This window comes from Ptychodera flava, chromosome 7 (assembly GCF_041260155.1).
Source record: "Ptychodera flava strain L36383 chromosome 7, AS_Pfla_20210202, whole genome shotgun sequence".
Taxonomy (NCBI): Eukaryota; Metazoa; Hemichordata; class Enteropneusta; family Ptychoderidae; genus Ptychodera; species Ptychodera flava.
In genome coordinates, this window is record NC_091934.1 from 31,446,553 (window position 1) to 31,500,175 (window position 53,623).

General features: G+C 39.3%; 6 protein-coding genes across 6 annotated transcripts in view; 5 read left to right on the forward strand and 1 right to left on the reverse strand.

Moving 5' to 3' along the window:
* The window catches only part of LOC139137267 (complement component C1q receptor-like), a 6,801-nt gene extending 3,135 nt beyond the window's left edge, over positions 1 to 3,666 (reverse strand). The window contains exons 1-3 of the mRNA XM_070705267.1: positions 3,389 to 3,666; positions 783 to 869; positions 134 to 248 (exon numbers count right to left, since the gene is read on the reverse strand). Coding sequence (XP_070561368.1) covers positions 134 to 248; positions 783 to 860 — 193 coding nt within the window. The 5' untranslated portion in view covers positions 861 to 869; positions 3,389 to 3,666. The remainder of the gene's footprint in view (positions 1 to 133; positions 249 to 782; positions 870 to 3,388) is intronic.
* Positions 3,667 to 20,843: 17,177 nt separating this feature from the next.
* On the forward strand, positions 20,844 to 28,676 carry LOC139136443 (mucin-5AC-like). Its single transcript, XM_070704168.1, has 2 exons — positions 20,844 to 20,990; positions 27,273 to 28,676. Exons 1-2 carry the CDS (start codon positions 20,844 to 20,846, stop codon positions 28,674 to 28,676), a joined length of 1,551 nt encoding a protein of 516 aa, XP_070560269.1.
* A 38-nt stretch (positions 28,677 to 28,714) lies between these two features.
* On the forward strand, positions 28,715 to 29,814 carry LOC139136444 (mucin-5AC-like). Its single transcript, XM_070704169.1, has 2 exons — positions 28,715 to 29,354; positions 29,591 to 29,814. Exons 1-2 carry the CDS (start codon positions 28,715 to 28,717, stop codon positions 29,812 to 29,814), a joined length of 864 nt encoding a protein of 287 aa, XP_070560270.1.
* Positions 29,815 to 29,996: 182 nt separating this feature from the next.
* LOC139136445 (mucin-5AC-like) lies at positions 29,997 to 31,673 on the forward strand. The gene has a single exon (XM_070704170.1). It carries the CDS (start codon positions 29,997 to 29,999, stop codon positions 31,671 to 31,673), a length of 1,677 nt encoding a protein of 558 aa, XP_070560271.1.
* A 6,218-nt stretch (positions 31,674 to 37,891) lies between these two features.
* LOC139136446 (mucin-5AC-like) lies at positions 37,892 to 38,893 on the forward strand. The gene has a single exon (XM_070704171.1). The coding sequence runs from the start codon at positions 37,892 to 37,894 to the stop codon at positions 38,891 to 38,893; it is 1,002 nt and encodes a 333-aa protein (XP_070560272.1).
* A 5,216-nt stretch (positions 38,894 to 44,109) lies between these two features.
* LOC139136200 (mucin-5AC-like) lies at positions 44,110 to 49,679 on the forward strand. Its single transcript, XM_070703941.1, has 3 exons — positions 44,110 to 47,225; positions 48,188 to 48,293; positions 48,979 to 49,679. The coding sequence occupies exon 1, from the start codon at positions 44,507 to 44,509 to the stop codon at positions 45,611 to 45,613; it is 1,107 nt and encodes a 368-aa protein (XP_070560042.1). The 5' UTR covers positions 44,110 to 44,506; the 3' UTR covers positions 45,614 to 47,225; positions 48,188 to 48,293; positions 48,979 to 49,679.
* The last annotated feature ends 3,944 nt before the right edge of the window (positions 49,680 to 53,623 follow it).

The following is a 53,623-nucleotide window of genomic DNA, read 5'->3' on the forward strand; positions in this document are numbered from 1 at the left end:
TGAAAGAGAATGGTTGAAAGTTTTCTTGAGGAGAGTTTGAGCAAAAGTTTAAGACTTCCACTTTCGAGGCGCATACTACCTTAACAATTCCATCCTTTATCAGTTACTGCGTGACTAAATTAAGCTGTCTTACCACTACACGTAAAGTTGTCGGTATCTAAACTATATCCGTTCTCACAGCTGCACACTGGTCCATCTGGGCCCTCGGTACAACGTTGTTCACATCCATACGTGTCACAGGGGGTTGGCTGAAAAAAGGAGGACAAATTATTACATTTACCTGTGGGTCATTAGCTATAAATCAATGAGTTGTTCCATTTGACTATAGGATTACTCTTTGCTCAGTGTGACGCGCTTTATATTGTTTGTCTTGCTACAAAGTTTGAAATCTCCCTGGCCATGTGTTGTCTTAATTCTTTCTGTCATGTAAAGATGTTACCAGTAACAGTAAACTTAATTTTGAAATGGTGACTGGCAGATTTGTGCGTTTTTGGACAAGATTGAGGAGGACATGGTATTGAACTCCTGCCTCATATACTCGACTCCGCTTACCCATTGCCGCTAGATTATATGTTCTTTTCAACTTGAGGGAAAACGATTTGTTGATGTTTGTAATATTTAAACGATTGTTCCTACTGTTGATGTTTTGGTGCAGTAAACGAAAAGGTTTCGGCCTATGAGAGAATGACATACTTCCGAGTATTCCGTCAACTATCAATAAAAGATTAACAAACTTAAGATTACAGTTTGTCTTAAATCATAACCGTAAACCTCATACTTACACTGAGCCCGTCTGAATAGATACACACTTTGGATATGAAGAATATTATTAGGATGAAAGGCCTTCGGACGTGCGCCATTCACGCTGTCTGTTTCGATACAAAGAAACGAGTGTTACACAAATTAACATCATGATTAGATAAAAGTTCATCAAGCTCTCAAGCTCTCTCTCTCTCTCTCTCTCTCTCTCTCTCTCTCTCTCTCTCTCTCTCTCTCTCTCTCTCTCTCTCTCTCTCTCTCTGGTAGCTTGGAGGTACACAGTTATACATATTGCGTTTTTTTCTTTACGTACAAAAGCTGACTGACCGCAAGTACACAGCGTATACACAATATTATGCGTAGCCGTTATACAATTCATATGTCAGGTCAATCGCCCTGTGGGTTTAATCGCAGAAGGAAACAACGTCACGTGGCCTGGATGGCTGCAGGACAATCTTGAGAAAGATATATCAAGTTGTACAGAGGGCGTTGCAGAACTTGCTGACTTAGGTAGCCAAGGAAAGACCATTCCGTTGTTCCAGTTTGCAAAAACTAAGGTGGTGAATAATTTTCTTATTCAACAGCTTTAAAACGAGCCCCAACAAGTGGTAGATCAGAAAAGAATCATAAAGAAAATGACAGTCCGACTATCTGTCCCGAGGCGCATTCTACCTTAAGGTAGAACGCACCTCGGGGACAGACATTCAGACTCTCAAACTTTTACAGTTCTCTTCTGATATACCACATGTGGGGGTTCATTTTAAAGCTCTTGGTGGAAAAAAACTTTTTACCGGCTTAGTTTTTTGAAATTCGAAAATTTTATTTTTCGCCATAGAGTTAACACAGAGATGGCGGCCATTTTGAATTTCTAATATTGGTAAATCTTGGGTTATTTGTTTCTCTAGTACCAAAGTTTGCAAGGTGACCCCCTATTTTTATTCTTGATTTTGAAAGAGAATGAGTGAAAGATTCCTTGAGGAAAGTTAGAGCAAAAGTTTAAGTCTTTCACTTTCGAGGTGCATATTACCTTAAGTTTAAACGAATGTGACATTTGCCCGCACGGGCAAAGCTCTCCACATATCTCACTAACTCAAACCCTGCCAACCTTTTCTCGAGAATGAACAGCCCGATGCCTTACCCTCAACAACGATAAGAACGTCTCTTTCATGATTTAGGCATTGAAGACCGTTTCATAATGGTTGTCTACCGAGGATTTTTGAGTCCGACGACGCTTTGAGACTGTCCTATAGCTATTCACAACGAACTGTGACAGGAGATGACCTCGATGATTTCAATAGAGAGAGGGCACTGTACGTGTTGTCGTGCAAAAGTTAAAGTTAGTCAAGCGGAGAGAAATTGGTTAAAGAAAAAGGCGTGAAATATCAAAAATCCTTCAAATTCTCGTTTTCGACAAGTGACACATAAGGTCATTTCCTGCCTATTCACAACCGCTCTTCAGTGTCTGACGTAAGACAACACATGTAAATTTCTGTCATCGTTCGAATATATTGTGCAGGAAAGGAAGCTCAGTTCACCTCACATCACACCGAGAGGTGGTACATTTGAAGTGGCTAGGCCAGCTGGTACAACAAACATGAAGAAGGATGATCGAATGTAGAGCCAAAGGCATTAAAGGTTTTACATGCGTTATTACATAATATGAGAAAGTTTAAACAAAATGATATGTACAGCAAGGTTTAACAGACAAATGAATATACCTAAGCGTGTCGCTTGAAGCAAGAGCGATGAAAATAATGTTTACACCTGGTCGCACAAATGTAGCAAAGGAGTCACGGGCATCTTAAGTGTATGTTGTCCCTGAACCCGCTTTGTATGCGGTGATAAAACAGACAAGGTGAACAAAACCTTGGATTGTTTGCTTCGCTATGTTTGTGTTTGTGTGCGTTTCTTCTATAAAGTTCTTTTTTGGCTTCAGAATCTGTTCATGTTGATCTCACCATTCGTGGATGTGAATTTTAACTTTTTTGGTTGGGTGAATATTTTAGACAACGTAATGCCATTCTATAAATGAACGATTTTGTGTCCCCAGCGACACAAACTGTACGTGCCGTAGCCGCCATATAATGTTGTAAACATCACTGATCGTTAACTTTTTACGGTTGTTGTATTTTCTGTAGGTGGAAACCTTTGCCTTACTCCATTAATCCGTGTCTACGATTTAGCTCAATAAATCATGCGTAGTCTATCGCTCCAAAAGTCTAGTCAACATGCCCAGCGACCCATGTCTTTCAACAATAGAAATTCAAGTATGTTATTGTCATCTACTCATACCTGCAATAGAAACCATTAGACTATGCGAAATTGATATCGGTATTGTCACAAACGCCTACTTATTATTTTCACGGCTGCCACTACCGAAGGGAATCAACACTTGGGAATGGTTGTCTGCATATGATATCCAATAGAAAACCCCATTGGTGCCCATTGGTCTGTGAACTGCCATGTCCAGGCAGCCGGCGTGTATTCATCCGAGTCAGTAAAGTCACGCCACGGAAGAGTAAACTTCAAAGCAAATAATATAATATGAGTGCCGAATTCTTAGTACTAATACAAAGACTCCCTCAAACTGCCCAAAAACTTTTAGGGTACGGGAAAAAAATTCACTTACCTCAGACGACAACGTCGAGTATATTTAGAGACAGATTTCGATGGCGTGTAAGCGGAGTTGGCGCGTAAAAAGGAACGCGGTAACTTTCTGATGTGCTGCAGATAACCTCGTACGAAAATTGGCGCTCACATATCAAACATTTCGGGATAATTCAACAGACTGACGGCCTAGATTTAAACAAACCTCGTCTTATTACGCTTAAGTATACATGGTTTGTATGAAGGTCAGCCTGGGATTCATCTGCGTAAACAGTTTACACTGACGATACATTACAAAGTCTAGGATCCCTTTGTCACTCGCGACAATAAATCTCCGACTACACATTGTCAACTTTGTGACAATACCAGAGCAGCATCGCAAAAGGGAACTGTACACGATCTGAAATCCTTTTCTTGATTTTGTGCTCTCAAGGGACGATTGGTCATCCGTAACCTTTGATTAGAAACTAGTTCACCGACATTTTCTTTTACCAGCCTTCTCAGCATCTGCGTGAAGTTGGTCTGTCTTCTGACGACAAAGGCCTGAGCTGGAGTACAATTTTCGTACACTTTGTTTGCACGAGCCTGGTTTCGAGTCATAATACCGAAATCGTGAACCAATACTTTTCAAAGACAATATAAAAAGGGTAAGGAAGCAGTATGAAGGTTATTGCGACCTCGCTCAAATTCTAATAACTAAAATTTGAAGAAAAAGTACTTGTCTCAGCGGTAGCTTTGAGTAACCTGATAAGAGCAAAAATTACACGTGCAGTGGTATTTCTTATGAGCTAAAAATATGGAAATAAAAAATTCATTGGTTTTGTAATGGACTAGGGACGAGAAAGAGACTAAATTTTGTCTTAACCATTAATGTCTAATTTTGCATGATAATGCTTAAGTTTCCTCATTTGAGAGAGAGAGAGAGAGAGAGAGAGAGAGAGAGAGAGAGAGAGAGAGAGAGAGAGAGAGAGAGAATAGCTCCTAAATTTATGTGAATATAACAAGCAAAGTTCATCATGCAAAAACGTTTTATCTACCTGTTGAAGTGCAATGCTCAACATCATATATTTGGCAGTATGCTACTCCCACCTTTAAAAGTAACTAGATACGTCACAGTAAAATACATACAACCTTCCATTGAAGTTTTTTTATTACAACTGCGTGTAGGTCATTCATCTTTCCTGTCTTTGGTTCAAAGGTCATAGTACTATTGTCCACTATGTGTGTACTTAAATGAAACGTAAACGGACTGTTCTTAGTACGCTCTCGCATTATGTTATGATGGTGATATTCTGTTTAAGAGCTGTATATCTCGAATGCATGGGCAGGGAGCCGACAGTATCATGTGCTCTCGTTTGAATTGAGATTTCATGTTCAATAGCAGTATTTCAGTAACTTAACCATGGCAGACCATGGCAGATTGCAGCCAACGCATTTCTGATAAAAACTCGAATTCTGAAATCAAAGCTGACATCAGCCGATTTTGCGATTGCCTCCATATTCGACCCATGAAATTTGCTAAACTTTAATTTCACTATTTCATTTGAAATATTAGGAAATTTACACCAATGTAATACAAAAATATTCTTTGAATTCATATCACGTTGCGTTCTCGTTACGGCCAGAATTGTCCATTTACACTGCTTGCAGCAACAATCATAACTGGCGCCATCAACGGCATATACAGGCCATAAATGTTCATGGTTGTACTACTCTTCAAATGTGTCTGAAAAGTGTGCCCTCAGTTAATAAATGACGGGTCACTTGTGATTCAAGAAAAATTTACATACTACATACTCCTGTGTAGTTTTGATGAAAAGAATTTCCAGATATTCCTTATATATGGCCACAAGTGTCCTTGCAAACTAATCGTAGGGTAGAGGGCGCTCTGCCTAGAGCACGTTCTTGCGTAACAATATTTAATACTGTACATTAAGGCATTAATTATATACATTAATTATAACGCAAGAAGACTATATGTTCATTGGTTTTTCGTTTAATATCCGAATATACGTGTCGGATTTCGTCTACATTTTGCTTACTTATACAGAAACCTCATGCATATAGGTGAACCTCTGCAGCTGATACATCACGGATGTGCGGCACAGTGGAACACATCAACAGCACACATGAGCTTGAAAAGGGCTTAGATATATCATTGTTTGCTTTTGAGAATGAAATCAAGCTTTTTCATGGCATCTCAATGTCGTAGAAATTTTGAGAATTTTTTATTTCTCAGTTTTCTCCTTTTTTGTGTGTTGTGTCAGAGGTCAATGATTTATAGAATCCAAGCTTGTTCGTATTTTGTGAGTTCTGGTTGCAGGGGTAGAATGCATGCAAAGATATACCGTGACGGTGAGTATTTTGTTCGGTACATTAACTACTTACAGGGTTTTACTCCATTTCGCCTGCTCATTGTGTCCTATCAGCATGAGTGACATTTTTGCCCCGTCAGATATGAGCCGACGTCGAGTGTCTGATGCAGCACAGATTACATGATAGCTGATAAGACGCAAGGAACAGGCGATATTTTGAAATTATATCATACCCGGTCCGGTATATTGAGGGCGCAAATGCAGCGATCTGATTGGTCGAGACGTGAACAAAAAACCGTGGTATATTCGTGATATACCACGGTTGGCACACGCGCGATCTTTCGGCAAGAGCAAAAATCCTTGATACGGAAGTTTCGTGCCAGAATTTCAATATACTAATATGATATAATAGCAAAAAATCACACCCAGCGACGGTATACCACTCGATTTTGACCAGTGCACTTCATATACGCAATCGCCACCGCTCGTGCATATATGTCATGTACTGGTCAAACTCTCGTGGTATACCGTCGCTGGGTGTGCTTTATTGCTTAAATAAACGATTTATCATATACCTGTGCTCATAATTTTACAAATGATAGGAAAAACCTTGAATTTTAGATATTTTACTTTTATTCGGCAACGCAGATAAAAATAGAAATATTTATGTGAACAGGCTTCATTCAATAACCAGACAACGCCTTTCCACAGGACGGTCAGCACAAAGCACAACAATTCTTCCATATCCAGATGAAAACCGACCAAAAGGTCGCAAGCGAAGAACATTTTATGGTGCAATATGATATCACAATCATTATCAATTAAAAGTCCCCTCAGCTTCAAATTTCTTCCCATTCGACTATACCCGATCGTTAATTTTACGGCTGAAAATGGAAAATTTGCGATTTTCACAAAAGCAAGCCGATGAAAATTTTATTTAATCCAAGAGCTTCAAAATAACCCCGGAAAAGTGGTAGATCAAAAAAGGGATTGTAAAATTTTTATAGCCCGAATATTTGTCCCCGAGGTGCATTCATTTGAAAGAAAAGTTGAAAGTTTGTGCATTAACGATAAATATTTTTGAAATATTTTTGCACCTTATTAATGTGTGGCTCGCATAAAATAGTTTCAGAAAACGGTCGTCCAAGATATTATCCCAGTTCAAATTCCACCGTGCGTACAAGAAGTGAACCTGCTGCATCGTCTCATCTGTTGCGCGTTGTCGTCATTCGTATTATCGACAGAATCGAAGGACAATTACTTGTGGCAACACTATTAATGATTTTATCATTTTTCACTGATGGTATTTTATTGAGAAAGATTCATCATTGAAAGTGAATAAACAAATAATATATCTACTGAAAAGACAGTGACTGACACAAGGTGAATGTCAAGTGTAGATAGCTAGTTCCGGCAAAGGGAATGGCACATTAACATGCGAATGTAGATATACTGACTTGAACGATGAATTGAAATATATAAAAATGCACAATTTACAACAGGAAAGTAGAAAGAATGCAAAATCATATTCATTTAATGTACAAAATGATGATTCTATCCATTTAATGTACAAAATGATGATTCTATTATATGATCTTGGATAAAGAGTTTCTTCACTGCATCCATGAATCAATGTAAAGGAAATTTCGATAATATTATCACAATCGGTAAATTATTTTTGGATATGATATTTGAGTCAAATTACTCGATAAAATCAAAGTTAAACAATCAATATTCGACAATCAATCATCTATATTAGGATATATATATATATATATATATATATATATATATATATATATATATATATATATATATATATATATATATATAACTCGCAACTTGAATAATCGTGTAGTCTCCACAAAATACGCGGCCGTGGATCGTGTGACGCAAAAAACCCACAAAAATATCTGCATGTCTTTGCTATGGCCACTCCTTCTCTCCAGAGGTGATATTCGATCCCAGACAACGATAGTACGTGCTCTTTTAAAGGTACATTCCGTTTTCTTTTGCATTGCTTTGAAGTTTGTGGAATTCACGACGCCTGGTGGAATGAAAAGAGTTTTGAAAGGTTTATCTTAAACGAATAAGATAAAACTATATAAATACTACACTAATTTAGTTTCTCAGGGTAGATGACACCACTGCAGTATCTTAGGGTATCATACAATGAAAGGTTGTAGATATGCCAGGTTCATCGTCATGTGTTGAACGTAGATGTTTGAAATAGATTAAAAACTTTCATTTATTTACGGCATTAGAGGGCAAGTCCAATAAAACAAATATACCTTTCGTATCCCCCAGAGATGGCGCTCAAACATCAAGATACTAAGACTCGATCGCACCCATACTGGATTTGCAGTGATCTTGGAAAGCCATTTGCCTTTTCCATCATCTTACTCACAGTCTCTAATCAGAATACATATTAAGTGCGCATGTCTCTCGAAACAAAAGGGCTTAAAATTTTGCTCGAACTTCAAGAGAACTTTTACCATTATCTTTCAGAAAGACACAAATGAGGGGTCTTACAGCGAATTTGCGAATTTGGTATCGAGGAAGCAAATTACCTAAACGTATACCGAGATTCTATATTTAAAATGACCGTTATCCCTTTACTCTTGGCCTGGATTATTATTAGGTGGAAAAATTAAAACTACGTTATTTTTACGTAATTTTCACGTTATGTTTACGGTTATTTTATTTTATTTTATTTATTATTTTATTTCTATTACAGTAAAAAAGTCATTTACTCCAGAGTTCTTAATTGTGACAAGAGCATACAAGCGATAGACCGGAGAGGTGTCATAAAAATTTTATCGGAGTTTGACTATCTGACACACAGGAACATTCAATCTTTAGTTAATTAGCTATAACAATGCAACGTGCTTGTTTGTCTTCAGTATGCAATGTGTGTACGTATTCTTTCTGTGTTTTCCCTTTGAAGAATCATATATCACAACATCTATACTCTGTATCAATCCTCTAACGTAATACACACCTCCAAACAGATACCTTTGAACTTTTGCCGACACGTTTCTCAGGGAAACTTTAAACCATTCTCTTTCATAGCGCAGAACACAAATCAGTGGTCTCCATGCCAAGTTTAGGGAATAACAAAATTTACTTAACGTATTTGACATTAAAACCAAGCAATATATACCTCGCGATAACTTCACTATAACAAGTAAATTTATGATTTTTGCAAAACAAGCTCTAGGCCAAAAGATGGTCATCCCAGCCGTATTATACTTTTAAAGAGTAATCAAATATGGTCTTTGACGTTGCTTTTTAAAATACCTGAAATACAACGAGGGAAATATATCACATTTCATGCTGAGGAAAATGGTAACGTTTAGACAGTAAGACAATATGCACTGACCCAGAGACAGTCAATGGCGATGAAGCTTCGACTGGTACATAAGCTGTCGTTGATAATTAGACGTACTTCGTTTGGAACTCCACATTACTCATGATTACAAGGAAGTCAATAAATCAGTTATTGGCACCCTTTACATCCCACACCGTGTTAAACCAGCGACGTTGCCGTGTTCTACTTGTAGCCTTTTACAGACGATTGCACAAAAGACAAGCGAAAAGATGACGTAGTAGGTGGAAACAAAGCCCTGTTTCTTTATTTAGAAAGGGTCACCAAGGCTATTTTTTGTAGGTGGAGGGGTGCTCCATACCACAGGTAGAGCGTAAAGACCTTTTCTCCTCTACGCGCGGCAATTAATTCGATGCAATTACCAAACCAATACTATATATCATGTACATCTAATTTTTAGTGCATACATGTCGAGTTGCGCACTCAGTGTGCTTCGTTTGAGAAAGGAACTACGTAACCTGACGCTGCAGGATCGTGTGCCGGACCGAGTTGACCTTGATATTCCTGTATCACACTTTAGCCGAACCCACCTGGGTGAATAAATTTGTACATTACAGTGATGAGCACATGGCAGAACGAGACAAGGAACACTCGAAAGTGAGGCAAGGACAAGAACATATTGCGGCCAATGAATGAGTTGCATTCGGAACAGTAAATATTAATGAGACTTGAGGACATATAGGCAGCCAATGAATGAACGCAAATGGGACATAGGGACATAAGACCTACCAATCAACGTGAGCGACGCTGAGGTTTAGGACATAAATTTATGTCCTAAATGTTATACGTCTACTTGGACGGGGGAACGGTGCTTAGCGAATGAGCAAGATATTACTCGAGTCCATACTTACGCATTTTTGGTCCCCTGAACCAGAAATGTCGAGACAGTTTCTGTGAAAAAGCTTGCAATGTCAAATAAATATGCATGGTGTTATGTCGTATAACTACCAGGAGTTGGATGTGCGCGACAAAAAGAAAGTAAAATTGTTGTCAAACTTGCTGTTTAAAAGCAAGGTATGCATTTACGTACAACCAAAGAAACACTCGTAAGCAATTGATGAACAAAATGGTGGCCCTCCCACGGCGACATGATTTGTCAACGTTGCTAGCCCACAATCATAGGGTCAAACCATTGTCGAGCCTCATGAAAAGCTGTCGCGAACGTTGTTCTTATGCTGGCGACCTTTTACAGTTGGTCAGTTGTGCAGAACAATAAACACGTTCAGTCCTCCGCTCGAGAAGTGCTGGCGATACGCCTGACGATCAGTCAATCACTAATGCCAATACTCATGACAAAAGTAGAAACCATTTCTGTACTGTGATAAGTTTCCAATAGTATTTCAACACACGTACACATTCTGCCCAAAACCCCTCACAGCTGCCATTGTTGAGAAGCACCAGGTCTAGATGCCAAATAAAAGTAACTTTACAAAGCGACCTGTAATGAAACTGCTGTATCTAGCCTTTGGAATGGCTTTGTTGTAATGTCACGTGAGATAAGATTTCCGCCATTGCTTTTTCGTCGAAGTCACCACCGATCGTTTTCAGATGGCTTCAGGTGTAACGGTGTGGCATATGTAAGTCGATTGTGTTATATGTCTGTTTTAATGTAATAATACAAAAAATGGCAATTTAGTAGTTGGCTTAGCATTGATACTCTGGGTCGCGAACCAATCTACATATATAAAGAAACAATCTTTGTTGGCAAAAATGTGAAGACGTACGCCGAACAGATGTTCAACTGAAGCTGCCGCTCATCTATTTCAGGACTTCATCATGAATCAACTTTTGCTGAGTCATTTATAATTAAAGGGCCATTAGCTTTAACTTTTGATGATGTTTTTCACTCGACAGACTTTTTGTTTTTCATGCCGACAAAAACTCTTGTTCTGCTCCACACAGCGTGTTGAAATACACAGTATTCAGCTTGCCAACTCAGCCTGTACATGTGTTGACTGTATTGTTATTGTAGATAGGTGAATTCTGGTCTGGACTAGAATTCAAATTCGAGCAATAACAATGTATTCGACACGTATAGACGTTGTACTAACAAGCTAAATATGTGCGTTTTACAATTGTGGATTACCTATATAACATTTGGCAATAAATCTTCGGCTTTGAACTGTCAACTTGGTGACAAAAAGCTCACAGCGTCATCAAATGAGTCCTAGACTGATGACGCGAAACCTAATCCTAGATTTATCCAATTGCTACAGGGAAGAAAATACAACGGTACCGTATGTACTGGTGTAAACAGTGGTTATTTTAAGTGCGACTTCTAACGAGTATATGCAATGTTTCAGCATGCTTTTTCGTATTTCTTCATGTCCGTTTTTTCACTTATAAATTTTCACAGGTACTCTCTACAGGAAAAAATTGTGTTAAAATTCTGTGTAATATTGAGGCAATAAAAAACACGATTGGAACTAATTTGGGATAATTGGATGGTGAAGTAAGGTCTTTTAAATCTGCAAATGTACGCTCATCTGCGTTCCTTTTTGCGTTACATACTTTTTTATGAGTAATTTGTAATATTGCAACATTCAACTGTATTGCACCGAACACTTTTGAGAAATTTGAAAAAATGCGCAAACCCAATTATCCCAACTTAGTTCCGATCGTGTTAAAAGGAATTCAATGGTAGTGCCATTTCAATTCGATTGCATGTAGGAAAACATCCTTGTGTATATCTTAATATATTTTGAAACTACAAAAGACTTGGTATGAGAATTCATTTAAAAATATCTTAAAAACGTCACGGTGTTGTCAACATGATGAATTTCAATATGAAATAGCAAGATATAATTCCTTTACAATTTTTAAAAAGGAACTCGTGAAAGAAATGACGACGTTAGCTGTGAGCGCTTTAATAAACATATCGGTGTTCATATTCATTGCTGGTTCACAACCAAGCCGCTCAGAGTCCTGGAAGTCTAAAAGTCATTTGTAACGCAACATATTAGAAATCTATTCTGGAAGAAAAAGCACTGTAAGTTTTAATCAACTTCGAGATTTTTGAAAGCAGAAATTTATCATTAAGTAGAGTAAACTGTACACGAGCAAAGCGTATAGTGTACAGTACATATGATGATGTATCTCAAAAAGTCAGACGGGGACACTGGTTTTTTTTTCTATTATCTTTCTTATCTCTCCGCTGTTACTTACAATATTTACAATTGTAAAGAAAACGACGATATTTTTGCCTTTGCGAAGTCACTTCTCTTAGTTAAAAGGCAAGCGTTTTCATTCCAGTTCGACGTATTGTTATCAAAGATTTGAACTCTAGACTTTGAACTTGACTTTTCCATCTTTAACGTGTACAAATTCTGGTTCGTCGGACTATTGGTTAAAATCAGTCATCATTAGGCTGCAGAAAATAAACCCTTGAGAGAAAGCTTGACTATCGAATTTAGTGAATTCTGCGTTTTATTATCAGCACGAAATTGTCTCATAAAAATAAGGTTATGCCCTCTGCGTAACGACCACGACATATGCATAGTGTGGCTAGTCGACACAAGCGCTGAATGGCTTAGTGCCGATAGTAACACAACGGCGCTGTTGCATTGGTATATCGTTTGGTTCCCCCACACAACCAATCAAAAATTGTCTTTTCAGCCACTGTGACAATTCAATTGTACCTGCATTGAACTTCACAGATGTGGATTTCCGGTGCGAATTTGCTGGGCTCGGTGCATACTCCAAAGTTGTCCGTTGCTAGAATCAACACTGTGAGGTCATGCACTTCGTTTTGAAGTGCATTCATTGTACACTATCGCGAGTCCCTCACGTGAATATTTACGACGATTGTAAAATGAGTTAGAGAATTGTCAAGGGTTTACTTTTGCGGTAGAATGCGTCTCGGGGATAGATATTCGGACTCTCAAACTTTACAATTCTCTTCTGATCTACCACTTGTGGGGGCTCATTTTAAGGCTCTTGGTGTACGAATACTTTTCACCATATTAGTTTTTCGGAAATCCAAAATATTATTTTTCTCCATAGAATTAACACAGGGATGGCGGCCATTTTGAATTTCAAATAGCGGTAAATCTTTGGTAATTTGTTTCTCTAGTACCAAAATTTGCAAGATGGCCCCTAACTTTTATACTTGATTGTGAAAGAAATGATTGAACGATTCCATGAGGAAAGTTGGAGCAAAAGTTTAAGTCTTTCACTTTCGAGGCGCATACTACCATAATGGTTAGCAGTAATTTTCTTTCATTATTCTTTTCACGTACATACTCCCGTCAACCAATCACAAGCGTCTACGTTCAGAAGGACCTGTATAGAGTATGACTTAATCGGCAATTACACTGAAGGCAAAAATATTTGTTTGATCAGAAGAAAGTTTGCAGAACTTTGAGGTGAGGTAAGTTAAGGTTACTGTATCTTGATGTGAATGTAATCTGCGTGAAGTTTTATACAACTGAGATTGAATTTCCTAAAGGTCTGACGTTCAATTACAGCCAATACTAAGAGTTTTGGCTCAATTCCAGCATAGCTTTCTCGCAACATGTCGTGTAGTGCACTTGTTCTGTGGATTCTACGCGATGACAAAGCAGATACCCTGACTGTGTTCGAAAGTCTTGGCCTCACTCGACAAGTTACTGATCAAAGCTATAAAGACAGACTGGGATATCTTGGTATGGTAAACGACAAGCGCCTTGTTTTACTCTGAAAGTAAAACAATGTAAACTGAAAAATTATTGGACAAATGGTCTATTTGTTTGAAACGTTTACCTAAAGACTATTGAAAGACATGGTCACCATAACAGTAAGGCTAGTAAACAAGTTGTGTGTAATGGTAGATCGGTTTTCTGAAATCTGAAAATCGCATAATTCATAGCTGAAGATGCTTTCCGTTCACTGCATTTCAAAGCCTTGGAAATGTTTTCCAGATGCGTGTATGAGCTTATGCAAGTCAATCATATGCTAACATGGATAATGCATGATATTTAGTATGACTACAATTTAGGTGGGTTTTTTTAATTTTCAATTATATTAAATATTTTATTAGAAACTCTTGTTTTTATTCTTCAATAGGAAAAAAAAATCGTTCGCAATATCCTTTATGTATATATATAATAGGCACATTTTCTGGGTATATCTGCTATGGACGTATTATATGTACACTTTCTATTTTACCCTTTGTTTGCGACTTTCAAATAACTCCAACGTCGTCATCGACTATAAATAGCATCTATCGATCTTTGAATGTTTTACCTTTCTTTTCGACGGAGACAGATCGTATCACTTGCAAAGAAAGCTTGGGAACCTTGAAAATGAAATTTGTGCCAGTGTGTTAGTGTTTGAGATAGATGCCTCGTGTCTGAAAGATTTCTGACGGAGATTTAACGATGACACAGTACCATCGTTATAAATTTATCCCTATGTATCGGAGATTTTTTTAACGTCATGTAGAGTTATTTTGTGTTCAAAACTGTAAATGACAGGCAGGGGTATCTAAATTGAGCAGGAGCTGTCGAAATGTACATGGTATCTTTTGAATACTCTTCAAGCACATTGAATGTCGAGAAAAGGAAGCGATTTCTTGCAAAGATGATGTGATATTGTCTTAGCCGTTCTTGTTTGTTCGGCTGTCGCCAAGCAAAGCGGAAATGGTTGAATTGGTAATGAGTTTCAAATTACAAAGACCATGCCATGTTTGGTAAGTGACACATTCGATGTAACGGGGCTACGTGACAATATGTGCTCACAGAAATCGCATATTTATAATTCAGCTTTTAACTGAGATTTTATGTTTTCTTTTGTCAGTTTTATATAAGGAGACTTACTAGGATCTTCATCAAGTACATTCCCAAGTGGCCATTGGCACTAAAATTAAAAGCGTGAAACTTACTTTCGTTTCATGGATTCGATTAATGTACCCGGACTCTATTTTTACAATACTTTTCTGGCGGGTCTACCGCTTGTTGGGTTCATTTTAAAGCTCAAGGAGAGAAATTTTCATTGTTTAAGTTTTCGCAAAATCGAAAAATAACGTTTTCCAATAGAGTAAACACAGGGATGGCGGCCATCGGTAAATGTAAGGTAATAATTTGTTTCTCTAGTACCAAACTTTGCACGGAGACTCCTGTTATTATTATAGAGTTGTTAAGAGAACGGCTGAAATTTTCCTTAAGGATAGTTTGAGTAAAACTTAAATTCTTCACATTCGAAGCGCATGTACTTATAGCAGTGCAGTTATGATTCGAATGTGTTGTTTCCAGCTCGTCAAATATATCCAAACCGCTCTAAAGGCCTGAGATGGCGCCAGATTGGCTCATAAGAAAAAATTATCCACAAGATTACAATTTTAATGGAAAACGAAAGCCTATCACACCTCCATAATCCTCTTACATACTAGAACAAAGGCGATCCCAGGGATCGCCACAAGTGCCTTTAAGCATCGCTTTTAGTTTTAAGTGGATTACAATGTCACCAAATTATGAAGTTTACGTTTATTTACATGTATAAACAGGGTTTGCCTTACTTATATGTGTAGTTTGGCTGCGCAGCTGTGAAATGCCCCACACAATTGTGACGCCAGAATAGGCATTCACTGCAGTACGATGCATGCCATTGTTAAGTTACAATAGAAGACAGGTATTTTTGTAACTGTTATCGCGTGATCGTAAAACTGACGCAGAAGGGAAAGTGGGCGAAACTAAAGATTACCTGTGCGAAGCAGAGTGTAAAGTAATAGTAACTCTTAACAAAAAGGAGATAAATTTTGTGAACGTACAAAGTCCTAAATGTATGCCTATCTCGCGACCGGAACAATGCTCATTCAAGATTGAATGCACATATGCACCGAGCATACGGGTTCACCGTCCTACCATTCATGATTTTACTTTGTAAACAGAGTGATTGTTTCATAACAACTTTTCTAAATAGCCTTGTCATTCACCAGTGAGCTGCGTTCCAAATTGGCGAGTTTTTTATTCATTTGAGACTATTGAAATATAAGAGATATCCCTCTGGAGACGAAGCATAAGTTAAAGTTAAATTCAAAGTTAAATTAAAACCAATTCCACATGTGAATTGGATAATGTTCTTTCGTGCTAAATGGGACTTCAATTGTGCTGTTGGAGCAATACATCTAAAAATGCAACCTGTGCATTTTACAGCAATCCTTGTGTAATGGCGCAGCTCCCAGGATGGTCAGTCTCTCGAGAATGCTTACAACTCATATTGATTCCCAAGAAATGATGAATATTCATGAAATACAGGCATGACGCGTCAGGTATGAGATGAAGTCCAGTGTCTGGTATAGTGCAAGTGATACAAATGCTGATACGATATAAGGAACATGCGACATTGGGTAATAACTGATTTATTATCTACCATCGCGCACAATATCACGAAAAATATGAAAACCCTATTCTTCGGCGAGGGGAAAATTCCGCGACGCGCATTAATATATTGCAATATTTGTGTTTACTAGAAAGGCTTCAGTTATTAGCTCTACGACGTTTCCACAGCACAATTCCTGCACATCTTACTTACCGTAGTCAAGTGACAATACAACATAATTGTCAGACTCAAAGGATCGTAAGAAGAACTATCCGTGGTCGAATACCGCTTTACAAGTATAGACAGCCATCAAGACTCTCCTACACTTCAAAACCCTCACGATTACGATCGCGCGGAATAATCTTAGCAAGCCGAGAGGGGTCATTTTTTTGTTTACGCTGAGAGACGCCATGTCAACAGGTGGCGCTCGCGTGACGTCACATTGTCTGGCCACTCGCTCCTTGCCTTAGGGCAGGCAGACTGCGCTGTGCGAACCTTGTCATTTTTTGCTGGAGCTCGTACACAAATGACAACAGCTTACACGATTAACATACTATAACAGTTTTTAAGCTACAAATATCCAAATTCCTCAAAGGCCTTTACATTCAATATTAGTGACGGAAACATCGAATTGTAGTCGGACAGCGGCGGCGCTCAGGCTGTTTGTTTACTTTGTTCACTTGCAGGTTAAGGTAGCATGCGGCCTCGAAAGTGAAAGACTTAAAATTTTGCTCAAATTTTCCTCAATCAATCTTTCAACCATACTCTTTCAAAATCAACAATAACAACCGGCGGTCACCGTGCAAGAGAAACAAATTACCCAAGATTTAATGATTTTTGAAATTCAAAATGACCGCTATCCCTGTGTTAACTCTATGGAGAAAAATAAAGTTTTCGATTTTAGACAAACTCAGACGGTGAATTTTTTTTCTTACACCAAGAGCTTTAAAATGACCCTGGCAAGTTATAGATCAGATAAGAATCGGAAGTTTTAGATTCCGAATATCTGTCTCCCAGACGCGTAGTACCTTAACCCTTTCACCACCATGGTTTGTCCCAAATCCATTGTTTTCTGTGGTAAATTTAAAGTTGGACCTGTATACAGGGAACTGGGTGAAAGGGTTAAAGGGATCGAAGGGGGTCGTCGGAACTGCGTCTGCGCACGTGCAACTTTCTTGTTTACAAACAATGTATTCTATGCACGATATGAAGATGCATAACGTCAACATAGCTGCAACATTTTAAAATTTATGATGTACATTATGGCAAACATGCTTTAACTTTAAAGAATCCCCAACGTACCTTTGATACAGTGTTTACATCGGTCGTATGGGTCCCATACAACCTTTGAGCGCAGTTCTGACGAACCCCTTCCTGTGAGTTCGCCCAAACTGGTGAACTGACGTACGCAAAAAATATAATGGCTGGTATTTTAAGGTAAATGTCACAATGATGAAGCCATATGAGCATTGGTATATAATACAATAAAATATCAATATGTTACAAATTTACAATAAAGTGATTGGTCCATTAAATTATCTGCAATTTTGTATGATAATTTCACTTCGTGTGAACATTTAAGTGTGTGTGTCAGAATATGTGTTGATTTGAGAAAAACCGGACAGTGATGCTTTAGTTCCAAATCTTATCACCACCTTGTAGATTTCGATTATACAGAAGTGTAGCCAATGTTTGGCGAAATATACATTGTTATACCAGATTTCTGTAGATGATCAAACAAATAATCATTTGTTACCGTGACGAATCATATTCACTTAGGTATCTCTGGTTTTGTCCGACATAAGGGAATTAGGGTGGTAAGCGCCTTGAAAGTGAAAGACCAGAATATTTGTTCAAACTTTCCTCAATAAAATTTTCAACCTTGCTCACACCCAAACAACGGGAAAAATCAGGAGTCACCGTGCAAAGTTTGGCACTAGAGAAACAAATTACCTAAAATTTACCGATATTTGATATCCAAAATGACCGCCATTCCTGTGTTAACTCTACAGGGGGATACAATTTTCAAAAGTCTAAGATCGAGTCATTTTTCTTACTCCAGCAACTTTAAAATGAGCCCCCACATGTTGTAGATCGCAAAAGGATCGTAAAAGTTTCCTGGGGCGCATTCTATCTTAAGATCCCGGATGGTTCAATAGAAAATCATAGCAACCCTTGCGTTTATATACGTGAGTTCAAGAAAGAGGCCTACTTCACATTCCACACAATACAAAGCAGCGATAAGCGCATATCATCACAATGATGCCACAGGCCCATTCCTTTCAATCGATGTCGAAGGTGTTTCCTTTGTCATGCTGTTCCAAGTTATGGTGCTGTACGTCTTGAGTTTGACGCCAGATGATATATATATCTCTGAATTTCCATAAGCTACTTTGGACTTTTCTGCTACGGTTCATATCATTTATTCCCTAAGGTTAATGCGCACCTCATCATTTCGGCGTGTGTGCGATTGACCTTCTGTATGAGGTTGGTTCTCGTGGCCGCATAGCCATGGAAATATTGCAAAACGAAGTTGTTGACTGACGCTTGTTTTTTCAAAGATGCCGATATCACGGTGACTCAGAGGTTATTTTGATCACATTACTGCTCCAAACAGTGCACACTTAAAATTAAAATTGCAATCCGTACAGCACAAAGGAAGCTCGTAGGGCAGCAACTCTCCTTGAAATAGAGGCTCACCAGTTGAACTGGCCATTATATTGTGTCATTATTGTTCCCTTTAATTTGGATTTTACTTAGTTTTTAGGGATGACCTCACTTAGGTGTCTTCAATGAATATGAAATGTTCGTATTTGCATAAGATTTTAGTCACTTCATTCTATAAATTTGTTTAAATGTGCTTAAGGATGGCTGCATTTTCTATTAGTCAAATGACGGTTAAATTTGTGTTAAAGTGTGAACATTTTATGCTAGATTTTTATACTTAGGTTAAAACATAATTTTCACGTCCTCCATGGTCAATGGTTTTAAAGTTTAGTTTGTCAGTTTCAGGGGATAATCCGCTTTAAAAAAAGTTTTAGAAAATGAAATTTTTCGGACAATTTTCTTTCTTTTTTATTAAAAACGTCATTTTTCTGTGGACCAATTGTCCGACGGCTTTGGTGTGTATGATAAATCTTATAATTGACAACTTTTGCATTTCTAAATATTCGGGCCGATTTTTGTATTTTGATTTGGCCTAAAGCGTTTATCTCCTCTCCTGGATTTCGATTTCATATTTTGCTTTGTCTTCCTGTTAGACAAATACAGATCGCTAATTGTAGCATATATCAATCATATCGATAGTGAAATGCGACTTAAATGTATTTCGTCAGGAAATGAAGAATAATTAAACATCCCACAGTCAATTTTTGTAAGCATATTGTCGTGAAGAATATCAAGGCTCTGGAGTCTACTTTTTTAAATTTGGAAAACCAATTTCTTTGGTTAGTGCCTTGTGAACAAACCGGCAATCTCAAGCACAGAATTACTGCACCATTTTTCCTGCAGTTATTATTATGTGAAGTGGATACTGTTTCTTGAACAGACTTATGCTTGTGGAATAATTCATGCCTTTGTACAGCTTACTGGTCTATCATTAACACACCAGTCATGCAATTGGAGACATTGGAACATAGATCCTAAGACTTCTACAATTTACATTCTGATTGTCAAAAATTCAGAGGAAATAAGAAATGATTGTAAAGATCGGATTTGAGCGATGTAAATATTGATTATGAACCTTAGTACTTGCTTTTTAAACGGAAATAAACTACTCGACATAAATGTTAGAGGTTGGGATCACATTTGATTGCAAGTCAAAATATTTGATTGATATACAGAAACTTTTGATTGGTATTTTCAATAGGTGTATTTTTATCAACTTATTTCCCATGAGGTGTTTTATACATTGGCCCTAAAACTTTGTTAGAAACTTTAAGTTACCGCGAAAAGAAATTTTGGTTCACATAAATTTGAGAAAAATTCTTGGTCCTGTGGACAAAACTTCTGAATTTTGACAACTGGGTTCTTTCGGCCTTGTATATCTTTAAAGAAATTCATGTGTGACGCTTTTTTCCTGAATGAAGAGATACAGAATAAAAACGTCCTCCGCTGCGATGAAAACATTACCAGTGTATAATGAGAGGGTTATGAGAGTGATTTTGAAATTGACACGGGAAATGTTAAAACATTTTATGAGGAAGACAATGTAATTTAATTTAGTAAGCATTCTCTAAAATGTGTCTTTCACGAATACATTAAACTTTAATAATTTATTAATAATTTGTGATTTACGATGTTCTTCAACAACATATCATAAAAAGAATAAGGTACTTTAAAATATGAACAAAATAATACTAACCATACACACATAATTTAAATTGATGATTTTGCTGGTTTACGTTATCGTAGGTAAACAAATAAGAACCATTTCTGGGGAAGAAAGAAATCTGTACTTGAGAAGTGGAAATGAAACAATGGCGACTGCAATAGCGTTTGAGTGCATGCTGAGGCAGTATCGTGGTCTATGGCTGTCTTCAATCACAAGAAAACATCATGTAAACAAAATTCTACTGACATTCATCACCATTTTAATTTCCAATGTGAGTGGTACTTTTGGTCAGGTAGGTATTTTCTTTAGCAAAACTAATATTTTCACAACCTTCTACTGTATATTTGAATTCTCAGTTATTTCTTTATCGTTTTTTATTTTGTAAAAATTAAAACAATCTATCTCCAACGATTAAATCATTACGTTATCTGGATTACAAACAACATATCATGTTTGTGATCAGCCACTGAACATAATATTTTCCTGGAAGAGAAACACATACTGAGCTTTTTAGATGCATTCAGGAAAACTTGCTTTTTCAGTGACACGCACATCGTCAAACGTTATATTGGAACAAGAATAGGCAAAACCCATCTGATTAACGTTTGCATTGTTTACTGTAGATGCGGCCAATTGCATTGATTAAATAAGGCTCTAATAAACATTATGATGTTGATAGTTTTTAAAACAGGCCTAAATAAATACTTGCCTGATTTGTTGATGATATACTGACAATTTGCGCGGATGCCGTTTCAGTGGCTCAAATTGTATGGACAAATGATTTAAGTAACAGGTAGGCGTCCACATGACCCGTAAATGTGCACATAAAATATATCCATCTTCCCCATTGCGCTGCACTTCAATGCCAAATTCACCATAAGCTGTTTGACAACTTTGATACAAAAGAGAGCCTGATGCTAATCGCCAGTGATTTAACTGACAACAGCTGTACATGTCGGGAAAAAATGAATGCTAAAACGTGCCTTATTGAGTGACTAAAATTGACACACGTGCCGAGCAGGCTGTTACATTTTGTAGTGCCATATATACGCATTGTTCTGATTGGACGATAGCTAAAGCCGGATGTGGTAATCAGATGTGAAGTGAATGTGCTCACGTGTTTTACAACAGCTTCATTAATGGTAGTACGCTTCACTGAACAATCAAATGTCTGTTATATCGTTACATGTAGCAGGTTCCGTCAACTTTTGTACGTTACTCTCAGAGTTAAATCACTAATTACAAAACTTTTTTTAAAAATGAAAATGAGCTGTTTATTAAATTGACACTGCTCAATGCTTCATGGGACAATTAGAAATCTATCAGACCAACATATGTAGCACGTTTCATCAAATTTAATGTTGTAATTTTGGAGTAATATCGCTAATTACAAAGTTCATTAAATATGCAAATGAACCCTTAATTAACTTGACAATTCTTAATGTTTCAAAACACAATTAGATATATTTCAGATCAATATCTGTAGCAGGTTTCACCAAATTTGGTGCCATAATTTTAGAGTAATATACCTAATTACGAAGTTCATTAAATATGTAAATGAACCCTTAATTAACTTCACACTACTACATGCTTTACAACACAGTCAGATATCTGTCGGCTCAGTATCTGCAGGAGATTTCATCAAATTTGGTGCATTTATTTTGGAGTTACATGACTAATTACAAAACTTCATGAAATATACAAATGAGCTATTTATTAACTTGACACTGCCCAATGCTTTTCGGTACAATTAGATGTTTATCAGATCAATATCTGTAGCAGGTTCCACCAAATAGGGTGCCGTAATTTCAAAGTTGTATACTTAATTGCAAATTTCATTAAATATGCAAATGAGCCCTTAATTAACTTCACACTACCAAATGCTTTTACCACAGTTAGATATATGTTGGATCAGTTTTTGCAGCAGATGTTATCACATTTGGTGCAGTTATTTCGGAGTTATCTGAATAATTACAAAACTTCATAAAATATGCAAATGAGCTATTTATTAACTTGACACTGCCCAATGCTTCTAAGTACAATTGAATATACATCAGATCAATATTTGTTGCATGTATTATCAAATTTGTGTAGGAATTTCGGAGTTACATCACTAATAACAACAGTTCATGAAATAGGCAAATGAGCAGAAAATTGATATGACACATACAGTATCATCATAGTGTTCTGAGATTGTAATCTTGTCAAAATTGTGATGAAATTTTGTACAATATTTCTTGATATATGTCAACACAGCCATTACCATCTCCATAGGAAACCATTATATGAAAAAGAAATGATATTTCATAACTTCATTATTATGCAAGCCATACTAATGTTGATGTGTCTGTGTGTGATGTGTGTGGACACAGGGACAGACACTGTTGTAGGCTTGATGTCTAAACTAGAACTGCTTACTTTATTGTCTGAGAGTAAAGACTGTAACATATCACGTCATGGCTGCTTTATCCGTGTAATGTGATTGTCAAGTCAGTATATTGACTCACGGATGAGTCAATATACTTGATAGAAGTGAACAGATGTGAGATAGTGTTGAAACACTACACTGACCAAAATCTGATCAGTTCTTGCAAGTGGCATTAGCCTATCTACAAAATCTGACTTGAATCTGTTCAGGCGTTTTTGAATTATCGTGTAAACAGACAGACAGAAACACACACACAAAAACGGACAGAGAGACAAACAGACATCGCTATGACATTAGCTCACGTGTGTGAACACGTGAGCTAAAGATGAGTCTGTTTTACAAGTGATAGAACGAGCCACTAAACTAGCATAGAAACTTAATAAGAAGGGACAGAAGTGTGTGTGTGTGTGTGTGTGTGTGTGTGTGTGTGTGTGTGTGGGTGTGTGTGTGTGTGTGTGTTGAGATAGCAGGGAACGTTGCCTCAGAACTGCTTAAAACGATTAAATACGTAGAGATACAGGAGTAGTGTAAACTTTTGAATATTGCTATTAGAATTGTCTTTTTAGAACATTTACTTTTGTGCTTTGTCAAATCAGTTGACACTTTCTATCCTCTGCCTTTCCCGCTGCTATGGCTGAGTGAAAATATATCCTCCTTGTCAACAATACTTGGTCCCAGGGACTGAATTTCCGTTCAACTGCAATAGCTCAATATTTAGGTGCTATAACGAGGGAGAAAACAATGTTCAACATCATAAACACAAACGTTGATATAATATTGTAGCAATAACCCCTTCACCGGCAGGTATATACTTTATTGTCGCGAATCTTACATGCAGGAAGGATTATTAGGACTTAGGAGTTACTCAGCGTTTCACGATACATATATTCTCTGTAGCAATCATCAGACGAATGGTTCGATTTCCTCATTGACAACATATTTGTAGAATTTGGAGGACACATTTTCCAACAGTGTATAGGAATTCCTATGGGCACTAACTGTGCTCCCTTGCTTGCCGACTTATTTCTGTTCTCATACGAGGCAGAATTTATCCAGAACCTAATCAAACAGAAAAAGGTCTCTGTAGCTAGAACTTTCAACCTAACATATAGATACATAGACGATGTTATTTCAATGAATAACTCTAAATTCAGTAAATATCTCGCTATGATTTATCCTCCAGAATTGGAGATTAAAGAAACTACAGAAACGGCCTCTTCTGCTTCATATCTGGACATTTTACTTGAATTTGGCTCTAATGGTCACCTTTCTACAAGGCTATATGACAAGAGAGATGATTTCAACTTTAGTATCATCAATTTTCCACACTTCATAACTGTAATATTCCACTCTCACCAGCTTATGGGGTATACATTTCCCAGCTTATTCGATATGCTAGAGCATGCAGTTCATATGGTGATTTTGTAGAGAGACATGGCCATCTCTCTTACAAACTGTTAAATCAAGGTTACACCAGAGCAAGACTTGTCTCTACATTCAAACGCTTTTTTGGCAGGTATCGCAAGCTGGTAGATAAATACTATATCTCTCTTCGACAAATGATCGCTGATGGCATCGGTGACATTGGGCCTTAGTTAGTGACCACTACCTATCTGACTTACAGATTGATATATGGCGGGTGCCACATGTGGGGCAGGATGTGCTTACTATTTTCGAAACACCTGATATCACTTCTTGGTCTTTTGGCCAGAGGTCCATATATCTTTCTTTCATGAATATGACTTTGTTGTGTACGCCTATTTACTGTCTGTTCTGTGCTGTTTTGTGTCTATGTTTACAACTATTGTCTACGAATTCTGACCTAGTGTCATTGGATTATGGATTGGTATGATTGCGTTAATTTTATCTCATCTTTGAATGTTTCCGTTGCTTTGCTTCTGTTGTTCCGCGAGTGGTTCTGCATGTTCTTAACTCTCTTATGCGTGATTCCACATGATCCATTGGCGTCAATCAATGAAGAAATTCAACATCAGTGATAAACTTGTTCAAGGCAATACCAGACAAAGGTAGACGAACCGTCAATCTCAGAAGAAATTCTACGCAAGTCCCTGTGTTTTGCGAAACTGTACACTGTAATATCCGATGAGAATATGAACTTCATAATTAACGCCAGTAAATCGCTTCTATTTGATAAAGATCAGCCATGGACGAAATGAGACAAGAAAGATATGTTTCACATCACAATGGGGAGTTATGACGGAGAGAAAATATCTAAACTGATAGGTCTCGACATTCTAAACATCCTTGCACAAAAATACGACAAAAACAGAGACGACGGCCTCACTGTCTTCAAAAATATGTCAGGTAACAAGGCAGGGAGAATAAAGAAAGAAATTACATCACCTTTCGGCGATATAGGACTGAAAATAACTATCGAGACGAACTTAAAATTAGTTAACGACTTGGATCTAACATAGGACCTCTCAGATGGAAAGTACTCTCCGTATAGAAAGCCAAACGACTACCAGTATATATTCATAAACAGTCCAATCATCCGCCTGTGATCAACAAAAACCTACCGTCCGCGATAAGCAAGCGTATATCGGCGCTCTCAAGCGATGAACAGATCTTCAACAAAGTAGCACCAATCTAAAACAACGCCCTCAAGGCAAGCGGCTATGACGAGGAGATAAAATGCACAACGGAAAATGAATTTAAAGGCCAGGCAATAGGGAAGAGACAACGTAACATCATCTGGTTCAATCCAGCCTTCAACAAAAGTGTTGAGACTAACATCGGAAAAATATTCCTCCGCCTCTCGAGAAGCACGTTTCCAAAAGAATCAAAGGTCTATGAAATCCTCAACAAGAACAATGTCAAGTTAGCTATAGGTGTATGGGAAACATTGCACACATAACAAAATCACAAAACAAGCAGTTCTCTAGCAAACACCGCGCTGAACCTAATAAAACTGAGTGCGATTCTAAGGCCACAAATACATGCCCGCTCAGAGGCGAATGCCAAACAAAGAATATCATTTACAATGCCAAGATATGGCGAATGATGGTAGCAGCAAAAATTACATTGGCCTCACAGACAATCCTTTTCAAACCCGCTTCTACAACTACCTACACTCGTTCACCAACGAAAAGTGCAAAACAAGTACAGAAATTTCCAATGAAACCTGAAGAACAAAAATATTCAATACTCAACCAGCTGGTCTGTTTTGTGCCACGCTGCTGCTTACTCGAATGCTACAAAGAGATTTAACCTTTGCCTGAAAGAAGAACTGCTCACCATCAATGCTGAGAAGCTTAACCTGCTAAACAAGCGATTGGTGCTCATTTCAAAGTGTCAAAATGAGAACAGATACCTCCTGTCCGATTATAATGTCCCTTCTCAAGGGAATGGAACCAGCCAGCTAACTATGTGAATACACAAATAATGGAGTCAAGTACACGTACAACAAAACGGGCAACAACAGGAGCAAAGCAACAGTAACGAAGATAAGATAAATTGAACCAGCTACAGAGAATATGTGTAGCACAAAAACTCTGAGTAATGCCTAACTCCTGTTTTCAATTGCGCTTACTATTTTCCATATATATATATATAGGTCCATATATATTTCTTTCATAATATGACTTTGTTCGTGTACCGTCTATTTACTGTCTGTTCTGTGCTGTTTTGTGTCTATGTTTACAACTATTGTCTTGCGAATTCTGACCTACTGTCATTGGATTATGGATTGGTATTATTGCAATTATTTACCGTGTATATATATGACAAACACACACACACACACACACACACACACACATATATATATATATATATATATAATATATATATAATATATATATATATATTATATATATGTGTATATATATGTATATGTATATATATATATATATATATAATATATGTGTGTGTGTATATCTGTGTCTCTGTGTGGATCTGAGTATGTGTATATATATATATATATAATATATATATATATATATATATATATATATATATATATATATATATATAAACCGAAAACAATGATCAAGCAATTTTTGTAATAGAAATTCAAAAATCAGCATTACATATATAAAGAATATTCTATATGTATGTATTACATTCTAAAAACTCAAAATATTATAATATTCATTATTTTTCTTAAACCTCATATTTCCATAGAATCAAATTCACTTTGAATATTTGTCAGAAGGAAACGAATGGAGGGTAACAGAAGCTGCAGAGATTGTTTCACAGACTGTCAACAATCCATGCTTTGAGTGGACTGAGTGGATAGATGATGATAATGGGGCAACACTTGATCCCTCTTCCATTGGAGAGTTTGAACTCCTTGCCCAGTTGAGAGGTCCCTATGGATTCTGTGACCAACCCACTGACATAGAATGTAGATTATCGGACCTACCTCATACACCATACAACCAAACGGGACAGGTTGCCCTGACATGTGATCTACAGCAAGGATTCTTGTGTTTCCATAGCCAACAAAGTGGTCTTTGCTTCAACTATGCCATCCGTCTTCTCTGTCAAACACAATGCAACACGTCAACAACACCAAGTGAAAACATGACAGAGTTTACTTCAACATCGATCAAATATCCACAAACCTTTCCCACTATTCCAGGCACTGATAGAGTGACTCAGTCAGCCACTCAATCATCAACAACTTTTCTTCATATGGAATCTGTCAAGACTGCAGAACAAAATCTCGACAATCTATGTTTTGAATGGACTGAATGGCTAGACGATGAAAACGGTGGAACACTTGATCCCTCTTCCATTGGAGAGTTTGAACTCCTTGCCCAGTTGAGAGGTCCCTATGGATTCTGTGACCAACCCATGGACATAGAATGTAGATTATCTGACCTACCTCATACACCATACAACCAAACGGGACAGGTTGCCCTGACATGTGATCTACAGCAAGGATTCTTGTGTTTCCATAGCCAACAAAGTGGTCTTTGCTTCAACTATGCCATCCGTCTTCTCTGTCAAACACAATGCAACACGTCAACAACACCAAGTGAAAACATGACAGAGTTTACTTCAACATCGATCAAATATCCACAAACCTTTCCCACTATTCCAGGCAATGATAGAGTGACTCAGTCAGCCACTCAATCATCAACAACTTTTCTTCGTATGGAATCTGTCAAGACTGCAGAACAAAATCTCAACAATCTATGTTTTGAATGGACTGAATGGCTAGACGATGAAAACGGTGGAACACTTGATCCCTCTTCCATTGGAGAGTTTGAACTCCTTGCCCAGTTGAGAGGTCCCTATGGATTCTGTGACCAACCCACTGACATAGAATGTAGATTATCGGACCTACCTCATACACCATACAACCAAACGGGACAGGTTGCCCTGACATGTGATCTACAGCAAGGATTCTTGTGTTTCCATAGCCAACAAAGTGGTCTTTGCTTCAACTATGCCATCCGTCTTCTCTGTGAAACACAATGCAACACGTCAACAACACCAAGTGAAAACATGACAGAGTTTACTTCAACATCGATCAAATATCCACAAACCTTTCCACTATTCCAGGCAATGATAGAGTGACTCAGTCAGCCACTCAATCATCAACAACTTTTCTTCATATGGAATCTGTCAAGACTGCAGAACAAAATCTCGACAATCTATGTTTTGAATGGACTGAATGGTTAGACGATGAAAACGGTGGAACACTTGATCCCTCTTCCATTGGAGAGTTTGAACTCCTTGCCCAGTTGAGAGGTCCCTATGGATTCTGTGACCAACCCACTGACATAGAATGTAGATTATCGGACCTACCTCATACACCATACAACCAAACGGGACAGGTTGCCCTGACATGTGATCTACAGCAAGGATTCTTGTGTTTCCATAGCCAACAAAGTGGTCTTTGCTTCAACTATGCCATCCGTCTTCTCTGTGAAACACAATGCAACACGTCAACAACACCAAGTGAAAACATGACAGAGTTTACTTCAACATCAATCAAATATCCACAAACCTTTCCCACTATTCCAGGCAATGATAGAGTGACTCAGTCAGCCACTCAATCATCAACAACTTTTCTTCGTATGGAATCTGTCAAGACTGCAGAACAAAATCTCAACAATCTATGTTTTGAATGGACTGAATGGCTAGACGATGAAAACGGTGGAACACTTGATCCCTCTTCCATTGGAGAGTTTGAACTCCTTGCCCAGTTGAGAGGTCCCTATGGATTCTGTGACCAACCCACTGACATAGAATGTAGATTATCGGACCTACCTCATACACCATACAACCAAACGGGACAGGTTGCCCTGACATGTGATCTACAGCAAGGATTCTTGTGTTTCCATAGCCAACAAAGTGGTCTTTGCTTCAACTATGCCATCCGTCTTCTCTGTGAAACACAATGCAACACGTCAACAACACCAAGTGAAAACATGACAGAGTTTACTTCAACATCGATCAAATATCCACAAACCTTTCCACTATTCCAGGCAATGATAGAGTGACTCAGTCAGCCACTCAATCATCAACAACTTTTCTTCATATGGAATCTGTCAAGACTGCACAACAAAATCTCAACAATCTATGTTTTGAATGGACTGAATGGCTAGACGATGAAAACGGTGGAACACTTGATCCCTCTTCCATTGGAGAGTTTGAACTCCTTGCCCAGTTGAGAGGTCCCTATGGATTCTGTGACCAACCCACTGAATAGAATGTAGATTATCTGACCTACCTCATACACCATACAACCAAACGGGACAGGTTGCCCTGACATGTGATCTACAGCAAGGATTCTTGTGTTTCCATAGCCAACAAAGTGGTCTTTGCTTCAACTATGCCATCCGTCTTCTCTGTCAAACACAATGCAACACGTCAACAATACCAAGTGAAAACATGACAGAGTTTACTTCAACATCGATCAAATATCCACAAACCTTTCCCACTATTCCAGGCAATGATAGAGTGACTCAGTCAGCCACTCAATCATCAACAACTTTTCTTCATATGGAATCTGTCAAGACTGCAGAACAAAATCTCGACAATCTATGTTTTGAATGGACTGAATGGCTAGACGATGAAAACGGTGGAACACTTGATCCCTCTTCCATTGGAGAGTTTGAACTCCTTGCCCAGTTGAGAGGTCCCTATGGATTCTGTGACCAACCCATGGACATAGAATGTAGATTATCTGACCTACCTCATACACCATACAACCAAACGGGACAGGTTGCCCTGACATGTAATCTACAGCAAGGATTCTTGTGTTTCCATAGCCAACAAAGTGGTCTTTGCTTCAACTATGCCATCCGTCTTCTCTGTCAAACACAATGCAACACGTCAACAACACCAAGTGAAAACATGACAGAGTTTACTTCAACATCGATCAAATATCCACAAACCTTTCCCACTATTCCAGGCAATGATAGAGTGACTCAGTCAGCCACTCAATCATCAACAACTTTTCTTCATATGGAATCTTTCAAGACTGCAGAACAAAATCTCGACAATCTATGTTTTGAATGGACTGAATGGCTAGACGATGAAAACGGTGGAACACTTGATCCCTCTTCCATTGGAGAGTTTGAACTCCTTGCCCAGTTGAGAGGTCCCTATGGATTCTGTGACCAACCCACTGACATAGAATGTAGATTATCGGACCTACCTCATACACCATACAACCAAACGGGACAGGTTGCCCTGACATGTGATCTACAGCAAGGATTCTTGTGTTTCCATAGCCAACAAAGTGGTCTTTGCTTCAACTATGCCATCCGTCTTCTCTGTGAAACACAATGCAACACGTCAACAACACCAAGTGAAAACATGACAGAGTTTACTTCAACATCGATCAAATATCCACAAACCTTTTCCACTATTCCAGGCAATGATAGAGTGACTCAGTCAGCCACTCAATCATCAACAACTTTTCTTCGTATGGAATCTGTCAAGACTGCAGAACAAAATCTCAACAATCTATGTTTTGAATGGACTGAATGGCTAGACGATGAAAACGGTGGAACACTTGATCCCTCTTCCATTGGAGAGTTTGAACTCCTTGCCCAGTTGAGAGGTCCCTATGGATTCTGTGACCAACCCACTGACATAGAATGTAGATTATCGGACCTACCTCATACACCATACAACCAAACGGGACAGGTTGCCCTGACATGTGATCTACAGCAAGGATTCTTGTGTTTCCATAGCCAACAAAGTGGTCTTTGCTTCAACTATGCCATCCGTCTTCTCTGTGAAACACAATGCAACACGTCAACAACACCAAGTGAAAACATGACAGAGTTTACTTCAACATCGATCAAATATCCACAAACCTTTCCCACTATTCCAGGCAATGATACAGTGACTCAGTCAGCCACTCAATCATCAACAACTTTTCTTCATATGGAATCTGTCAAGACTGCAGAACAAAATCTCGACAATCTATGGTTTGAATGGACTGAATGGCTAGACGATGAAAACGGTGGAACACTTGATCCCTCTTCCATTGGAGAGTTTGAACTCCTTGCCCAGTTGAAGGTCCCTATGGATTCTGTGACCAACCAACTGACATAGAATGTAGATTATCTGACGTACCTCATACACCATACAACCAAACGGGACAGGTTGCCCTGACATGTAATCTACAGCAAGGATTCTTGTGTTTCCATAGCCAACAAAGTGGTCTTTGCTTCAACTATGCCATCCGTCTTCTCTGTGAAACACAATGCAACACGTCAACAACACCAAGTGAAAACATGACAGAGTTTACTTCAACATCGATCAAATATCCACAAACCTTTCCCACTATTCCAGGCAATGATACAGTGACTCAGTCAGCCACTCAATCATCAACAACTTTTCTTCATATGGAATCTGTCAAGACTGCAGAACAAAATCTCGACAATCTATGTTTTGAATGGACTGAATGGCTAGACGATGAAAACGGTGGAACACTTGATCCCTCTTCCATTGGAGAGTTTGAACTCCTTGCCCAGTTGAGAGGTCCCTATGGATTCTGTGACCAACCCATGGACATAGAATGTAGATTATCTGACGTACCTCATACACCATACAACCAAACGGGACAGGTTGCCCTGACATGTGATCTACAGCAAGGATTCTTGTGTTTCCATAGCCAACAAAGTGGTCTTTGCTTCAACTATGCCATCCGTCTTCTCTGTCAAACACAATGCAACACGTCAACAACACCAAGTGAAAACATGACAGAGTTTACTTCAACATCAATCAAATATCCACAAACCTTTCCCACTATTCCAGGCAATGATACAGTGACTCAGTCAGCCACTCAATCATCAACAACTTTTCTTCGTATGGAATCTGTCAAGACTGCAGAACAAAATCTCAACAATCTATGTTTTGAATGGACTGAATGGCTAGACGATGAAAACGGTGGAACACTTGATCCCTCTTCCATTGGAGAGTTTGAACTCCTTGCCCAGTTGAGAGGTCCCTATGGATTCTGTGACCAACCCACTGACATAGAATGTAGATTATCGGACCTACCTCATACACCATACAACCAAACGGGACAGGTTGCCCTGACATGTGATCTACAGCAAGGATTCTTGTGTTTCCATAGCCAACAAAGTGGTCTTTGCTTCAACTATGCCATCCGTCTTCTCTGTGAAACACAATGCAACACGTCAACAACACCAAGTGAAAACATGACAGAGTTTACTTCAACATCGATCAAATATCCACAAACCTTTCCCACTATTCCAGGCAATGATACAGTGACTCAGTCAGCCACTCAATCATCAACAACTTTTCTTCATATGGAATCTGTCAAGACTGCAGAACAAAATCTCGACAATCTATGTTTGAATGGACTGAATGGCTAGACGATGAAAACGGTGGAACACTTGATCCCTCTTCCATTGGAGAGTTTGAACTCCTTGCCCAGTTGAGAGGTCCCTATGGATTCTGTGACCAACCCACTGACATAGAATGTAGATTATCGGACCTACCTCATACACCATACAACCAAACGGGACAGGTTGCCCTGACATGTGATCTACAGCAAGGATTCTTGTGTTTCCATAGCCAACAAAGTGGTCTTTGCTTCAACTATGCCATCCGTCTTCTCTGTGAAACACAATGCAACACGTCAACAACACCAAGTGAAAACATGACAGAGTTTACTTCAACATCGATCAAATATCCACAAACCTTTCCCACTATTCCAGGCAATGATACAGTGACTCAGTCAGCCACTCAATCATCAACAACTTTTCTTCGTATGGAATCTGTCAAGACTGCAGAACAAAATCTCAACAATCTATGTTTTGAATGGACTGAATGGCTAGACGATGAAAACGGTGGAACACTTGATCCCTCTTCCATTGGAGAGTTTGAACTCCTTGCCCAGTTGAGAGGTCCCTATGGATTCTGTGACCAACCCACTGACATAGAATGTAGATTATCGGACCTACCTCATACACCATACAACCAAACGGGACAGGTTGCCCTGACATGTGATCTACAGCAAGGATTCTTGTGTTTCCATAGCCAACAAAGTGGTCTTTGCTTCACTATGCCATCCGTCTTCTCTGTCAAACACAATGCAACACGTCAACAACACCAAGTGAAAACATGACAGAGTTTACTTCAACATCGATCAAATATCCACAAACCTTTCCCACTATTCCAGGCAATGATAGAGTGACTCAGTCAGCCACTCAATCATCAACAACTTTTCTTCGTATGGAATCTGTCAAGACTGCAGAACAAAATCTCAACAATCTATGTTTTGAATGGACTGAATGGCTAGACGATGAAAACGGTGGAACACTTGATCCCTCTTCCATTGGAGAGTTTGAACTCCTTGCCCAGTTGAGAGGTCCCTATGGATTCTGTGACCAACCCACTGACATAGAATGTAGATTATCGGACCTACCTCATACACCATACAACCAAACGGGACAGGTTGCCCTGACATGTGATCTACAGCAAGGATTCTTGTGTTTCCATAGCCAACAAAGTGGTCTTTGCTTCAACTATGCCATCCGTCTTCTCTGTGAAACACAATGCAACACGTCAACAACACCAAGTGAAAACATGACAGAGTTTACTTCAACATCGATCAAATATCCACAAACCTTTCCCACTATTCCAGGCAATGATACAGTGACTCAGTCAGCCACTCAATCATCAACAACTTTTCTTCGTATGGAATCTGTCAAGACTGCAGAACAAAATCTCAACAATCTATGTTTTGAATGGACTGAATGGCTAGACGATGAAAACGGTGGAACACTTGATCCCTCTTCCATTGGAGAGTTTGAACTCCTTGCCCAGTTGAGAGGTCCCTATGGATTCTGTGACCAACCCACTGACATAGAATGTAGATTATCGGACCTACCTCATACACCATACAACCAAACGGGACAGGTTGCCCTGACATGTGATCTACAGCAAGGATTCTTGTGTTTCCATAGCCAACAAAGTGGTCTTTGCTTCAACTATGCCATCCGTCTTCTCTGTGAAACACAATGCAACACGTCAACAACACCAAGTGAAAACATGACAGAGTTTACTTCAACATCGATCAAATATCCACAAACCTTTCCCACTATTCCAGGCAATGATAGAGTGACTCAGTCAGCCACTCAATCATCAACAACTTTTCTTCGTATGGAATCTGTCAAGACTGCAGAACAAAATCTCAACAATCTATGTTTTGAATGGACTGAATGGCTAGACGATGAAAACGGTGGAACACTTGATCCCTCTTCCATTGGAGAGTTTGAACTCCTTGCCCAGTTGAGAGGTCCCTATGGATTCTGTGACCAACCCACTGACATAGAATGTAGATTATCGGACCTACCTCATACACCATACAACCAAACGGGACAGGTTGCCCTGACATGTGATCTACAGCAAGGATTCTTGTGTTTCCATAGCCAACAAAGTGGTCTTTGCTTCAACTATGCCATCCGTCTTCTCTGTGAAACACAATGCAACACGTCAACAACACCAAGTGAAAACATGACAGAGTTTACTTCAACATCGATCAAATATCCACAAACCTTTCCCACTATTCCAGGCAATGATACAGTGACTCAGTCAGCCACTCAATCATCAACAACTTTTCTTCGTATGGAATCTGTCAAGACTGCAGAACAAAATCTCAACAATCTATGTTTTGAATGGACTGAATGGCTAGACGATGAAAACGGTGGAACACTTGATCCCTCTTCCATTGGAGAGTTTGAACTCCTTGCCCAGTTGAGAGGTCCCTATGGATTCTGTGACCAACCCACTGACATAGAATGTAGATTATCGGACCTACCTCATACACCATACAACCAAACGGGACAGGTTGCCCTGACATGTGATCTACAGCAAGGATTCTTGTGTTTCCATAGCCAACAAAGTGGTCTTTGCTTCAACTATGCCATCCGTCTTCTCTGTGAAACACAATGCAACACGTCAACAACACCAAGTGAAAACATGACAGAGTTTACTTCAACATCGATCAAATATCCACAAACCTTTCCCACTATTCCAGGCAATGATAGAGTGACTCAGTCAGCCACTCAATCATCAACAACTTTCTTATATGGAATCTGTCAAGACTGCAGAACAAAATCTCAACAATCTATGTTTTGAATGGACTGAATGGCTAGACGATGAAAACGGTGGAACACTTGATCCCTCTTCCATTGGAGAGTTTGAACTCCTTGCCCAGTTGAGAGGTCCCTATGGATTCTGTGACCAACCCACTGACATAGAATGTAGATTATCGGACCTACCTCATACACCATACAACCAAACGGGACAGGTTGCCCTGACATGTGATCTACAGCAAGGATTCTTGTGTTTCCATAGCCAACAAAGTGGTCTTTGCTTCAACTATGCCATCCGTCTTCTCTGTGAAACACAATGCAACACGTCAACAACACCAAGTGAAAACATGACAGAGTTTACTTCAACATCGATCAATATCCACAAACCTTTTCCACTATTCCAGGCAATGATAGAGTGACTCAGTCAGCCACTCAATCATCAACAACTTTCTTCATATGGAATCTGTCAAGACTGCAGAACAAAATCTCGACAATCTATGTTTTGAATGGACTGAATGGCTAGACGATGAAAACGTGGAACACTTGATCCCTCTTCCATTGGAGAGTTTGAACTCCTTGCCCAGTTGAGAGGTCCCTATGGATTCTGTGACCAACCCACTGACATAGAATGTAGATTATCGGACCTACCTCATACACCATACAACCAAACGGGACAGGTTGCCCTGACATGTGATCTACAGCAAGGATTCTTGTGTTTCCATAGCCAACAAAGTGGTCTTTGCTTCAACTATGCCATCCGTCTTCTCTGTGAAACACAATGCAACACGTCAACAACACCAAGTGAAAACATGACAGAGTTTACTTCAACATCGATCAAATATCCACAAACCTTTCCCACTATTCCAGGCAATGATACAGTGACTCAGTCAGCCACTCAATCATCAACAACTTTTCTTCGTATGGAATCTGTCAAGACTGCAGAACAAAATCTCAACAATCTATGTTTTGAATGGACTGAATGGCTAGACGATGAAAACGGTGGAACACTTGATCCCTCTTCCATTGGAGAGTTTGAACTCCTTGCCCAGTTGAGAGGTCCCTATGGATTCTGTGACCAACCCACTGACATAGAATGTAGATTATCGGACCTACCTCATACACCATACAACCAAACGGGACAGGTTGCCCTGACATGTGATCTACAGCAAGGATTCTTGTGTTTCCATAGCCAACAAAGTGGTCTTTGCTTCAACTATGCCATCCGTCTTCTCTGTCAAACACAATGCACACGTCAACAACACCAAGTGAAAACATGACAGAGTTTACTTCAACATCGATCAAATATCCACAAACCTTTCCCACTATTCCAGGCAATGATACAGTGACTCAGTCAGCCACTCAATCATCAACAACTTTTCTTCGTATGGAATCTGTCAAGACTGCAGAACAAAATCTCAACAATCTATGTTTTGAATGGACTGAATGGCTAGACGATGAAAACGGTGGAACACTTGATCCCTCTTCCATTGGAGAGTTTGAACTCCTTGCCCAGTTGAGAGGTCCCTATGGATTCTGTGACCAACCCACTGACATAGAATGTAGATTATCGGACCTACCTCATACACCATACAACCAAACGGGACAGGTTGCCCTGACATGTGATCTACAGCAAGGATTCTTGTGTTTCCATAGCCAACAAAGTGGTCTTTGCTTCAACTATGCCATCCGTCTTCTCTGTGAAACACAATGCAACACGTCAACAACACCAAGTGAAAACATGACAGAGTTTACTTCAACATCGATCAAATATCCACAAACCTTTCCCACTATTCCAGGCAATGATACAGTGACTCAGTCAGCCACTCAATCATCAACAACTTTTCTTCATATGGAATCTGTCAAGACTGCAGAACAAAATCTCGACAATCTATGTTTTGAATGGACTGAATGGCTAGACTATGAAAACGGTGGAACACTTGATCCCTCTTCCATTGGAGAGTTTGAACTCCTTGCCCAGTTGAGAGGTCCCTATGGATTCTGTGACCACCCACTGACATAGAATGTAGATTATCTGACGTACCTCATACACCATACAACCAAACGGGACAGGTTGCCCTGACATGTGATCTACAGCAAGGATTCTTGTGTTTCCATAGCCAACAAAGTGGTCTTTGCTTCAACTATGCCATCCGTCTTCTCTGTCAAACACAATGCAACACGTCAACAACACCAAGTGAAAACATGACAGAGTTTACTTCAACATCGATCAAATATCCACAAACCTTTCCCACTATTCCAGGCAATGATACAGTGACTCAGTCAGCCACTCAATCATCAACAACTTTTCTTCGTATGGAATCTGTCAAGACTGCAGAACAAAATCTCAACAATCTATGTTTTGAATGGACTGAATGGCTAGACGATGAAAACGGTGGAACACTTGATCCCTCTTCCATTGGAGAGTTTGAACTCCTTGCCCAGTTGAGAGGTCCCTATGGATTCTGTGACCAACCCACTGACATAGAATGTAGATTATCGGACCTACCTCATACACCATACAACCAAACGGGACAGGTTGCCCTGACATGTGATCTACAGCAAGGATTCTTGTGTTTCCATAGCCAACAAAGTGGTCTTTGCTTCAACTATGCCATCCGTCTTCTCTGTGAAACACAATGCAACACGTCAACAACACCAAGTGAAAACATGACAGAGTTTACTTCAACATCGATCAAATATCCACAAACCTTTCCCACTATTCCAGGCAATGATACAGTGACTCAGTCAGCCACTCAATCATCAACAACTTTTCTTCGTATGGAATCTGTCAAGACTGCAGAACAAAATCTCAACAATCTATGTTTTGAATGGACTGAATGGCTAGACGATGAAAACGGTGGAACACTTGATCCCTCTTCCATTGGAGAGTTTGAACTCCTTGCCCAGTTGAGAGGTCCCTATGGATTCTGTGACCAACCCACTGACATAGAATGTAGATTATCGGACCTACCTCATACACCATACAACCAAACGGGACAGGTTGCCCTGACATGTGATCTACAGCAAGGATTCTTGTGTTTCCATAGCCAACAAAGTGGTCTTTGCTTCAACTATGCCATCCGTCTTCTCTGTGAAACACAATGCAACACGTCAACAACACCAAGTGAAAACATGACAGAGTTTACTTCAACATCGATCAATATCCACAAACCTTTCCCACTATTCCAGGCAATGATAGAGTGACTCAGTCAGCCACTCAATCATCAACAACTTTTCTTCATATGGAATCTGTCAAGACTGCAGAACAAAATCCGACAATCTATGTTTTGAATGGACTGAATGGCTAGACGATGAAAACGGTGGAACACTTGATCCCTCTTCCATTGGAGAGTTTGAAGTCCTTGGCCAGTTGAGAGGTCCCTATGGATTCTGTGACCAACCAACTGACATAGAATGTAGATTATCTGACGTACCTCATACACCATACAACCAAACGGGACAGGTTGCCCTGACATGTAATCTACAGCAAGGATTCTTGTGTTTCCATAGCCAACAAAGTGGTCTTTGCTTCAACTATGCCATCCGTCTTCTCTGTCAACACAATGCAACACGTCAACAACACCAAGTGAAAACATGACAGAGTTTACTTCAACATCGATCAAATATCCACAAACCTTTCCCACTATTCCAGGCAATGATAGAGTGACTCAGTCAGCCACTCAATCATCAACAACTTTTCTTCATATGGAATCTGTCAAGACTGCAGAACAAAATCTCGACAATCTATGTTTTGAATGGACTGAATGGCTAGACGATGAAAAACGGTGGAACACTTGATCCCTCTTCCATTGGAGAGTTTGAACTCCTTGCCCAGTTGAGAGGTCCCTATGGATTCTGTGACCACCCACTGACATAGAATGTAGATTATCTGACGTACCTCATACACCATACAACCAAACGGGACAGGTTGCCCTGACATGTAATCTACAGCAAGGATTCTTGTGTTTCCATAGCCAACAAAGTTTTCTTTGCTTCAACTATGCCATCCGTCTTCTCTGTCAAACACAATGCAACACGTCAACAACACCAAGTGAAAACATGACAGAGTTTACTTCAACATCGATCAAATATCCACAAACCTTTCCCACTATTCCAGGCAATGATACAGTGACTCAGTCAGCCACTCAATCATCAACAACTTTTCTTCGTATGGAATCTGTCAAGACTGCAGAACAAAATCTCAACAATCTATGTTTTGAATGGACTGAATGGCTAGACGATGAAAACGGTGGAACACTTGATCCCTCTTCCATTGGAGAGTTTGAACTCCTTGCCCAGTTGAGAGGTCCCTATGGATTCTGTGACCAACCCACTGACATAGAATGTAGATTATCGGACCTACCTCATACACCATACAACCAAACGGGACAGGTTGCCCTGACATGTGATCTACAGCAAGGATTCTTGTGTTTTCCATAGCCAACAAAGTGGTCTTTGCTTCAACTATGCCATCCGTCTTCTCTGTCAAACACAATGCAACACGTCAACAACACCAAGTGAAAACATGACAGAGTTTACTTCAACATCGATCAAATATCCACAAACCTTTCCCACTATTCCAGGCAATGATAGAGTGACTCAGTCAGCCACTCAATCATCAACAACTTTTCTTCGTATGGAATCTGTCAAGACTGCAGAACAAAATCTCAACAATCTATGTTTTGAATGGACTGAATGGCTAGACGATGAAAACGGTGGAACACTTGATCCCTCTTCCATTGGAGAGTTTGAACTCCTTGCCCAGTTGAGAGGTCCCTATGGATTCTGTGACCAACCCACTGACATAGAATGTAGATTATCGGACCTACCTCATACACCATACAACCAAACGGGACAGGTTGCCCTGACATGTGATCTACAGCAAGGATTCTTGTGTTTCCATAGCCAACAAAGTGGTCTTTGCTTCAACTATGCCATCCGTCTTCTCTGTGAAACACAATGCAACACGTCAACAACACCAAGTGAAAACATGACAGAGTTTACTTCAACATCGATCAAATATCCACAAACCTTTCCACTATTCCAGGCAATGATAGAGTGACTCAGTCAGCCACTCAATCATCAACAACTTTTCTTCGTATGGAATCTGTCAAGACTGCAGAACAAAATCTCAACAATCTATGTTTTGAATGGACTGAATGGCTAGACGATGAAAACGGTGGAACACTTGATCCCTCTTCCATTGGAGAGTTTGAACTCCTTGCCCAGTTGAGAGGTCCCTATGGATTCTGTGACCAACCCACTGACATAGAATGTAGATTATCGGACCTACCTCATACACCATACAACCAAACGGGACAGGTTGCCCTGACATGTGATCTACAGCAAGGATTCTTGTGTTTCCATAGCCAACAAAGTGGTCTTTGCTTCAACTATGCCATCCGTCTTCTCTGTGAAACACAATGCAACACGTCAACAACACCAAGTGAAAACATGACAGAGTTTACTTCAACATCGATCAAATATCCACAAACCTTTCCCACTATTCCAGGCAATGATACAGTGACTCAGTCAGCCACTCAATCATCAACAACTTTTCTTCGTATGGAATCTGTCAAGACTGCAGAACAAAATCTCAACAATCTATGTTTTGAATGGACTGAATGGCTAGACGATGAAAACGGTGGAACACTTGATCCCTCTTCCATTGGAGAGTTTGAACTCCTTGCCCAGTTGAGAGGTCCCTATGGATTCTGTGACCAACCCACTGACATAGAATGTAGATTATCGGACCTACCTCATACACCATACAACCAAACGGGACAGGTTGCCCTGACATGTGATCTACAGCAAGGATTCTTGTGTTTCCATAGCCAACAAAGTGGTCTTTGCTTCAACTATGCCATTCGTCTTCTCTGTCAAACACAATGCAACACGTCAACAACACCAAGTGAAAACATGACAGAGTTTACTTCAACATCGATCAAATATCCACAAACCTTTCCCACTATTCCAGGCAATGATAGAGTGACTCAGTCAGCCACTCAATCATCAACAACTTTTCTTCGTATGGAATCTGTCAAGACTGCAGAACAAAATCTCAACAATCTATGTTTTGAATGGACTGAATGGCTAGACGATGAAAACGGTGGAACACTTGATCCCTCTTCCATTGGAGAGTTTGAACTCCTTGCCCAGTTGAGAGGTCCCTATGGATTCTGTGACCAACCCACTGACATAGAATGTAGATTATCGGACCTACCTCATACACCATACAACCAAACGGGACAGGTTGCCCTGACATGTGATCTACAGCAAGGATTCTTGTGTTTCCATAGCCAACAAAGTGGTCTTTGCTTCAACTATGCCATCCGTCTTCTCTGTGAAACACAATGCAACACGTCAACAACACCAAGTGAAAACATGACAGAGTTTACTTCAACATCGATCAAATATCCACAAACCTTTCCCACTATTCCAGGCAATGATACAGTGACTCAGTCAGCCACTCAATCATCAACAACTTTTCTTCGTATGGAATCTGTCAAGACTGCAGAACAAAATCTCAACAATCTATGTTTTGAATGGACTGAATGGCTAGACGATGAAAACGGTGGAACACTTGATCCCTCTTCCATTGGAGAGTTTGAACTCCTTGCCCAGTTGAGAGGTCCCTATGGATTCTGTGACCAACCCACTGACATAGAATGTAGATTATCGGACCTACCTCATACACCATACAACCAAACGGGACAGGTTGCCCTGACATGTGATCTACAGCAAGGATTCTTGTGTTTCCATAGCCAACAAAGTGGTCTTTGCTTCAACTATGCCATCCGTCTTCTCTGTGAAACACAATGCAACACGTCAACAACACCAAGTGAAAACATGACAGAGTTTACTTCAACATCGATCAAATATCCACAAACCTTTCCCACTATTCCAGGCAATGATACAGTGACTCAGTCAGCCACTCAATCATCAACAACTTTTCTTCGTATGGAATCTGTCAAGACTGCAGAACAAAATCTCAACAATCTATGTTTTGAATGGACTGAATGGCTAGACGATGAAAACGGTGGAACACTTGATCCCTCTTCCATTGGAGAGTTTGAACTCCTTGCCCAGTTGAGAGGTCCCTATGGATTCTGTGACCAACCCACTGACATAGAATGTAGATTATCGGACCTACCTCATACACCATACAACCAAACGGGACAGGTTGCCCTGACATGTGATCTACAGCAAGGATTCTTGTGTTTCCATAGCCAACAAAGTGGTCTTTGCTTCAACTATGCCATCCGTCTTCTCTGTGAAACACAATGCAACACGTCAACAACACCAAGTGAAAACATGACAGAGTTTACTTCAACATCGATCAAATATCCACAAACCTTTCCCACTATTCCAGGCAATGATACAGTGACTCAGTCAGCCACTCAATCATCAACAACTTTTCTTCGTATGGAATCTGTCAAGACTGCAGAACAAAATCTCAACAATCTATGTTTTGAATGGACTGAATGGCTAGACGATGAAAACGGTGGAACACTTGATCCCTCTTCCATTGGAGAGTTTGAACTCCTTGCCCAGTTGAGAGGTCCCTATGGATTCTGTGACCAACCCACTGACATAGAATGTAGATTATCGGACCTACCTCATACACCATACAACCAAACGGGACAGGTTGCCCTGACATGTGATCTACAGCAAGGATTCTTGTGTTTCCATAGCCAACAAAGTGGTCTTTGCTTCAACTATGCCATTCGTCTTCTCTGTCAAACACAATGCAACACGTCAACAACACCAAGTGAAAACATGACAGAGTTTACTTCAACATCGATCAAATATCCACAAACCTTTCCCACTATTCCAGGCAATGATAGAGTGACTCTGTCAGCCACTCAATCATCAACAACTTTTCTTCATATGGAATCTGTCAAGACTGCAGAACAAAATCTCGACAATCTATGTTTTGAATGGACTGAATGGCTAGACGATGAAAACGGTGGAACACTTGATCCCTCTTCCATTGGAGAGTTTGAACTCCTTGCCCAGTTGAGAGGTACCTATGGATTCTGTGACCAACCCACTGACATAGAATGTAGAGTATCTGACCTACCTCATACACCATACAACCAAACGGGACAGGTTGCCCTGACATGTAATCTACAGCAAGGATTCTTGTGTTTCCATAGCCAACAAAGTGGTCTTTGCTTCAACTATGCCATTCGTCTTCTCTGTCAACACAATGCAACACGTCAACAACACCAAGTGAAAACATGACAGAGTTTACTTCAACATCGATCAAATATCCACAAACCTTTCCCACTATTCCAGGCAATGATAGAGTGACTCTGTCAGCCACTCAATCATCAACAACTTTTCTTCATATGGAATCTGTCAAGACTGCAGAACAAAATCTCAACAATCTATGTTTTGAATGGACTGAATGGCTAGACGATGAAAACGGTGGAACACTTGATCCCTCTTCCATTGGAGAGTTTGAACTCCTTGCCCAGTTGAGAGGTCCCTATGGATTCTGTGACCAACCCACTGACATAGAATGTAGATTATCGGACCTACCTCATACACCATACAACCAAACGGGACAGGTTGCCCTGACATGTGATCTACAGCAAGGATTCTTGTGTTTCCATAGCCAACAAAGTGGTCTTTGCTTCACTATGCCATCCGTCTTCTCTGTCAAACACAATGCAACACGTCAACAACACCAAGTGAAAACATGACAGAGTTTACTTCAACATCGATCAAATATCCACAAACCTTTCCCACTATTCCAGGCAATGATAGAGTGACTCAGTCAGCCACTCATCATCAACAACTTTTCTTCATATGGAATCTGTCAAGACTGCAGAACAAAATCTCGACAATCTATGTTTTGAATGGACTGAATGGCTAGACGATGAAAACGGTGGAACACTTGATCCCTCTTCCATTGGAGAGTTTGAACTCCTTGCCCAGTTGAGAGGTCCCTATGGATTCTGTGACCAACCCACTGACATAGAATGTAGATTATCGGACCTACCTCATACACCATACAACCAAACGGGACAGGTTGCCCTGACATGTGATCTACAGCAAGGATTCTTGTGTTTCCATAGCCAACAAAGTGGTCTTTGCTTCAACTATGCCATTCGTCTTCTCTGTCAAACACAATGCAACACGTCAACAACACCAAGTGAAAACATGACAGAGTTTACTTCAACATCGATCAAATATCCACAAACCTTTCCCACTATTCCAGGCAATGATACAGTGACTCAGTCAGCCACTCAATCATCAACAACTTTTCTTCGTATGGAATCTGTCAAGACTGCAGAACAAAATCTCAACAATCTATGTTTTGAATGGACTGAATGGCTAGACGATGAAAACGGTGGAACACTTGATCCCTCTTCCATTGGAGAGTTTGAACTCCTTGCCCAGTTGAGAGGTCCCTATGGATTCTGTGACCAACCCACTGACATAGAATGTAGATTATCGGACCTACCTCATACACCATACAACCAAACGGGACAGGTTGCCCTGACATGTGATCTACAGCAAGGATTCTTGTGTTTCCATAGCCAACAAAGTGGTCTTTGCTTCAACTATGCCATTCGTCTTCTCTGTCAAACACAATGCAACACGTCAACAACACCAAGTAAAAACATGACAGAGTTTACTTCAACATCGATCAAATATCCACAAACCTTTCCCACTATTCCAGGCAATGATAGAGTGACTCAGTCAGCCACTCAATCATCAACAACTTTTCTTCATATGGAATCTGTCAAGACTGCAGAACAAAATCTCGACAATCTATGTTTTGAATGGACTGAATGGCTAGACGATGAAAACGGTGGAACACTTGATCCCTCTTCCATTGGAGAGTTTGAACTCCTTACCCAGTTGAGAGGTCCCTATGGATTCTGTGACCAACCCACTGACATAGAATGAGATTATCTGACCTACCTCATACACCATACAACCAAACGGGACAGGTTGCCCTGACATGTGATCTACAGCAAGGATTCTTGTGTTTCCATAGCCAACAAAGTGGTCTTTGCTTCAACTATGCCATCCGTCTTCTCTGTCAAACACAATGCAACACGTCAACAACACCAAGTGAAAACATGACAGAGTTTACTTCAACATCGATCAAATATCCACAAACCTTTCCCACTATTCCAGGCAATGATAGAGTGACTCTGTCAGCCACTCAATCATCAACAACTTTTCTTCATATGGAATCTGTCAAGACTGCAGAACAAAATCTCGACAATCTATGTTTTGAATGGACTGAATGGCTAGACGATGAAACGGTGGAACACTTGATCCCTCTTCCATTGGAGAGTTTGAACTCCTTGCCCAGTTGAGAGGTCCCTATGGATTCTGTGACCAACCCACTGACATAGAATGTAGATTATCGGACCTACCTCATACACCATACAACCAAACGGGACAGGTTGCCCTGACATGTGATCTACAGCAAGGATTCTTGTGTTTCCATAGCCAACAAAGTGGTCTTTGCTTCAACTATGCCATCCGTCTTCTCTGTGAAACACAATGCAACACGTCAACAACACCAAGTGAAAACATGACAGAGTTTACTTCAACATCGATCAAATATCCACAAACCTTTCCCACTATTCCAGGCAATGATACAGTGACTCAGTCAGCCACTCAATCATCAACAACTTTTCTTCATATGGAATCTGTCAAGACTGCACAACAAAATCTCAACAATCTATGTTTTGAATGGACTGAATGGCTAGACGATGAAACGGTGGAACACTTGATCCCTCTTCCATTGGAGAGTTTGAAGTCCTTGGCCAGTTGAGAGGTCCCTATGGATTCTGTGACCAACCAACTGACATAGAATGTAGATTATCTGACGTACCTCATACACCATACAACCAAACGGGACAGGTTGCCCTGACATGTAATCTACAGCAAGGATTCTTGTGTTTCCATAGCCAACAAAGTGGTCTTTGCTTCAACTATGCCATCCGTCTTCTCTGTGCAACACAATGCAACACGTCAACAACACCAAGTGAAAACATGACAGAGTTTACTTCAACATCGATCAAATATCCACAAACCTTTCCCACTATTCCAGGCAATGATACAGTGACTCAGTCAGCCACTCAATCATCAACAACTTTTCTTCATATGGAATCTGTCAAGACTGCACAACAAAATCTCAACAATCTATGTTTTGAATGGACTGAATGGCTAGACGATGAAAACGGTGGAACACTTGATCCCTCTTCCATTGGAGAGTTTGAAATTATAACTATTTTAAGAGGACTTTATGGAATATGCGATGAACCAACAGAAATTGAATGTAGATTGGCTCATTTTCCTTACACAAGCTACGAAAAAACAGGAGAAGTCGGGCTTGAATGCAGCCCAGATTTCGGATTTGTCTGTTACAACCATCAACAAAATGATGATTGCTCTAATTATGAAATTAGGCTGCTCTGTCCGGTATCCTGTCCCACTACTCCATCATCAGGAAAGACACTACAGACATTTATAGTGTCGAATATTTGCCATATCTATCATGGTAAGTTTACCTGCCAGTGGCGAGACTCTCTTCAACGGTTATTGTTAGCAATGCCTCAATTTTGAAATTTGTGCAAGATAAAGTATGCTTTGACTGCTGGATCTTTTGATTAATTGCTGTTAATTTAAATTTCTTCATAACGGTAAATCTTATTTTTTTGATTTTTAATAAAGACAATAAGTAAACATTTATACTTATCCATTTGTTCGTAAAAAGTATTTGTAAATAAAAATGTGTCGTTAAATGTACCTTTTCAATATTATTAAACATCAAGAACAACATTTTGAGGATGAAGACGGGTGTCATTCTGCCATGGAAAATGATATATTTCTATGGCTCAGAGAGCTTTCAATTTCTCTTGAATATATAAATTCAAAAATTATTAAACTTAGGCAAGCTTAGGATTTGAGCAGAAATAATATCAAAGACTGGAAAAGGAACGTACAACAATTGCGGCGTGCCCATTACCACCCCCCATAAACATCAGAATTTAACATTTGTATGTAACAAAAAGAAAACATAAACCCTTTCACAGACAAATCCAGTGATATTTTTAAAATATGCAATATCAGTTCATATCTGTACATTTGAATTTCAAAGTGACAACAATCTTTTTATAGCATACAACTGTGTTAGAATTATGTTTATGAGATCTTTGCGCTTGGAGAAACCAAATATAGCAATTAAATTTAATGTTTCTTCATTAGGAATATACCATATCTACTTTTTGTCATGTCAATATGTGACCCATTTGTGTCGTGTTAAACACTAATCATCGTTCGAGTCTGATGCAGAAAAAATTACACTCACAATGATCTGATACTGTCAGTAACAGGTGACACTCATTAATGACCGTTTCAAGTGAACCCCATCCTTAACAAGAATCAATAACAGTTGCTCGCTGAAGTTACAGAGCTGGCTGTATATCTCAAGTCTGACTATACTTCCTATTTTGTTTTCAGAAACAGGCTGTTTGACCTTGGCTGTGGTGACCTGTTATTACAGCTTCATCCTTACATTATTTTCCTAACAGTATGCTAATTGTCCAAACACGGTGCTGTTTCATAAGTAAGTCTAATGTATTATATAACTGGCAATGAATTTGGTTTTTTTTTTCTTATGGAACACCGTAAATCATATCAGCTGTTGTTTTAGTTCATGTTTTACTCAAAGTTTGTGTTTGTTTCATAATAATAATTTACTGTCTGGATTAAGTGAAACCTCTTATCTCTGACTTGTGTGGCTTCTTTTGCAGGTATCTTTTACCATACGGAACTCTTCCAGATTTTCATGACAACAAGTGATAAACTGGCACATCATTAGAACACTTATTTTGGTACAAATAGTTTCTAATACGATTGGAACTAATTTGAGATATATTGATTTTCATATTTTTCAAATTTCTCAAAAATGTTAGGTGCCCTACATACACAGCTGAATGTTGCAATATACAAATTACTAATAAAAAGAAGTGTGTAACTTAAAAAGAAAAGCAGATGAGCTTACATTTGCAGATCAAATAAACATTACTTCACCATCCAATTATCCCAAATTAGTTCCAATCTTGTTTAATGTATCTAATTAAGCAGGAGCGATTATTTTTTAACTACACCAGTACTAGTAAATACTTTACTTTCCATTGTTGGTATCGCTCCAATACTTTCGTATTTTTATTATGTTTCAATAAGTTCCAGTATCACTGCAGGTATAGTTATTGTATCCCTCATAAATAGATATTTTCATTGGTTGTTAGGTAGACAAGGCCAAGATGAAGAGTAGAAAACACAGATAATAGAAGAAGAACAACACTAATAGAAGAAGAAGAACACACTATAACACATAGTTGCAATATAGAGATACTTTTGCAAGTAAATGTACAATGGAACATTTTATATCAAGACCGAAAATGTGTGTATACAATTTAAAGTTTCGGATAGCTCAACATACAGTTACTTTCACTTTTACAGTAATAGTTATACATTTTTTCGCAATATATTGGTTTGTTGTAGTCGGTTTCACAGTGAATTATCTTTGATCAATAAGAATAAAATCCAAAATAAGGTAAAGGTCGTCAAGAATAGAACCTTTGTAATACAGACTTTTTATGTTGAACATGGAGAAATCTATATCAATTATCCAAAAAGTAATGGTTGTAAATCCTTGAAATGTTCACATTCATCGCTGTAAGGTAAATAGCTGGATAACAGAGAAAAAACATGGCATATCTTCCCACAGAAGTGTTCAGATAAATAAGCCGATAGTCAATCAAATAGATTTGGCAGGTCTGATTGAACATCTTAAATAATACTGTCAAAATTAGTAGCATCAACATTTATCGATGATTATGATTATAGTCATATACATTTACCAACCGCAACCTGTATTCGGAGGCATTTCTCTTTGGTGAAGTCACGAGGGGCGCCCGGCAGTCTCTATCCAAGTTTCCATAGCGGCTGGGGGCTCAATTTGCCTAGAGAAAAATTGACAAAAGTTACCTCGAGTTGTGTGTACCTGTTTAGGATATCTCATTGTACCATGCATGTTTTTTCCTCCTGTTCATCCACTGTGTGTATACTTGAATAAACAGGGTTTTACCAAGGCTTATTAAATCTTCAAGTTTTCATGTCAATTTCTGTCTGCTGATTCACCCTACATCCCGAGGTGGTCGCGATCGTTGCCGTCTTACAGAAAATTGTAAGTACGATAAAAGTGTTCGCGATTACCAGGAGCTAGGAGAACCGCCAGATAGAGATAGCCGTGGCAGTTACTCCGAAAGACCCTGGTAAAATATAATGATATTAAACAATCATTGAATGGTACAATGTGAAGTAATTCCTCTGCGGAAACATGCAAGAACCTCTTGCCGAAACACGCCCTCAACCGATCAGCAATGGTCAGCTGTAAAGAAATTTGTTTATTTGGGGCACGTTTGATTACTAGAATCAGCTTCGGTTAAACCATTGAACCGGTCGAATACTTCTTCAGGCAGCAATTCCGTGATCAGATGCAGAAAGGCACTGTGAAAGTAGCGAGCTATTCACATGGCTAGCGCGACCAAAACTTGTCACATTTTTTGAAATTACCCGCCGTGGTAATGCATTTACCCAACCGCCTTTGATCATAACCGAATTTAAATTACTTCGAAGGGATATTGTACCATACTAAAATTTCGGCGATGCACACATATGTAGTTCAAAAGTTAAAGGTAGTCAAAATAGAAAGGAGTTGCCGTGCAGAACAAAAATGTGATATATCAGAAAATCAATTTAATTTCCTTGGTTTAGAAAAACACAAAAGCTCATTTTGTTACCATTTCTAAAGTCATTCTTTAGTCTTCGTAAACCTGTGACACCGACCGAAGATGTCCGAAAATATCCGACAGTAATAAAGTCCTATTTTATTCCATTAACCTTTGGAGTTGGCGTTATGATCACCACGACAGCAGGTACGTTTCCCATCGCGGCATTATTACAATTAACACGAAGGAGTAAATACTCGACATCAAAACATTTAAGCAATAACCCACGCCGCAGGAGGGTATACACGAGATTTTGGTACAATGCGCGACATATAGCACGAGCCGATAGGCGAGTGCTATATGGAGCGAATTGTACCAAAATCGAGTGTATAGGCCTACCCTCCTGCGAAGGGGGTTATTGCTATTATATTATATCAACTTGTGTGTCTTTGTTGTCTTGTTTGAGTATTTTCGTCACTTGAAGCCCCAAATGCAGAAAATCGATCGTCGGAAATTCTGCGCCCGAGACCGAGCATTTTTATGTTGGGATTACGTACACGCACACAGTATCGTACGATAAATACGCATACGTTCATCAACATTGCATTTTATTCGCATGCAACGCGAAGACTATCATTAAAATACCTGCTGCAGACACAGAAAACAGGTCAAGAGTTCAAATCAAAAGAAAAAGTAACAATTTTTTCGTAAATTTACATATGAACAATAGTCCTGGTTTTTTGGCATACTAAAAATAGATTTGTCTCATTCTGTACCGCTTACGCGTATACGGTATATTTCGACCGTCGCGACATTCAGAGGTGGTACAGTGAAGTTACAGAAAAACACGCAGTTTTGAAATAATCCAGACGTACGATGACTGCGACGAACAGTTGTACAGTGTGTGTAGCCCGATGCAGCGAGAGCTGGACGCTGATATTGTTAGCAGCATTTGATGTCAAATTTTGTCGCAGTCGCCAGGAGTCGTCCCATTGTTATTTTGAACTTCTTGATCTACATCGTTAGGACACCCTGGTCTGTTGCAGCCCAAACTTTGGTAAAGAATATCTGACATACCGTTACTGTGAGGAAGTGTCAATTTATTAGTGTGTGAACGAATACTAGCTTCATTTTAAAGAGCGGTAGGATATATCACGTCTCGATTCCCGCAATATCAAGAAAAGTGCACGGGGCGCTGTCGCCTCAATGCAATAATTCGTCTACATCACACTCAAATGTGCTGCTTCAGAGATGTATTTTATCATCGATCCCAACTTATTTTCACCAAGAGGTGAGTTACAGACCCACACTTTATCTGTGTATCAAAATTCGGTATTCTTTCTTTGAAACAAAGCGGACTGTTTCGGTTTTTCGCGAGGGTCTATGGTTTAGATGGGTACGTTCAAATGCAGCGAGTGGGAAATTTTCGAAAATGCTGGTTTAGGGGCCCGTTTTACCACTGCTGTCAGTGCTAAAACAGTATTTTAGCATCGGTGGAATGAGCTCTCGTCCAATCAGAATGGCGCATGGTAGCATGATATAATATAATTAAGTATTTACGGTATAATAATAATGTATGTATATAATTTACGCGTCGGACACTATGAAGATAACTTGTATTCGCCAAGGTATTATAAACAGAAAATGTAATAAAAGCTAAACATAACACAAGAGGCCAGGATTATGTAAATGAAACCTAACACCTGCCAGCACAGTGTTTATCAATTACGAGTGTAGCAACGAAGTCATGTGTACTCGCCTTGTGTATACGGCACGTGTTAAAACATGTAACGCTAACAATTGTTTGTTTGGTTGTGTTGTCTTCTCCTTACAGACATGAACTTTTGCAACACTGGTCTAAAGAACATTTCAGATCTCACAAAATTACGACATTCCATAAATGTGTACGACTGCACATGTATTGTGTTCCTAGAGACACAAAGCGTACGTGGGAATCGGTAGCCATGATAAAGAGGTCTATCTACCGATCGATAACGTATCAAGGTAGTTACATGTAAGTTGTGTTATTTTTACTCTGGGTCTGTGATTTAGTTCAATAAATCATGCGTAGGCTATCGGTCGAATAGTCCGGTCAACATGCTCAGCGACCCATATCTTTCAACAATAAAACTTCAAGTATGTTGTTGTCACCTACTCATCTCTGCAATAGACACCATTTCCAGACGATGCGATGTTTATTTCGGCAGTTTTACGCCCATTTAATATCTCTTCGGGTGCTGCACAGGGAGCTGTACGAAAATCAAGATATGCATAAATCCTTATCATAACATCTGTGATATTTCCCACAAAGAACTGTATTTTTATCAATGGTCTTCTCTCTCTTTACTTAGAGGGGCAGGTTCTTCAATAGCTTTACCTCTGAGCAATTGACTGACTGTGCTCAACTTTCAAATGAGGACAAAGGACTAAAATCACATAAACAGTCAATGCACATAACCAATTATTCGAGAACCAGGGATTGAGGACTGCCTATTTAATACTTTAATTGGAACCCCTGACTACTGGACACGCCCGCTAGCACCTTCCAATGCAAACGAGCTACTTTACTGTGTTGAACTTAAACTTACCAGGGAAATAAATTAGTCTGCCAACATCTCACGAGATACTGAAATTAAAGCCCTGATCGCAAGATCTTGACCGACTGTGTAACCCCCTGACAATTTCAACATGATATTTTTCATGGGCGTTTATTAATCCGAAGACTCAAAATAGACAAAACTTCAATCAAACGTTTGCGGAAATAACCACGTCAAGTAAGTTTGTACTGCTTTCGATGGCGAAAAGTGTGGCTGGATTTAAACAGATCTGACACTGGCGATATATTACAAAGTCCAGAATCCCTTTGTCACTTGTGATGATACATCTCCGACCATGTATTGCCACCTTTGTAACACATCAGAACAGCATCGCGAAAGGGAGCATTAGACCTTCTGAAATCAGTTTTCTTGATTTTCTTTCATTTCTCCAGGGACGACTGTTCATCCGTAACCTTTGATAAGAAACTCATTTATCAACATTCTTTATAAACCTTCCCTGCATCTACATAGATGCATACATCTTCTGGCTACATGCTGGAGAGTTGAAGTATACTTTTCATATATTTTGTTTAAACAAAGTTTTGGTTCGTTACGTCGAAAGT

Bases quoted from the DNA above. Each gene is read 5' to 3' on its own strand.
- LOC139136443 (XM_070704168.1), top strand. From the start codon at position 20,844: ATGGCGACTGCAATAGCGTTTGAGTGCATGCTGAGGCAGTATCGTGGT. The intron at 20,991-27,272 runs GTAGGTATTTTC...ATATTTCCATAG, and splicing joins TGAGTGGTACTTTTGGTCAG to AATCAAATTCACTTTGAATA.
- LOC139136444 (XM_070704169.1), top strand. From the start codon at position 28,715: ATGGAATCTGTCAAGACTGCAGAACAAAATCTCGACAATCTATGTTTT. The intron at 29,355-29,590 runs GTAGATTATCGG...CCACTATTCCAG, and splicing joins CCAACCCACTGACATAGAAT to GCAATGATAGAGTGACTCAG.
- LOC139136445 (XM_070704170.1), top strand. From the start codon at position 29,997: ATGACAGAGTTTACTTCAACATCGATCAAATATCCACAAACCTTTCCC.
- LOC139136446 (XM_070704171.1), top strand. From the start codon at position 37,892: ATGACAGAGTTTACTTCAACATCGATCAAATATCCACAAACCTTTCCC.
- LOC139136200 (XM_070703941.1), top strand. From the start codon at position 44,507: ATGGAATCTGTCAAGACTGCAGAACAAAATCTCGACAATCTATGTTTT.